Source organism: Schistocerca americana, chromosome X (assembly GCF_021461395.2).
Source record: "Schistocerca americana isolate TAMUIC-IGC-003095 chromosome X, iqSchAmer2.1, whole genome shotgun sequence".
NCBI lineage: Eukaryota > Metazoa > Arthropoda > Insecta > Orthoptera > Acrididae > Schistocerca > Schistocerca americana.
Genome location: NC_060130.1, coordinates 841,782,523 through 841,843,470, shown reverse-complemented (window position 1 = coordinate 841,843,470; position 60,948 = coordinate 841,782,523). Strand labels below are relative to the sequence as shown.

At 38.8% G+C, this 60,948-nt stretch overlaps 2 protein-coding genes across 2 annotated transcripts; both read left to right on the top strand.

Annotated features, from left to right (window-relative positions):
• Nucleotides 1-12,509: 12,509 nt before the first annotated feature.
• Nucleotides 12,510-12,824, top strand: LOC124556348. The gene has a single exon (XM_047130315.1). The coding sequence runs from the start codon at nucleotides 12,510-12,512 to the stop codon at nucleotides 12,822-12,824; it is 315 nt and encodes a 104-aa protein (XP_046986271.1).
• Nucleotides 12,825-16,423: 3,599 nt separating this feature from the next.
• LOC124556347 (piggyBac transposable element-derived protein 3-like) lies at nucleotides 16,424-17,636 on the top strand. The gene is made up of 5 exons (XM_047130314.1): nucleotides 16,424-16,463; nucleotides 16,562-16,812; nucleotides 16,864-17,085; nucleotides 17,193-17,366; nucleotides 17,484-17,636. Exons 1-5 carry the CDS (start codon nucleotides 16,424-16,426, stop codon nucleotides 17,634-17,636), a joined length of 840 nt encoding a protein of 279 aa, XP_046986270.1.
• Nucleotides 17,637-60,948: the final 43,312 nt, after the last annotated feature.

Genomic DNA, 60,948 nt, shown 5'->3' with positions numbered 1-60,948 from the left:
AACCAGGACAACACACTGGTGCGAAAAGCCCTCGCAACAAGGGAATCTCTGCGTGACTGCAGGCTCGAATTGTTATGTCATCCGCCATATTCCCCAGATTTGGCTCCATCAGACTTTTTTCTCTTCCCAAACCTAAAATAAAGATCTCAAAGAGCGACGATTTGACAGTGATGATTCAGTGATTAATACTGTGAATGCTTGATTGGACTCGAAATCGAAGACCTTTTATTTGAATGGTTTTCAGAAGTTATCTGAGCGTGCTGGCAAGTGTATTAGTGCACACGGGTATTAAATTGAAAAACAAATTGGTATTATGATATTTCTGTCATTCTTTCTTTGTTAGGTTAGGAACTCTTCGACCAGGCAGATAGCACTCTCCACTTCCAAGCCCCAGGACGTCACTCTTACAGCAAAGATCCCTACAAGTTGCACATTTCATGTCTACCTTGATCCAGGATTCTTAACTATGGAATAGTACGACAAACACAGTTAGAAACGGCGCAGTGAAACGCAATTTAGTGTACACATATTGCTGTATCGCCCATTTTGCGTTCACTGATTCGCTCTCTTGCATACTTCTTTTGGCAGCAGCAGCTTTCTAGCGAGGAATATTAATGTCTTTTTTTTAATTTGTTTTTTTTTTGTTCACTTAATGATGTTGAGTGTGAAGACAGATAAAACTGTGTGTAAAGATATTTTAAGTGTACAGGGAGTTTATTTGTTTATCACCTTTCTTGTGGTGTATGTTCATCGAACAACATTTTAGATTTGCATCGTTTTAGATTATGGCAAAAGCAAATCATACTACACTGCTGGCCACCATAAATTCAACACCAAGAAAGACAAGAGGTAGCACAACAAAATTTATTTTGTAGATAACATGTTGACCAAGTATCAAATGATTACGTTTACAGACGTCTGTGACATGTGGATCCTGCCAGAATCAGTAGCCAGAGTAGCCGCCATTGTTGGAGATCACCGCTGCCACACGTCTCGGCATTGAGTCAAAGAGACGTTGGATGTGTTCCTGGGGTACAGCAGCCCAAGCAGCTTTCACACGTTGCCAAAGATCATCTGGTGTGGCAGCTGGGGATGTAATCTGGGTCACTCGTTGAGCAACCATGGACCACATGTTTTCTATCGGCGAAAGATCCGGAGAGCGAGCCGGCCAGGGAAGCAAGTCAATCTGGTTATTGGCGAAGAACCTTTGGACAATGCGTGCCACGTGTGGTCGCGCATTATCCTGTTGAAATATGGCTGTGGCCGAGCCCTGAAGGTAAGGAAGGACAACTGGCTCCAGCACCTCGGATATGTAGCGCCGGCTATTTAAAGTACCGGCAATGCGTACTAGAGGCGTGCGAAAGTAATATCCAATACCGCCCCATACCATAATACCCGGTGCGAGACCAGTGTGGCGGTGCATAATGCAGCTGTCCAGCATCCTCTCTCCACGGTGTCTCCACACTCGAATCCGACCATCGTGGTGCTGCAGACAGAAGCGTGCCTCGTCAGTAAAGACAACGTCATTCCATTCTGCCGTCCACATCCGTCTGTCATCACACCATTGGCGACGGAGACGTCTGTGGTCCTGCGTCAATGGTAGACGAAGCAATGGACGTCTTGCGGACAGACCACTCTGCTGTAAACGGCGTCGAATGGTACGCGCAGACACTGGATGATGCGTTACAGACGCAATGTGCTGTGCTATGGTTCGGGATGTCACTGAGCGATCCGTCACTGCCATGCGCACAATTTGCCTATCAGCACGTGCAGTGGTGCACCGAGGTGAATGCGATCGACCACGTCGGTTCGTCGTACCCTCCTGCATCCAACGGTCACATATCCGCATTACAGTTGTTTGGTTTCGTCCAACACGACTAGCGATTTCTCTGTATGATAATCCATAATCTCGGTAAGCCACTATCCTTCCTCTGTCGAACTCGGATACTTGATCAAACGATGTTCGCTGTTGTCTACGAGGCATAACTGATCGTCTTATGAAACAACCACAAGGTAAACACACGTGCCGAACGTACACTCGTCGAAATCGCCAAGCCTTAAATGGCGCTATGAGGTGGCGCCACAGGCGCGCGTGATGTGCGTCTGCGCTGAAATTCTAATCAGTTGCATATCTCATCGCTGCAAACCCATGGTGTAAATTTCACTTGATTCGGATGCTTCCTTCAGGGTGTTGCATTTACGGTGGCCAGCAGTGTATTTCGAGAGAGCTAGAAAAATTATGTGAGACAAAAGTCCAGTAGAGACGGAATAAGTTATTGAAGAACTTCCCAATGGGGAGACAGTAGCAACAGTTATCGTGCCTGAAACCCAGAGAAGTGAACAAGTTTATGAGCGGAGTGGAAGTGGCCAGGTTGACGAAAGCAAAACGAACAGTGCACCGGCCACTTCGATTTCTGGATCTACGGGAGACATGCCACTATGGGCTAAACAATGGCTAAAGAGAATGGAGGAAAGCGAAAGCTGATGCAAAGAGGGCATAAACGAAGAAAGAACGAGAGCAGTTTTGGGAGAAGATGGCCGATCAAGAAAGGAAAAACGAATCTCGTTCTACATTGTCAAAGAGCAAACAGAGAACCGCTCGAAATGAGTAAAAAGCGGTACAGATAGACTACTCCACTCCCAAGGAAAAGAGGTGCAGACGACAGCAGGCAATAACGAGAATCTTGCACAAGGAGTGCAAAATCTGGAGAGAGGACCAGCTTTAGAAAGTACAGAGCTGGTGCAGTTACTTGTAACTGAGGAGGTAGTTTCAGTGAAAAGCGATTTTGAAAATTTTAAAAGAGGAATCAAGCGACCGAATGTGACGGAGCCGCTTTTAAAAGTATCTGAAAATGTGAATATTGTGCGTGAGAACCTTCAATCGGATGGCGTAGCTCTGTTTGGTACAGAAGGGAGGCTCTATTAGAGAAGCGGATATGGCTTCAGGGGTCTGTGTCTATATACGAGAAGTAATTTGATAAAATCTTTACAGAAAATTTTGACATACACTGTAGGCAGGGGTCTACGTTTCCAAACTTGGATGGTCCAATTTAAAAGTAGCTTAACACACTCCTGGTCTATCCGAGGACAACTAAAATTTATTAGTAGTCACTTGAGTGGTGAAGCTGCTGGAGTTGCCAGTAATACAAAACTGCGCAACGATTGTGAATGAAGTCATATTGGTCTGCGGCGTAACAGAACGGGGTACACTTGAGCATTACTAGAGCTCGAATGTTTCCAGTTGCACATAATTCGTGAAAAGAATCGATGTCTGGCTCATCCGCAAACAGCGGCGAACAGATCCAGTTATAATTAAACTCGAGGCCAACAGTGCTAGAACAAACGCTCCTTGGTGTCCAAAAGAACGACGTGGAAACTTTAAGATTAATGCGGGCTGACCTAGCTGTTTTAGAGCATGAGAAGAAGAAAGAGCGTGTTACCTACGACACGCTCCAGTACCGAAGTAGGAGTACCGACCGTATGAACACGAATGTAGAGGAATGTAGTAAAAGCAAAAGAAGCTATGCTTCAAAGCCAAAATGGCGTAGCAAAAAGCCATGACAGTCTGAGGAAGAGACGCCTGAAAACCATGAACGTCGCCGCCGGCGAGGTAGCGAGAAAACGGAGCTGTTGTAATGATAAAATTATGGGGTTCATCTCCACGCTGCAGCCGCTATTCTGATTTGCTAACGGAGTAGATAACTACGGTAGACAAGGGCCGGGCTTGCATTTGAAATATATTGAAATATGGTGGATGTCTGAAATGACTTGTTGGCAGAGATGGATAATGCCAAAGATACAGTGAATCCAATCACAGAAATAAATGTTTACTTTAGTATGACCTGTATGTAATGTTTCTCTTAACCATAGGTTAAGATATGCATTTAGTCAGTGGCGGCTTGTGAGTATGCATTCTGGGTGTTCACAAATTCAGATAAATTTGAGAGTGTGAAATTAACGGCATCTGCTATATAACACTTACGTTTCTCAGTGGATTTATACAACTACAGGCACTGCCAATAATAATAATAATAACAATAACGATAACAACAGTAATAATAATATTAATAATATGCCTAACTTATCTGACAAAAGAAAGTTTTTGTTGAATTTTGTTGTTTTTTACATAATTAAGTGCAGTTTAGGACAAGTTCAAAATAATGTGTAAGTGTTCGCAACTCTCCATTTCTCATTTTGTGTAAGTGGGAGTTTTCATGCTTTTCAATTTTTTCAGACGAATGTACACGATCCCTAACATATGTATTAGTCCACGAATTTACTTCCAGGCTGAAAATCAGATATTCTTACACTGCACACATACCCACCAACTTCTGATAGTTGTACACTTCCTGATTAAATGTTTGGTTGGAGTTACGCTCATTTGATTTCGCCACTCTCTCTATCAATGGATCTGGTCTTGGAGCCCATAGTTCCTTTGCAGCTGACTTTCTCTGGTAATTTACTTTTCTGTTCCCAGAATGAGATTTTCACTCTGCAGCAGAGTGTGCGCTAAAGTGCGCGTCATTTATGTTGGCGGCCGAGTTTAGGTTCGTTCTGCGCATCTGACGTCACAAAACACAGTCAGCCAATGAACAGAAAACGATGTTGCCAGCTCTCGATTGCAGTGCAGAGTACGGACGAGTGTCGTCAGTTTTAGAAACGTTCAGTCATAAATAAAGCAATAGAACAAAAGCAATGTCTTGATGGCAGATTTTCTTTTATAGAATGTTTGAAAAAAAGCATTCTTTATACAAATTGCTTCATATTCTATTAATTAATTAAACCAAACAAGCAATAAGACTCTTAATTCAGGCGATAGCAAGGAAAGGTGTTTGTATCAATCTCACGAACCGCTTTTTAGCAATAAAGAACAGCGGTAATTGTTTATTTCCTATTGTACTTCGACGAAGCATGAGTAATTCATAATCATACCAACAGTGTTTGTCAGTATTTTGCGTGACGTGTTAGGATCCTCATGGAGTTTTGATGTCAGACGAGTTGCATTAGCGTAACGGTTAAGGTATCGCCCACATGGTAGACCCGGTTGGCCTCTGTAATAAAAAACTGAGTGGAAGAATCAACCACAGAACTTGAACAGGATGTCTTGCGACGTCCGCAACGACCAAACACAACGATCAATAACGAAAAAAATGCAAAAAAAAAGGTGTTGGGCGGCTATGTGAAAGGTTATGAGTTCAAACCTTGTGTGGTGCTTAATATTTTCTTTATCTAAAAACAATATTGAAGCGCCTTACTTCACGAATTTTATTTGTTTGAATGCAATTTTTTGAAATTTGTAGTGCTTTGTCTCTTCAGTATCCCTTTCGCTGCTGCAGACACGTGCTCCCCACATTCCGCGCTGTGCGCGATTTTGTCATCACTGCACTGCTCGCCTGTGCAGACACATGGTGTTCCCACTGCTTTGACACACTTATCATTCGATTTCACAAAAACTGTTTTGCCCAAAAATTTAATTTTTGCACGTCTTCTTGACTGATACCTTCCCCCCATAAATGACTTAATTTTGTTTCGATGTTCAGCGCAGTTATTGTGCAGCATTAAATGTAGTAAACCATTGCACGAAATTTAGAAGAGTTTGCAGGTGAAAGTCCATACCGTTTACTTTCCGTATGGTCGATTTTAGTTGCCACAATGTTGAGAATGAAATGTGGACAAGATACCTAAATTTCATATAAAATTTACTGTATAACAATATCTCATTTAATTTAAGTACCACATAGGTGTCGTATGTAATATTGAGAAATATTCCGTCTTTTGCGACTGTAATAAAAGTTTTATTTACACCAGGCACGTTTGGCTTTATTTTAGAGCACTTCAATCAATGAAAGGTATGGCACATACACAATGGTACTCATGTTCTCTTTCTTGTTATTGTTCCACAGTCGCAGTTTTACCAATGGTATTGAAATATATTCCTCTTCTGCAACTGTAATAAGTGACTTGTTTAGACCAGACGCTGTTCTCTCTTTTGAAAAATCATCAGTGGACAGTATTTTGTCTCCTCCATTGCCAAGTCACCTTTCGTGATTTTGTGCTGTGGTAACACAATATTCAACGTTTGTGTTGGCTGATCAGTGTTTTAGCAAATAAATGATGTTTGTGTGTGCCACACACAAAAATTATATTTGACATAGCTCAGAGCACTTCACTGATAGACGGTATGTTCAAGTCCTAATGTTTTTGTAAGTCCACAGATTTGGTTAATGTATTTTGTCTACTTCCTTTTGGTTGATTGAAGTGCTTTAAAATAAAGCTAAACATGCCTAGTGTAAATAAAACTTTTGTTACAGTCGCGAAAGATGGAATATTTCTCAATATTACATACGACACCTATGTGGTACTTAAATTAAATGAGATATTGTTATACAGTAAATTTTATATGAAATTTAGGTATCTTGTCCACATTTCATTCTCAACATTGTGGCAACTAAAATCGACCATATGGAAAGTATACTCTATGGACTTTTACCTCTGCAAACTCTTCAAAATTTCGTGCAATGGTTTACTATATTTAATGCTGCATAATAACTGCGTTGAACATCGAAACAAAATTAAGTCATTTGTGGGGGGAAGGTATCAGTCAAGAAGATGTGTAAAAATCTATTTTTTGGGCCAAATAGTTTTTGTGAAATCGAATGATAAGTGTGTCAAAGCAGTCAGAACACCATGTGTCTGCACAGGCGAGCAGTGCAGTGACAAAATCGCGCACAGTGTGGAATGCAGGGAGCACGTCTGTGTAGCAGCGACAGAGTTAATGCGGCTATAGTGGCTTTCCTTCATAAACTGTGCGCTACACGCTAAACGTAAGTTTGCGAACTATGCTATACTATGGCGCTGCTATACTATGGCGCTGCTTCTCTTGGCGCGTGCGCCGTGTGCAACTGGCAACACAGCAATCTCCCGCATCTGGGCGGGCATGCGCGAGCCGCCAAGATAAAAGAATTGAACTATAGTATTAAACTACCTGGTACATCAAAACTGTGTAAGTAGAATCATTTTGTAGCTTCGAGCTCACTAGCTCAATATTAAAATAAATTCTGTATTTTATAAGTAACTTGACAGATTTTTAAAAATTCAGTATATTTAATTAACTTAACTGATTTTAAAACGTTAACTAAATACCTAATTTCTACAATAAGTCAATTAATTATAATAACCCACTGATTTATAACTTCATTAGTTAATTTACAACATGATTTAAACACAATAACACATATTATTTAACAAAAGTCAGTTATTTTTAAAAAATTTACACTGTGAACGTAAGTAAATAAATAAAATAAATTAGTTAACAAAAGTAGACTATTTTTAAAACATCACATTGTGAACATAAGTAAATTAATTAAAATGTATTAGTTAACAATGTACATTATTTTAAAAAAGCACATTGTGAACGTAAGTTAGCAACTAAATGTGTTAGTTAACAACAGTACATTATTTTAAAAATTTTTCATTGTAAACTCTATATCATAAAATTCAATATTTCTATTTTTAAGTTTCTTCATTCCTTTATATTTCAATTTTATTTGTCCTTTTTTAAATTATTTCATAATCAAATCACCAATTAATTTAGGAAATCTTTTTGGTAAAATAACTTTATAATCATTATTGAGTTCTAGACAATGTTGTTCTCGATATCTACTATAAAAATATTCACAGTTCATAATATCATACAAAACATTTATCTCTAGCTCATTTACTTTTTTAATAACTTCAGAAATACTTAAATTGTTGGGCTTCTCGATTAAAATAGTTTCCATTTATATAGACAAATTTTTATTAGTTTTTACAAAAATAAATTTGTACTTCGTATTCAAAATATTTATAAAAAATTGTAATTTTGAACTTATAGCTAAATGATTCATTGAAAATAATTTTTTTATTCTTTATAAATCTAATAAAAATTATTTCTTATAAATGGGGAATCTAAACGAAGTGCAAACTAAACTAAAAGATACTTATGAACTAATTGAGCTGTTTGTAAAAGATAGTGATTGTCCTACTTGTTTAAGTAATGAAAATAATAATCAATTTGTTAAAACAAACTCCAATCACATTTTTCAGAAAAAATGTATTAATGGATGTGAAAAGACAATTGTCCACTTTGTAAAATGATTATTAAAAATAAAATATCAGAAACCGTTAAAATAAATAATATGTTTGATTTGTTTGATGCTCAAGATGAAGCAGCATTCTTTGGAACTATTGATCATTGAAGTTTTTTAATTATATTTTCAATTCTTTCTAAATTGTAAATATTATAAAAAATTTGCTTTTTCAAATATCTAAAAAAATTTTATGTGAAAATGGAGCACGTTCGACAAGATTCTTCTGTGAAATTTAAATTTTGTAAATATTGTAATGCAGAAAAAACAATTGATAATTTTACTTTACAGAAAAACACAATAAATGGTTATAGAACTTTATGTAGATCATGTATAAATAAATATCATCTAAAAAATTACAATAAAAATAGAATTCCTTGTGTATGTGGAAAAAATGTCGATAAATGTTATTTTAAGGAACATTGACGACGAAATCGAAATAAAGAACATTAAAAATATAATTAAAAATGAAGAATGAACAAAAATCTACACCTAGAATGAATAACGAAGAAGTTGTAACTGAAGAAACATCTACATCTACAAAGAAATGAAAAGTTGTCAACCAATTAAAGATTTAAATTGTTTCTCTATAAACCCTTCACATAAAGATAACCATAATAAAAATGTAAGAAATGTACTTTAGAATATATTAAGATTAAGAAAGCTTTAACTTTATGATTATCATTTATTAAATAATAATCCTTTATGATTAATTAAAAAATAATTAAAACTTATTCATTCTTAAACTAAATAGTAAACTAATTGATTGTTATACTAAATAGTAAATTAATTCTTTTAAAATATAAGTTTTTCAAAAACTAATTGATTGTTAACTAAATAATAAACTAATACTCTTTTTGATTAATTATCTATTAAATAATAATCCTTATCCTTCTGTTAGTAATAATATTGTTAAAAAACATTTTTTACAAATCTATTTAATTTCTTTGTAATAAATAAAAGAGCAAAATGGGTACATATATTGCTACTGAACTACAACAACAACAATTTACTGTTGCAACTCTTCGTAAATTTTGTAAAGTAAATAATTTTCGAGGATGTTCAAATTTAAGAAAAGCCTATTTAATTAAATTTATTGTTAGAAATCGTTCTATTATTGTTAGATATAATACACCTGAAGTAAATGAAAATCGTACAAATATTGTTAGAAATAATACACCTGGCAGAAGAGAAAATAATACACATATTGTTAGAAATTACACATCTGATGTAAGTGATAATTTTTGGAAATAGTTACCAAATATTGTTGGAAATTAGACACCTGAAGGAAGTGAAAATGATACAAATAATGTTATATATACATCTGAAGTAAGTGATAATTTTTGGAAACAGTTACCAAATACTGTTAGAAATTATACATATCAAGTATGTGAAAATAATACAAATATTGTTAGAAATTATACATCTGAAGTATGTGATAATTTTTGGAAACAGTTACCAAATATTGTTAGAAATTATACACCCGAAGTAAGGGAAAAAAATACAAATATTGTTAGAAATTATACACCTGAAGTAAGTGAAGATCTTTGGAAAAAGTTACCATATTATGATACTGTTGATGTTTTTCTAACTAAAGAAGATAAACCATTAAAAAAATATATCCATTTTCTACAAATATATTTGTAAAACTGAAACCAAGAGATAGAAATACAATTAAAGATTACTTAGTTGAAAAAGCATTTGAAAACTGATTATAAACTATAAATTTTGAAAAAAGTATAGATATACTTGCTCCTAATCATTTCAAACTGCAGTAAACACAGATGTTTTTTAAATTGTTAAAGACTATTTGAAAATACATCATGGTATAAAGATATATTTTAATTTATATTCTGAATATAAACTACAAACAAGTGAAATAAATGAAAAAGTTCAAGAATTTGGATAACAAACAGGAAACTGTATTATTATGACAGAAAAAGACTTCAGCAATAAAATTTAAACAAGGTAAAGGGATATTTTAGAAAAAATATCTAACTTTCAAGCACAAGGATCAGGATGGATATTAAATAGAATTATTGGTTTACAACTAGCAATTAATAAATATATTCCACTAAAAGGATCATCTTCAATTGATTTACCAGATAAAAAAAAAATATAAAAAGCATGTTTTAGTGTGAAAAATAATGATCAAATGTGCTTTCTGTGGGCTATAAGAACAGCCTTGTATCCTGTAGAAAAAATGCTGAAAGAATAACAAAGTACAAAAATTTTGGTCTTGATCTTGACAAAAAACTTGAAAATATTTAATTTCCAGTATTAGTTTTTCATATTCCAAATATAGGAAATATAATGAACATATCTATTAATGTTTATTCATTTCATGATGAAGAATATCAAGTAAGTCCATTAAAAATTACAAAATGTAAGAAGGAAAACATGTAAATCTACTTTATTTCAAGCAAGATAATAATTCACCGTATTGTTACATTTATCTAGACTTGTATAAAGTCAAGTCAATAAACCTGAAGAAGTAAAATGTATTAGTGATTTATGTTTACTACATTTCAGTAATAAAGAAAAATTTGATTAACGTAAAACGAAACTGTTTAACTAAAAAACCATTAAAAGTTGAAATGCCAGGTGTAGGAAAAGATGTATGTTTTAAAAATTATCGATATACACAAAAGGTTCGTTTTTTAATTTATGTTGATTTTGAAAGTTTATCTTTAAATCTGGACAATTGTGAACGAAATCCAGAAAAACCATATGCAACGAAATAACAAAAACATGAACCAAGTGGATTTTGTTACTACATAAAATACATATATGGAAATTATAGAGATCCTGTTGTTTATAGAGGACCAAATTGTCATTAAAATTTATTGAATGTATAAAACAAGTAGTTGAAGAAACTGGAAAAATTTATTCTGAAATTCAAGAAATGAAACCACTTACATTTGAAGAAAACAAAATACATAATAATTCTAAATTTTGTACATTGTGTAAATATCATTATACAAGAAGTAATAAAAAATTTCGTCAACATGTTCATCCACCTGAAAAATATATTGCTCCTTTGTGCAATAATGTAATTTAAAACTACAACAACATGATTTTGTACCTATTTATATACATTATTTATCTGATTATGATTTTCATCTTTTTGTAAAAGAACTTGGTTATGATAATAAAGAAATATAATTAATAACAAACAATGAAAATAAATACATTAGGTTTGATAAACATACAAAAAATTTAAAAATAAGATTTGCTGATATATTTACATTTATGGCTTCTTCTCTCAATAAACTTTCATCAAATTTAAAGAAAAATCAATTAAAAATATTAAAAAATATTTTTCTCCAGAAATATTTAATTTAGTAATTAGAAAAGGTGTTTATCCATATGATTATATGGATTCTTGGAAAAAATTTAAAGAAACGCATTTACCAACAAAAGAAAAAATTTACAATAAATTAAACGATTGTAACACAACTGATGAAGATTACAAACATGATAATTAGTTTTGGAGATACAGGCGTGCGCGGCCTGTCCAAAAGTCCGGCGCCCGTAATTTTATGGCAGCATGTTCTCGTTCTTCCACTTCCTTCCTTTGTGCAGTCTTATGACTACCGCTTCTCTGGGAGTCGCTGCATGGAATGTAGTTCGCATATTGGTCACTAGATGGAGCGGGCATGCTGTGGAAGGGTGTGCTTCCCTTTCTATTTGTCAGGTTTTGTGAGCGGCGACTTTTTCCCGCGCGGTCTCAGTAGCGTCGACATGGTGAAACGTGGCTTGATGGACGAAGAAATTGCTAGCGAGTTATATCGTGATTTAGAAGAAAGTGACATTCATTTGTCAGAGGAAGATATTGTAGATGACTCTGATGATGTTGTGGACTATGTTCAAGAATAAGTTTCTGGCAGTTCAGGTACAGAATTCTGACAACAAAACATGTATAATTTTTGTTCAGATTTTCACTGAAAAAACTCTCAGTACATAATGATGATTTTATTTGCAAATACTACTCTTCTGATAGACTCAGGAGAGGAGAGCAGGTGTCGAACCACTTCAGCAGCAAGTAATTTCGCCGATATTGTGACTGAAGGACGAGCAATACTGACGGCGAGGGGGAAGCTGTGACCTGCGGGCCGCACCGATTCTGAGGAAGGTTGGACGACTACTGATCGTGCACCAGATATCGATCTATTCTGAGGACAATCTGGAATATGCAATGTTGTCAGTTTAGACCAGAACAGTTCACCTCTAGAATTTTTTTCGTATTTCCTGACAGACAGTATGATGAAACATATAAAGGAACAAAGTAATCTGAATGCTCAACAATGCATCAGGAAATTACGAAGCACAAACTCCCTTTCACCCACCTGCTCATAATCAAAGTGGAAAGAAGTTACACTTATGGAAATAAGGAAGTTTCTGGCAATTGTAGTCCATATGTGTGTAAGTGTGAGGCCATGTATACGAGAGCACTGGTCCAAGAACACTGTTGTGTCATGTAATTTCTGTCCAAACATCTTGAGCCGTGACAGATTTCTTTCTATTTTGAGAAACTTCCACATTAGTGATAATGCCTTAGCTAAGAGGAAAGGAGAAACTGGCTATGACCCACTGCACAAGGTGACACCCCTCCTAGATAATGTGTGTGCCAATTTCCAGCATGCATATACACCATCTCAAAACATTACAATGGATGAAGGCATGTGTAAATTTTGAGGTCTTGTGTATTTCAAACTGTACATGCCACGAAAACCAAATAAATACAGTATGAAACAGTACATGTTATCCAAATCTGACACAGGTTACATCTGGAATTTCTCTATTTACATGGGTGAAAGGTCTGACACAGTGACTCTGGTAAAAACATTGTTTGCAAATCTGTCAGGAAAAGGCTACACTTTGTGTATGGACAAAGTATACACAAGTCCAAGACTTGCTTCAGAACTGGAAGCTGCAAAAACTGCTCTTGTGGGAACAACAAGAAAATCTTGGCAGGGATTGCCTCATGCTATAAAAGATCCGAACCTTCAGCGAGGTGAACTTATTTTCAGGCGTAAAGGAAATATGTTAGCACTGTGTTGGAAGGACATAGAAATGTGCATATGATAAGTACAAAGCACACTGCTGAGATGGTCACTTTCACTTATCAGAGAGGAAGAGAGAAGTCAAAGCCAGCCTGTGTAGTGGACTACAATAAAAACAAGTTTGGTGTTGACTTATCAGATCAGCGATTGTCATACAGCGCATTTGAACATCGAACTGTGAAGTGCTGGAGAAAGTTGGCATTCCATGTTATACTAATGGCGATTGTAAATTCCTGCATATTATACAATAAGGTTACTGGAAAACGCCTCACAACATCTCACTTCGTGACAGTTATCTGTGCAGATCTTGCACAAAGCAAAGATCCAGAACCCCGACCTAGTCCATCTGGACTCTCAAGACTATCAACTGGAAATGATTTCCTGGAAAAGATTGAGACAGAAGTAGCTAAGAAACAGAAACAGTGTGTAGTGTGTTTTCTCAGAGGAAAAGAACTGACTGGAGAAGTGTGGGGAGAAGACACAAGCTACCAGTGTAGTGAATGTAAAGTAGCATTGTGCAAAATGCTGTGCTCAAAAATTTACCACACAAAAGCAAAATTGCATCCTAAAATAGTTACAGGAAGTTACTGTCGATAAGACATACTGTATCCATCGTAATTACAATTTTTGTGTAAAATAAAAAAATATCCTTCCAGAAAATACAGTGAATATACATTTGACCAATTTTTCCTTTCTTCAAAAACAATGTTATAATAGTAATGCTTGTCAAAAGTATGTAAATAATTCAAGAGAAAGGTATTGTATATGGTTTTAAACAAGAATGTCTAGATTTTTCAATATGAGTAATTTTGTTGTTATAACTGAAACCCTTCATTAGTTGTAGTACTTTTAAAATACGTTAAAATCAGCAAGTCTATATGGTAGTCACCCGCGCCCAATGGCTCAGGACCCGAAGTGTTAAACTATATAGTAAACTTATTCTTAATAAAATTACTTTATCTCTATTTATCCAACTGCAGCGTGCTAGCCATTTAACATAAACTTTCTTAGCTCTCTTTCTTAGAACTTTTTCAACTAACAAGGGGAAGCCGCCAATTGTGAAATTCAGATTCGATTCATACTGCGCATAATAGAAGCTCGTGGCCAGAGGTGTGGCAAAGCACCAAGATGCACTTCTCAGCCGTTGTCGAGAAAATCGACAGTTAAAAGAAACCGTTGTGGTCAAATACTCTCTACAATTAATAGTTTTCTACAGCTTCGTGGTGCAGCGGTAAGCGCTCGGGTTCGTAATCCGAAAGTCTTCCGGATCGAATCTCGCACGATGCAACCTTTTTTTTTAGCATTTGTTTTTTGTAATTCAAACGTATACACACACACACACACACACACACACACACATATATATATATATATATATATATATACACATAATTCCTGACAATCAGTTGCAACAATTATGTATATAATAAGTTGTTGAAAGTCGTTTGTCGTGCAAAAACCGCAAACAAAGCTGTATTTCACAAATGTTAATAATTGTCTTCATAATGTTAACCACGTATAGTTAACAGAAGACGTAGAAACGATATTCCGAAACGAATACCTACAGCGTAAGTAAAACCTTCGAATTAGAATAGAGACCCCACGAACACAAATTTGCTGTCGCAGGTATGAAATATAAATTCCGTTACTCGCTCATTACACTTGAAGGACAGATGTTGAATGGGCCGAAACGAGCCGCCGCATAACAGTGTAGTTGCCTGCTAACTTCGAAAGAAAGTAGATGTGATCCCTAGCGCAACTTATAACATCGTCGAAAATCAGTGCGGACGTGAGAGGTTTGGTACACCCTGTTAAACAAACGGAAAAATGGAGGCGGTACAATTGGAGAGCAATCCGCCTTCACCAATATATATATATATATATATATATATATATATATATATATATATATATATATGAATTTCAAAAAACTAATAATAAAAAACCTCGCATGGCGCGATATTCGATGCGGCGACCTTCGGATTACGAACCTGAACGCTTATCGCTGCACCATGACACTGTAGAAAATTATTAATCGTAGAGAGTATTTCACCGCAACGGTTTCTTTTAACCGTCGATTTCCTCGACAACGACTGAGAAGTGCATCTTGGTGCTTTGCCACATTACACCTCTGGCCATGAGCTTTTATTATGCGCAGTACGAATCGAATCTGAATTTCACAATTGGCGGCCTCGCCTTGTAAGTATACATCTGGATATTTTGTTTTCTGTAGTTCTCGTTCATACAAATTTCTTTTTATATCTATTAATTTATATGTAATTGGATTGGAATAAATAACATCTTCAATTTCATATATTTCTGTTGACCAGTTAGCTGTATATCTATTTTCAAATAGACCTTTAAGTATACTAATTCTTACTTTATCACCTTTTTTAAACTAAGCTATTTCATTAGATAAAACGTTACATATTTTTATACTTTTTTCAGTAACTTCTATTGCTTTCATTTGTATTGCAGATTATTTTGTGTTATTTTATTCATATATAAGATTTTTAACTAGATTTAACCATTTATAATTTGATTATAAAGCAAATTTTTTCCGCTTCTTTCTGGTTGTTAAATCGTTCAACAACAGATGCTTCTATTTCTGAAAAAGTTGAATAATGATTAATGTTATATTTCTTCATTAATTCTTTAAATTCTTTGTTATGGAATTCTTTACCATTATCTCTGTGTAAATTATATGGCTTGCTAATAATTAAAATTTTTTGAAAAGCATCAACTATACTTTTTAGATGTTTCATCTTTAATAGGAACAGCAAATGCATATTTTTAAAAAATATCAGTTACTGTTAACCTATTAAGTACCAGTGTCCTATTTTGAGGACAGAGCACATATTTATTTATAAATACACAATAAATTATTAATTTGCAACTATTACTGTTCTACATCATTTGTTAATGCTTTTTATAACAAATGTATGCTTACAGGAAATGAAAAGCAATAAATCCTACCTTTAATTGATTATTGAATACTAAGGCACACTTCGTTATTACTTTATCGACAATTTAGTAATATTTGAAATATGTGGCAAAGATCTTTTTGCGATTATTTATAGTCAACAAAGTGTCTTTTAAACTACTTGCATTGTTAGCTCAATTGGAGCTATATTCATTGTTTTCCATTGTTATAAAATTTGGTGTACTCGAAATAGGACACTGGGACTTGGTGTTATCATTTCAGTTATTTGTATTGCTGCGCGTTCGAATATGAAACTCTGCTACTGCTGTATTTTCTTTTTGGAACGTGGTAATTTTACCAGAATTTGTTGCTGAGGTAAGTAACGACCCCATATATATATATAAAGCCTATTAGATTTGGCTATAAGTTGTTGTCTCTTTGTGGAGCAAGAGCAAGTGGCTACAGTTTCAAATTTGTTTTATACTGTGGAAAGGATCCAGAAGATATTGCAAGGGATGACCTACTATTGGGACTAAGAGTACTCCTAAACATGTTGGACTGCATTGAAAAACCCGAGAATCACTGTGTGTACTTTGACAATTTCTTCACTAGTAGAGATCTTCTGATTCATCTGGGAAATTTGGGTTTTCGAGCAACTGGGACTGTCAGAGAGAATGAAGTTGGTGACTGTCCACTAGTGAGCAGCAAGGAACTGAAAAAGACATTTTGAGGAAATTATCACTACCAGTTCGACAGGAATGGTGAAGTCTTATTTGTTCGATGGCATGACAACAGATGTGTTACAATTGGTACAAATTTTGACCAAGCTGAACCTTTGGGAGCAGCTACCCGGTACAGTAGACAAGCAAGTAAGGAGACACAAGTGCTACAACCTGCTGTTTTGAAGTCATATAACGCGTACATGGGAGGTGTTGACGATCATGACTGGATAGTTGGAAAATATGCGATGGTAATTAGAGGGAAAAAATGGTACTGGGTCCTATTACACGTTTGCTGGAGATGGCCCTCGTAATTGCCTGACTCTTCTACAAACAAGTACATGGGAAAAATGCACAGAATTTACTGGATTTCAGACGTGCTGTTACAGTTACATACCTGAAATTGGACACTGGAAGACCGAATATTGGACGTCCAATGGAATACCCATCAAGTCAGTTGAGAGTGATACCAGACATCAGGTCTGATGGAATTGGTCATATGATTGACAAAAGACGCATGCAAAGAAGATGTGTAAGAGCTAAATGCAACGGGAAACCAAAAACATATTGTGTTAAATGCCGTGTAACCCTGTGTGTGAAGTGTTTTGTACCATTTTGCAAGAAATAAATAGTTAAGACTTGAATACAGTTTAGTATGGTATACGATACTGTTAGATCCCAGTGTCCTATTTTGAGGACAGCCATTATATCAGGATGTATAAATATTCTTTGGCTATTTTTGTACTTACTGTGGTTCATACACTATGTACATTATAATAAACGAATAAAAGATTCAATTTAAAAAAAAATTAATTTGGGACTTAATGGGTTAAAAATACTTATAATCTTTGTTTATTTCTGAAATTCCTTTTAAATTACCAGAATCCATTTCAACTAGTTCAGCTTGCCGTAAATCATCTATACCATCTGTATCATTTATCTTTGAAATTGGTTTTTGTAATTCATTAATTATATTTCACGAATATAATTTAAACTTTGACCATCTACAAAAATTTTTTAATGAATTGGCTATCTTTAGATTTACAAATTGTATAAATACCTTCAATTCTTCGTCTTCCTTTTTAGTTGTTATTCTATGTGGATTATGTGCTTCTGCAAACCTTTTTCATTTCAAACAATAAATAATATCATCTTTAAGAATTAAATGTGACCTAGGTTTTTCCATTTAAGTAATGAAAAATTTATATAGATCAAAAAATTTATATAGATGAAAAATTTAATACAGTTAAAATTAGTCTAATGATTTCAATACTTCTAGATCTTCACCTACTTTTTTGTCTAAGCTTTTATTAATTTGTGGTTCTAATGTTTTATATTTACTTTCCAGTGAATCGATTATAGCTAATGCATTACATACATTTCTTTGCATTACGATTATTACTTTATTATAATTTTCCAACATACCATCGATAATACCATTTCTTTGCTTTAAATCTGAAAGAATCTAGTTATAATCTTCTTTGTTAACATAGTTATTAAATTGTGTTAAAATGTTTGTGTATTCAAGTGCTGTCCTAAATGCTTTCTCCGAAAATAATTTCGAGCAGTTAGTCCACGAACCCACATGAATTGTAAATGGTTGCGAAAACACACTTGACCTCTTAGCCACAAACAATCCAGAGCTGATAGAGAGCATCATGACTGATACAGGGATTAGTGATCACAAGGTCGTTGTAGCTAGGCTCAATACCGTTTCTTCCAAATCCTCCAGAAACAAACGCAAAATAATTTTATTTAAAAAAGTGGATAAAGTGTCACTAGAAGCCTTTCTAAGAGACAATCTCCATTCCTTCCGAACTGATTATGCAAACGTAGAGGAGATGTGGCTCAAATTCAGAGATATAGTAGCAACAGCAATTGAGAGATTCATACCTCATAAATTGGTAAGAGATGGAACTGATCCCCCATGGTACACAAAACAGGTCCGAACGCTGTTGCAGAGGCAACGGAAAAAGCATGCGAAGTTCAGAAGAACAAGAAATCCCGAAGATTGGCTAAAATTTACAGACGCGCGTAATTTGGCACGGACTTCAATGCGAAATGCCTTTAATAGGTTCCACAACGAAACATAGTCTCGAAATTTGGTAGAAAATCCGAAGAAATTCTGGTCGTATGTAAAGTACACAAGCGGTAAGACAAAGTCAATACCTTCGCTGCGCAGTGCCAATGGTACTGTTACCGGCGACTGTTCCGCTATAGCGGAGTTATTGAACGCAGTTTTCCGAAATTCCTTCACCAGGGTAGGTGAATGGAATATTCCAGAATTTGCACACGAACAGCTGCTAGCATGAGTTTCTTACAAGTAGATACCTTAGGGATTGCGAAGCAACTCAAATCGCTTGATACGGGTAGGTCTTCAGGTCCAGATTTTATACCGATTAGGTTCCTTTCAGATTACGCTGATACAATAGCTCCCTACTTAGCAATCATATACAACCGCTCACTCACCGATAGAACTGTACCTACAGATTGGAAAATTGCGCAGGTCGCACCAGTGTTTAAGAGGGGTAGTAGGAGTAATCCATCGAACTACAGACCTATATCATTGATGTCGGTTTGCAGTAGGGTTTTGGAGCGTATACTGTATTCAAACATTATGAATCACCTCAAAGGGAACGATCTATTGATACGTGATCAGCATGGTTTCAGAAAACATCGTTCTTGTGCAACACAGTTAGCTCTTTATTCCCACAAAGTATTGGCTGCTATCGACAGGGGATCTCAAGTTGATTCCGTATTTCTAGATTTCCAGAAATCTTTTGACACCGTTCCTCACAAGCGACTTCTAATCAAGATGTGGTATCGTCTCAGTTGTGTGACTGGATTCATGATTTCCGTCAGGAAGGTCGCATTTCGTAGTAATAGATGGCAAATCATCGAGTAAAACTGAAGTGATATCAGGTGTTCCCCAGGGAAGCGTCCTGGGACCTCTGCTGTTCCTGATCTATATAAATGACCTGGGTGACAATCTGAGCAGTTCTCTTAGGTTGTTTGCAGATGATGCTGTAATTTACTGTCTAGTAAGGTCATCCGAAGACCAGTATCAGTTGCAAAGCGATTTAGAAAAGATTGCTGTATGGTGTGGCAGGTGGCAGTTGACGCTAAATAACGAAAAGTGTGAGGTGATCCACATGAGTTCCAAAAGAAATCCGTTGGAATTCGATTACTCGATAAATAGTACAATTCTCAAGGCTGTCAATTCAACTAAGTACCTGGGTGTTAAAATTATGAACAACTTCAGTTGGAAAGACCACGTAGATAATATTGAGGGGAAGGCGAGCCAAAGGTTGCGTTTCATTGGCAGGACACTTAGAAGATGCAACAAGTCTACTAAAGAGACAGCTTACACTACACTCGTTCGTCCTCTGTTAGAATATTGCTGTGCGGTGTGGGATCCTTACCAGATGGGATTGACGGAGGACATTGAAAGGGTGCAAAAAAGGGCAGCTCGTTTTGTATTATCACGTAATAGGGGAGAGAGTGTGGCAGATATGATATATGAGCTGGGATGGAAGTCATTAAAGCAAAGACGTTTTTCGTCACAGCGAGATCTATTTACGAAGTTTCAGTCACCAACTTTCTCTTCCGAATGCGAAAATATTTTGTTGAGCCCAACCTACATAGGTAGGAACGATCATCAAAATAAAATAAGAGAAATCAGAGGTCGAACAGAAAGGTTTAGATGTTCGTTTTTCCCACACGCTGTTTGGGAGTGGAATGGTAGAGAGATTGTATGATTGTGGTTCGATGAACCCTCTGCCAAGCACTTAAATGTGAATTGCGGAGTAGACATGTAGATGTAGATGTAATGTTTGTTAACTACATCTTTTTCATTAATTGGATCATTTACATTAGCATGGCTACTGTTTTTAAAAACAATATAACCTTTAGTTAATTAAAAACTAGCATTAAATTCTTTTTGAAATTTGTAATTGCATTGGTTATCTTTGGATCTATTCATGATTGAATTTTTTTAATAATATCTTCAAATTTTCCTAGATTGAATGTAGGTATATTAAGTACTGGCTCAGTTTGTTTAGTTAGATGTATCTTACTTCCAAAAATTTCCCTTTATTAAATCTAGTATATCATTAAAATTATAATTCTCACATATCAATTTTAAAGCAAATAAACATAATGACCAGATATTACTTAATCAAAATATTGTATTCTTTCTGTATTGTAGTATAGTTCATTTTTTCGTAAATGGTTTACTAATTGTTTTGGTATATTACCACGAAATGAATCAAAAACCAATTTTTTATCATTATTTTTATAACAAATCCAATGAGTACCAGGACTATCAGATGTATCTAAATTTACTTTACCACATTGAATTTTTAATGGTTAATTTACTAATTCATCAATAATGCATACACCACGAATGTTTTTAATTTTTAATAGTTTAGTAAGTGTTTCTACATCGAAATTATTTACTGTGTTAGGGTAATCTTTATTACATTTCCAACTTTTTTCTCCATTTCTAAGTTGTGCCTTTTTTGTTCTTCTAATTCTTTATCATTTTTCTTTTTGTTTAATACTGCATTTCCAATTGCTGCAGGTCCTCCAGCTAAAATGCTAACACAGCTAATGATAATGGTAAAAATCCACCTTCATGCCTTTACTATCGATCTTGTTTGTTAAATAATCAATAATGTTTTCTACAACAGGAATAGCTAACGTAAAAAGTAAATTACCACCAACTTTCTTCTTTTTTTCCTTTTTTTAACATCTGTTAAAAATGGTTAAATTGCATTTAATTGTTCGTTATTTAGCTTTAAGTTAATTGACCCTGGTTTACTTTTACCACTAGGTAGCAAAGTATAATCAATTGTGAAGTTATTCATTGTTAAAAATTTAATAAAGATTTTTCATAAAGTTAAAAATTTATAAAGATTTTATTTAGTTTAAAAATGTATAAAGATTTTTTATAGTTAATTATTTATACAGTAAAAAATGTTTTATATGTTTATATGTTTTATATAGTTTAAAAATTTATCAAGTTTTTTATAATCATTTATTAGCATACCCATTATTCATCTACCACCCGCAAGATTTTCACCAAATGAAGCATGATTTGCATGCATTCTTTCTTTTGCAGCTAACTGACGTTCTTTTCAACTATATGTATTTTATCTAAATCTTTTTTATCTCTATAAGCAATATCATGTTTTTACAAGCATCATCTAATGGATTTATACCTTTATCACCTTTAGCTAATCTTTCGTCTAATTTGAACCTGAACCACAAAATGTACAAACTGTAAGATGCATTTCAAATGGGAATTTGTTAATTGAAGTATTTATTAGCTGTCTTCAGTATTTCTCACTTTTCCAAAATGTATGTGGAAGATTATTCAAAAATCTAATTAAATATGGAATTCCTTTCTGATTATCAATCATAAAATCACTAAATTTATTTGTTAACGTTTGTGCAATTCTAAATTTTTCATTATGATAATTATTATTTCCAGCTAGTTCTTCACCATGATTTACTGGCATTCTATCAATTAATTGTCTAACATCATTCAACCAAACATATTCAAATCATTTATCAGTATATTTTTCAGAACAAATATCTGAATCATCTACAGTTGTTCTTCTTAAGTTTGGTTGGTTGGTTGGTTGGTTTGGGGAAGGAGACCAGACAGCATGGTCATCGGTCTCATGGGATTAGGGAAGGATGGGGAAGGAAGTCGGCCATGCCCTTTCAGAGGAACCATCCCGGCTTTGGCCTGGAATGATTTAGGGAAATCACGGAAAACCTAAATCAGGATGGCCGGATGCGGGATTGAACTGTCGTCCTCCCGAATGCGAGTCCAGTGTCTAACCACTGCGCCACCTCGCTCGGTCTCATAAGTTTGGAAAATAATTATTTGGTTTTATTGAATATTTATATTTGTTACCTCTACTTGATCTTATTTTATTTGGATAATTATCGGAATATAATGCTCCTGAATTTAATAATATATCTGCATAAGTTGATAAATTTTCACCATTAAACTTTTCATTTAAATCTTCTATAGTAATTTGTTTTTCAGTTAAAAGTCTCATTAATCCATCTGTACATACATATGTTTCTTTACCAACTGATAATTTATCACCATTGAATTCTACAGGTAAATTACTAACATATTTAAACATACCAACAAGTTTATATTTTAACATTCTTTCACTAACATTTATCCTTTTAGTTTCATTTATCTTTTTACTTTCATTTTCTTCTTGGTGTTTATTTAATACATCTTGAATTGGTGTTTCAATCAATGTATAATCATATTTTCCAGGATTATCTTCAGATGAATCTGTTAATGGTTTAATTGGTAATAAATCTCCAAAATCTTCTATGGAATTATTTGTTTTTCAACTTCCCTATTTTCTTCAATTGCTTTTAAAACATTTCACCTAAATCTTCAATACCTTGATTTACTTTTTCAATAGCATCAGTAACACGTTGATCTTCCTTTTTATATTGCTCATATTCTGATCTTGGTTGATTTTTCCAAAACTTAAATTGTTCTTTTAACTCTTTAAATTTGTTTGTATTTTGTTTAGCTTGTTTAACAACTTTTTTATCATACTCAGCAACTATTTATTAGTGATGAAAAACATTAATTATTTTTATGTTTATTTTTTTATGTTTATACTCATGTTGAATGTTAAAGTTAATGTTAATGTTAAAGTTAAAGTTGGTGTTAAGTTAATGTTTTTGTTTATGTTGTTAAGAAATGTATTTTATTTCTAAGCTACCCTTCTATCTATTGTTAAAAAACCAAATTCATCTTTCCAAATTTTTATACACATTTCTTAAAAATTATTACACTTAAAATCTCCACCAAGAAATTCATAGTAAATATGTTTTAAGTTTGTATCATCTTGTCTAAAAATATTTAAAATAATTGAATTGTCACCAACTAAGTGTTTGGTATTGTTGAATAAGACTGAGCTACATAAAAGTAATCTATACCTTTGTGTCTACCTCTAGTAATTTAATTTCTAACAAGATCTTGATTTTCTGGAATAAAGTCATGAAATATAGCAACTGAATTTTCTTCAGATTCATCTAATGGAACAATTTCTTCATTATTTTCAATAATATTAACAATTTATAAATTAATTTTATCTTCAATTTTTTACATTGTTAATAAAATCGTGATATTTCGGTTGTTCTAAACTTTTTGAATAAGCATACAAATGTTTAATTTTGTTCCATTTTAACCATCCTGCAGCTAAAATACAGTTATCAATCATTAATGTTGTTTTTCCATAAATTTATATATAATTAAAGACAATTTATTACAACATAAGGTTATGACTAAGGATGAAATAATTGAATTTACAGAATTACTTGAATGTACATTTAATTACAATTATTTCTCCTTTAATAATAAAATCTGCTATCAAAAATATGGCTTAGCGATGGGTAATTCCTTAGCTGGCACAGTCATAGTAAATGTTTGTAAATTACATTGAAATAAAAATTTTTTTAAATAATTCAGACATTGCAAACAAAATTTTGTATTATAATCGGTAAGTGGATGATACTTTAATACTTTATAATGGTCCAAAAGATGAAATCGATAGGTTTATTACAAAATTGAACTCTGTACATCCGAAACTACAATTTACAGTTCAACATGAAAGTCAAAAACGTATTAACTATCTGGATCTCGTTATATCCAATAAAAATGGCAAACATTCCTTCGCCACATACAGAAAACCTACAACTACTGATGTTAGTATTAATGCTAGGTCATGTCATCCTGACAAATATATAATAAAGCATTTTCTAAGTCAATGATCCACCGGATGTTAAAATTACCCCCTGAAGAAAATGAAATTAAAAAAGAAACAACTATTCTAAAACAGATTGCAAAGACAAATTCTTTTGATACACATCAAGTTGACATTATGTTTAATAAAATGCAACAATCACTAAGTACACCACTAGTAGGAGCTGATAAATTCACAAAAATGACCTACATGGTGAACATATGAGATAGGATCAGTAATCTGTTTAAGAATTCTGAAATAACAATAGCATTTGAAACTAACAATATTTTGCAAAATAAATTAAGACATACTGTAGGTAATGATAACGACAGATTTCTCAGATCAGAGGTTTACAAGATACAATGTGGTGATTGTAGAAAAATATACATTGGCCAAACAGGCTGAAGCTTTACTACATGATACAAAGAACATACAACAGGTACTGCACGAGCAAAATCAGTGTTTTGCCCTCTCATAACTTTTAATAAGCAGGCAGAATGGATGGTACAACAGAATTTGCAAGTCCTTCATTATGCTAATAAAGGCTTATTATTAAACATTTTGGAGGAGATCGAGATATATGCCCATTATAGAGATGAACCGTCAGTGTTTCTCAATGAACAGTTGGATTTTCGTGAAAAACATTTTTATGATCTCTTTGACGAAATTATATGAACACGTATGTACTCTTTTGTCCAAAATTCATAGGACCCAGTTGTATCCATGGCAGAAATGTACCTTAGAACAGTATGTAAATATTAATATCACAATTTTAAACTTCCAACTAGAAATATTATGAAATATGACTACATTTTAATAAATCAGTTCTATGACATATAAAAAATCTGTGTAATATCATACCACTCTGCAGCAGATCATTCCATCATTACATATAACTCCAGTGCCAAATAAAGTTAATATAAGACAGACAGACTGAACCTGGCATAGATGTATACTTGCAGTCGAGACACAACTCACATATCAATATGATGCCACAATGCCAAAGACCTCCACAACATCGTTGACTTTCAAACCATTGTGATAGTACCACCTTAGCCCATAGAGGGCACACTGAGTATACATTGTCTGTACAGTAATTTTAAAGCTTTTAATCGATATTTTATACAATATTTAAGTAAGTAGTTTTTTGTAAATAACTATTTTTGTGTTATTATTGCATTTTGTTCTTTTACGTTTTGACGATTATGTGAACCCATTTAATACTGATTGTTTGACATGAGGTGGAGGGAGAAGAGGTAGGCGGACCAGCTTCATACTTAAGCGTATGCTCGTCACCTGCTGGCACCAGTTGACAATACAGCAGCTGAGAAGAGTGCTGCACCTACCATCTTCAAAGGATGCCATGGTATAACACGTCTCAATGTATTTCATCCCTATAATCATTTTGTCATATTTTATTGTCAATCTAGTAAGGTTTCTATTGCTTTCTAAATTAAATTACAGGTCTCATGATGGTCATGTGATATGACCGAAACCGGTCACCTATGTTCTTGTAACATACATGGTGTGATCAAGACTGAATTTTTAAAAGAAAAATTTCAATACATTTTATTTATTCACTTACATTCACAGTGTATTTTTTTACAAAATATCTTACTTTTGTTAAATAATACATGTTATTGCGTTTAAATTGTGTTTTAAATTATTTAATGAAGTTATAAATCAGTTGGTTATTATAATTAGTTGATTTATTGTAATAATATGGTATTTAGTTAATGTTTTAAAATCGGTTAAGTTAATTAAATATATTGAATTTTTTAAGAATCTGTTAAGCTGCTTATAAAATACAGAATCATTCTACTTGCGTGCCAGACATAGACCTGAACATGGGACTTTTGCCTTTGGCAGGCAATTGCTCTACCGACTGAGCTACCGAAGCACGTCTTGAAATCTGTCTGGACATATTTATTTTTCTATTAGTATTTAAAATAAATTCAAGATAGTTCATATTAACACTGCACGCAAAAGCTGATTCCCACACAGCAAACAACCAATTTCAAACAGGAACTGCCATTTGCTGAAATGATTAATTCAAGTGGTAATGTCTACCAACATGGTCACTTGACTAGAATACTAGAACACTAGAATACAACTGACGCACTGAAAGCCATAAGTGCCTAAGGCACACCATCGTCAGTCCCACATGTAAGTGAATATCGGAGAAACCAGTGAGATAAATTTTCGTTAATCTTCATAATTACAGCGTGGGTCTACAGTACGGATAAACCTGACCCACCATGAGATCAATAGATTTCAGAAGCCTGAATAAATGGCACAGTCTCACATTCAATGGTGATGTGCTTTAGGCCCTTAGGATTCTTAGGGCCTCAGATGGATTGCTGTACGATAAAACTGAAAACAATATATTATAACTCATTCAGAAACCCACAAAATAGGTTTTTCTGTCAATATAACTATAACATATAACCGACATCCGATCTAATCTTATCACATAGTGAGTAATTTGGAATATCTGCAGAGTGTGCTATCATGTAGTGGGATTTATGCTGAGCAAACAGGGATAAATTTCTGCCACAGTGTGCTACCACCTGGTGGCACCGACTTAAACTTGCAGTTGAATGGTAGGGCTTGTTTATGAAATACATAAGTATTTGACCCATAAGGCAATTACGTCACCCCAGTTATGCATGCACAAAAGCACCTTAAAATGTGCACTACTGAAGATGTGCTCGCGAACCTGATGCCAAGTTTCATAGAGCCTTCAAGAGTAATAGTGCAGTAGATTTAAGTGCCGTATCTTTCAAATGGTTCAAATGGCTCTAAGCACTTTTGGACTTAACATCTGAGGTCATCAGTCCCCTAGACTTAGAACTACTTAAACCTAACTAACCTAACGACATCACACACATCCATGCCCGAGGCAGGATACGAACCTCCGACCGTAGCAGCAGCGCGGTTCCAGACTGAAGCGCCTAGAACCCCTCGGTCACATCGGCCGGCCGTGTCCTTAAGATTGTGGCATCTATGTTACGTTTAACAGCTTTCAAAGACAAGTAAGCAAGGTGTCGAAAGTTAGGGTATTCACATGCTCTTGTGCTCTTACACAGCAGCCACCACTGCATTTAATTGCTTTCCTGTGGAATATTTTGTGCGTTTCGCTTGTGGTTTCGAAGAGTCTGTCTATGTCTGTGATCACACGCATTGTTGTTTCAATTCTTACGCCCGTTTGGTGGAGATCCTTCCATTGCCTGAAAGCTAATGCATCTTTTCGATTGTCACATATGAGATAATGCAACGGTGATGTTCTAGCACCACCGATATTCTTTATTAGGAGATCCCGCATGTAGTTTGTTTCAGTAGCTTCAACAGCAAGAGGTAATAAAACGTAGTGCATAGTTCCATCACCATCTTACATTTTCAGTTTTATTTTTTAATTGTCAGTTCTGGGTGTTAAAAGCACTGTTTCATCATTATGAGAGGTCGGAAGTATTCTGTTTGTGGGAGACTGCTGATCACTGCCACTGATTAATAGAATTTGGAACAGTATGACCTTTATGCATTTATTGATGGGAGAGAGCTCTTTGACATGATGTTGTGAAAGTATATTTGGGCTTTCCATCGGCTGCGAGTGTATGCCACAGGGAAATAGTCGTTTGTGTTTCTTAATGATGTTCCTTGTCAGCCACAAGTTTAAGCCATGAGAGCGCTGAGCGAGATAGACGAGATGTTTATATTGAGATAATGTATTTGTAGCCGCTTGCTGTCATCCTTTCGAATTGTGTTGTAAATGCAGCGAATAAATTTAGTGACCCTTGCCAAACCAAACCAGGAAGAAATTCCAACTCATAACTGCCTACTGCAAGAGCCGATTTATAATGGGAATACCACCAGTACGTTTGGATGTAAGGTTTTTTGGAGAACGATCACTTATTCTTCTCGCTTTTATTACACAAAGTAATTTACATTCTCGTTTTGCATATTGTTTTTGCCTGTGAAAATCGTGCTTGTTTTTCGGTAGAGATCTTTACAAATATTAAAAGTAATAACATGGTTCCACTTTTAGTTAAGATTAATTGCTGCCGGCCGAAGTGGCCGTGCGGTTAAAGGCGCTGCAGTCTGAAACCGCAAGACCGCTACGGTCGCAGGTTCGAATCCTGCCTCGGGCATGGATGTTTGTGATGTACTTAGGTTAGTTAGGTTTAACTAGTTCTAAGTTCTAGGGGACTAATGACCTCAGCAGTTGAGTCCCATAGTGCTCAGAGCCATTTGAACCAAGATTAATTGCTAGGATCGTTTCAGGGACGGCCATGCTGCCATACCTGAAGCCAATAGCTGTCCCAAGAGGGTAGTGTCGGGAAGAATAGAGACGGAACAAGTGCAGCGCTTGCCTGATACTAAAGTCCCAGGTGTGACACTCACTGCTGTGAAAATTGTTACCATCTGACAGTTGGTGCGGCGCTAGCGCCCCACGCAGCGAGATAGCAGCCATAATATCAAAGTTTGTTTTAACCGTTAATTTTAATTTGCTAAATAGTTACTAAATTTCTGACTTCCAAGCCTTATAAAATTATCAAGACACGAATGGTCATGAAATACACGTCACAAAAGCCAAATCTCTTTGATTCAGAGACATAAGCCACAACTTAATGATGAAGAACTACTTTCTAATATGTGTATAATTGCAGCTTTCTCCACGGAAAAGAAGAGAATATAAAAACATATTTCATCCATCAGAAGAGTATATATTTTTTGTTGTCTGTTCTTATTATGACACACTTTCCTTGACACATAACAACTTTTTAGGGAGGCTAATGTTTCCCAAAGTCCCACACTTCTCTCGACTTTCTAATACTTTTGCTTCAAAGGCGAATGTGGTGAAAATTCTTGCCGTTTGCTGTTCATGTGAAGTAACAAGTGTAGAATTGGTTTCTTCTGTGTTGGGAAACAGTTTTATTGCTTTTATTTTTTTTATTATCACGTCTGTGTGTTTTTTCCTTAGCTACAGTTGTGGTAGCTGCTCTGCTACGTTAAATATGTAGGTATTGCATTCCATACACGTTACCTATTTTCCACATTCACTGATTTGACTGGAGGTGCAGCGAAGAAAACTTCGCGTTTTTGAGCAGATATACGACGCCTTTCTGCAAAAGGTCAGATCTTCTGCTGTTTACTAACAGTTTTTTGTCCTTACAGGACACGACATTCTCCAGTAAATATCTCTAGGTTAAGAAAAAATCGTAAATAAATTGTTTTGTAATGTAATGATTCACACAATTTAGGACTGTTAGGAAACCCACAAAAGGCAAATGTGGTGTCTTCTTCTTCCTGCTCTTGCAATTTAGTGTGCTACAGACGCTCCCATTTGTAAAATAATTCTACAGACCAATATAAAGAATTACGGTTCGCTTTCACTTTCACAAGATCTCGCCGAACTCAACAGTATAACTTCCTGGCGGCTTCGCGAGCTGCGATCGCAGAGGGTACCAAAAGAAAGACGGAGTGTGGCGATTGTTATGTTAGACTAGGATGACCAGACGTCCCGTATTTTACAGGATCGTCCCTTATTCAGCTTAAATGTCTGTCGTCCGGAGAGAATAGTAACAGGACTAATCTTGTCTCGTTTTTCGTTAACCGTCCCGTAAATTTTGAAATACTGTGTTTTTAAGTAACATATCGCATAACCAAATGGAAAATAAATGTGGCCATACCCAAATAACGAAGAAAATATATTATTTGATAAAAAAAGCATAACGAGGCATGATATATGAAGTTCTTTGTTCGGTACTATGTGCTGCTTTCACATGGCTCGCAGTTTGTCATTTCCGGTTCCTTTGTGCGCTGCCTATCGCTTCAGGTCACCATATTTAGAAGTATGGTTTTAGACCGTTAGAGACACAGATTACTTTCCTTGATGTGATATATTGCAGACTTTTCACAGATATGCCAAAAGAAAAGTGTTTTTAGTGATGAAATCAAAGGTAGATTTTCATTTCTGAAATTAGATCAACAAAGCGAAAAATTGTTTCGTACCATGGAGGTCGATTGAAATTGTGCGACACATTAATGTGAAGGGACACAACGTAGGTGTTTCATGCAAAACTTTGTCACAAAGTATGATACCTTTTGATACTAAACGTGCAAATAGTGCCATGATAAATGATGAAGAAAAGCGTCTAGCTGCTGAGGAAGATTTGCTAGCTTTCCATGCAATGAAATACAACCATTCCCTCAGACAATGGACTGCACCGCTGCGACCATAAGGAAACTGAATGAGAAGAATCTTACCTGTTCCAGAACTTTTTGGAGAAGTGGATCATGTTAAAAACGTATGTGAAGTGAGAAATGCATTAAGCACTGTTAATTTTGTTGGTAAAAATGGTCTATCATTTTGAACTTCCTTGGATCTCAAGATACCAGCTGTACGAATTTGAAGCCTATTACTGCGTTTGTGCTAGCTCTATCTGGCATTAATGCTGGTGCAGAAAGCGTATTCTCTATCACAAATTCTTTATCGAGTGATGAATACGATAGGTTTAGTGTGAAAACTGTTAAAAAAATAATCTTAACTAAGATTCACTTTCAGGATACTTCATGTGTTGGTTTTTATAAAATTCTACGTGAAAACATAAATCTCCTGAATGCACACATTCTTTTATATAATATAAGAAAAACGACTTTTCAGAGACTACCCACCGCGAAATTTCCAGGGCAATTGAGAATGAGAAATAAGACCTATGTAAGTAATAATCATTGTCTACTATAGTTAACTCGTTATATTAAAATGATATATTGTGTTTGCATGTGACAACAATAAAATATTTGCTGTGTTAATAACGCAGGGTATTTTGTTGTTTTTTAGGGCAAGTTTTAACAAAATTGTACGATGACCTATGTAGTTGTAGGATAAACCATTTTAACACCAATCTGCTATACATACACTGAAGAGCCAAAGAAACACGTACAGCCACCTACTATCGTGTAGGGCCTCTGCGAGCACGCGGAAGTGTCGCAACGCGATGTGGCATGGACTCGACTAAAGTCTGAAGTAGAGCTGTAGGGAACTGACATAATGAATCCTGCAGGGCTGTCCATAAATCCAGAAGACTACGATGGGGTGGTGATCTCTTCTGAACAACAAGTTGCAAGGCATCCCAGATATGCTCAATAATGTTCATGTCTGGGGAGTTTTGTGTTTAAACTCAGAAGAGTGTTCCTGGAGCCACTCTGTAGTAATTCTGGATATGTGGGATGTCGTAGTGTCCTGCTGGAATTGCCCAAGTCCGTCGGAATACACAATGGACATGAATGGATGCAGGTGATCAGACAGCATGCTTACGTACGTGTCACCAGTCAGAGTCGTATCTAGACATATCAGGGGCCCCATATCACCCCAACTGCACACGCCCCACGCCATTACAGAGTCTCCACCAGCTTGAACAGTTCCCTGCTGAGATGCAGGGTCCATAGTTTCATGAGGTTGTCTCCATACCCGTATACGTCCATCTGCTCGATACACTTTGAAACGAGACTCGTCCGAGCAGGCAACATGTTTCCAGTCATCAACAGTCCAGTGTTGGTGCTGACGCACCCAAGCGAGGCGTAAAGCTTTGTGTCAAGGGTACAGGAGTGGACGTTCGGCTACGAAAGCCCATATCGATAATGTTTCGTCGAATGGCCCGCACGTTGACACTTGTTGATGCCCCAGCATTGAAATCTGCAGCAACTTGCGGAAAGGTGGCACTTCTGTCACGTTGAACGATTCTCTTCAGTTGTCGTTGGTCCCGTTCTTGCAGGATCTTTTTCCAGCTGCAGCGATGTGGGAGATTTGATGTTTTACCGGATTCCTAATATTCACGGTACACTCGTGAAATGATCGTACAGGAAAATCCCCACTTTATCACTACCTCGGAGATACTGTGTCCTGCTGCTCGTGCGTGGACTATAACAGCACGTTCAAACTAACTTAAATCTTGATAACCTGCCATTGCAGCAGCAGTAAGCGATCTAAAAACTGCCCCAGACACTTGTTGTCTTACATAGGCGTTGCCGATCGCAACGCCGTATTCAGCCTATTTATACAGCTCTGTATTTGAATACTCATGACTATACCACTTTCTTTGGCGCTTCAGTGAATATAGTATTAACGAAAGTTTGCAGAAAATTTTGATTCACTGCAGCGTCTAATTTGTGTCCCATCTTTTGATGTTGGAAATCTAGTCGCCATATGTTAGACTGGCTGACACTAATCCGTCAGATAGAGGCCAGCTGCGTGCCTTCTGCCCTGACGTGCCTCAGCCAGCTGTGAAAGGTGAGTCTTATCGCACGCTGGTGGACACGCGTGACGTCATTATGACGTGTACATGGTGTTTCGAAGACGACAGAGACTGCGTATCGACTCTTTTGATCGTTCGAGACGCTAAACTGCGGTAGCCATTTTTGCACATGAGTTAAAGGAGCAGCTCATCATATCTTCGATTGGCATATTCACTACAATTTTGGACACTATTGACGTGTTTATTTGTTTGAAAATGTGAACCTTCCAAGTTTTGGAAAAATGGCTCACTATACAGTTTGTAAATGGTAAATTTGGGAACTCTGTGAATCAGTGTCATAGTGGCTCAATCAGTTAAACAAAGTTGTAAAGGGATGGAGGTAGTATAATCGAAGCTACTGACGGCAATGTTTTTTTTTAATGCGCAAATTTTCTTCAAGTGGCATTTGCAGCGTGGTATGGGGTCCACGTTAAACTCGAAACAAGTAGGGAATTACCTTCAGAAATGATTCCGTTTGTAATGGTACTTGAATTACGTAACCATTACGGCACCTCACCTGAACCTCTCGATACCAGTTATATTCTACTGTGTTTCCGTAAAGTAGTTAACATTTTTCTGAGACAACATTCAGATTTGATTTCATTAATGTAGAGGTACTTTGATACATCGATATGTTTATTCTTATGTGTATTCTTTTTTTGTCACTATGATCTTTGACATACTTGTAACTCTGATTTTTGGGCGCGTAAGCGATTATTAGTTTTTAGTTTTTAGAGTGTCGGACCCTGAAAAAGTCAAGTCTTGGACGTCATGTTGGAAAGACGCATATTGTAGTCAGCTTATAAAATGTCAACTTTAACAGTGAGGAAGATGTTTTCAAGTACGTTTTGTATTGTGAAGTGATGTTTTGTGTGCTACGTGATACTGCAACAAAAGCAATAAAAAGGAAGTGTAACTTAAATTCGGACTGCTGATTACTTTTTTACATCACCATTGTGCTAACTTTCAAAGGTTTAATCTTCAAGAATGGTTTGTGAAACGCATCTATAAAACTTTTGAGTGTAGCGTAATAAAACCTAGGCCTCTTTGCATCCGAGCTTGGAATCATCACCACCTAGATTTTCGACGATTGAGCCATGATTTTACAACGAGACCAGCGTGGGATACACGAAAAGTTGTTGCCTAGTTTATTCATTATTACATGAAATGACTTTATTAACTGTGCTCTAATGACACCTGCCACATAATAACTTTGTTGTTGCCCGAGCCGGCCGAAGTGGCCGTGCGGTTAAAGGCACTGCAGTCTGGAACCGCAAGACCATTACGGTCGCAGGTTCGAATCCTGCCTCGGGCATGGATGTTTGTGATGTCCTTAGGTTAGTTAGGTTTAACTAGTTCTAAGTTCTAGGGGACTAATGACCTCAGAAGTTGAGTCCCATAGTGCCCAGAGCCATTTGAACCATTTTTTTTGTTGCCCGAAAATGCAGTATTTAGCAGCGTGAGCAACACCATAATCATTGTTAAATTTTGACCTTTGTTGTGGTAGGGTTGTTAGGCGTTGTCAAAATGAAAGACTGAAATGTCTGACGCCAAAGCATATCCTCCATATTGTCAACCAAGTACAAATATCATTGAAGCACTACATCAGTGTGCCTGAAGTTGTTCCAGTGCTTTTAGTTTATTAGTAAGAATTATTAAATCTGACTTCCAAACATACTTTCAAGATTTTCTATCTCGCCATGGGGAGAGACTGGTGCATGTCTGACTTACTTGACGTAACTCATCGGGGAACTTATTAGACACATCTAGTGATAAGTTTAACTTCTCACTTAGTTGCTACGTACATGATAGGTGCAGCATTTTTGCTGAAAGTAAGTGACCAAAGAGCTTTTTTCTCAAATACCAGTCTGAAGTGACTATACTGAGCTGACAATATTTGCAAATGGTTCTTTGTATCAGTAAAATGCGAAGTTTTCTTAACATTAATCATTTGACATTCAACACATTTTAAAATTTGTGGGAGTACTTTCATTGCAGTTACCAAATGATGATGAATACTGGACTGAACAACTCTATTTCCGAGGAAATTGGGATGAAGATATTAAAATACCAGAAAAAATAATCTGTGGCATGTTATGTCCTAGTACATCATTTTTTTATGTGTCAGTGTAGACTACCTTTTGTTAAACGCACCGTCATTAGTCACGCTGTAAGCCTTTAGGATTGTGAAGAATCCTGTTAACAAAACTTTGCATTTAACTGATACGATATGTGTATCTGGTCGACAATGCAGAGAATATGGTTCAGCGTTAGACATTTCTGTTTTTAATTTTAACTACTGAATCATTTGTCAGAGCAATTCCCTACTTCCGTTGAGTTTAACGTGGACTCCGTTATACGCTGCTATTTGGTGGCAATTTTCGCATTTTTTTTAACTTGACCCTCAGCCGTTTCGAACACTTCTTTCATCAGATAACTTCCTTTAGCCAACTGTGTCACTGCGACATTGACCGATAAAATTCCGTATCTACAATTACAAAGAGTTTTGTGATCTTCTTTGTTCCAAAACTTTGCAGTTTCATATTTTCGAAGAAAATAAATGCATCAATAGCTCCCAAAATTGCTGTAAACATACCAGCTGAGGATTATAATGAGCTGCTCCTTTAATTCGTCGGCAAAAATATCTACTGCAGCTTAGCGTCTAGCACGATCGCAAAAGTCAATACGCAGTCTCTGTCGTCTTCGATACAGCATGTACACGTCATAATGACGTCACGGGTGAAGCTAGCAGTGTGCTATATGACTCACCCAACTGAGAACGCCTCGTAAACACGGCCTGCGCGCGGTCTGCGTTGCCTCTCCGCCATTCTCGCCTTAGGCGAATGATGTAGCCACACTGAGCTACCAGTTTGTGTGGAATAGTGTATTTGACTGTTTTCTGGAAACTGTCTTAAATGATTCATTATGTCATTTTGTGCACCTAACACGGTTCTTTTCATTTGGAATTTCAATATTCTTTTACAAAAGTGGAAACGAAATTGAAATAATTTGAAAGCCCGCTAAAACGCTCCATTCGAGTCGTTATGCCTGTGACGTCACTGGCTAGCTCGCTGGCTCTACTGCTACAAAGCTAATTCACAGTGACCCCTCATTTTGGAATTTACGCTTCGGAAAATGGGTTACAAATGGTGCGTCGTGCCATACTGAACAAATGCATCTGTAAAAACTGCTCGAAACTTGTGTTTGAGTGTTCCAGAGAATGAGAAGATGCGTAAAATGTGGTCGCACTGTACTAGCAAATTGCCACCATGTCGACGCACAAGTTCCCTAACTTAATTACAAATGTTTTGCACTGTGAAGTTAACATTAATTTTACCTCTAAGATATGATTTCCCAGTGTCACAATGAAGGATAGGATTCAATGAAATCAAACTCTTAGTGAAGATAGTCGTTTTACCCATTTTTACACAAATAACTCTGCAGTTCAGTTGTTGCAGTGATAGGCCCTCGAATATTATAAGATGATGTCTACACATTGCTGGTTCGAATCCAACCGGAAAGAATATTTTAACTTACTTGTAAAACGACTTGCAGTACTCTCATATGAAAACCAAATCACAATTACAAAACTTCACATCACCAATCAGAAACTGAATATTAGTGCGTTTTCCTTGATGTTTACATGCACTTACATTGGCAATCGCTGTTTACACACGTCACGTTCAAAAATATATTTTCTAGTTAATGTAACCACACACTTTTTACTTGATTAGAAGCGATGGTGATTTTTTTCGTGGTGTCTAGCTAGGATCTTCATTGTTTATGCTTTTAGACGTTCATCATCTTATATCACGATGAATTAAGTCTACTTCAGACCATGACGTGAGTTTCCACTCACAAACGTCACAGCTCTTACGTTTGTGTTACCTGCATGTTGTACATCTATATATATATAAAATAAAGTCGTGTTAGTTACACTATTTATAACTCAAGAACGGCTGGAAATGTCAGCTAAACGTCACTATAAAATGTGGCATAACAAAAACGCACCTCACATGGAATAACAAAATGCAAATGACAGCTAAACCTCACTATAAAACGTGGCATAACAAAAACGCATCTCACATGGAATAACAAAACACAAATGACAGCTAAACGTCTATGGTTAAGTATCAGTATATATCATAAATTAAAAATTTAAAGAAATAATTTGTATTTTCTTTGAATCATAATTAACAATGCTGCGACCAAGACGATCGAATATTTCTCGACAAAGCCGTAATGCAAGAAGGATACAAAACATTGTGAATGAAAGGACTGAAGAGGAACAACTTATCAACAAAGTATTCCCAAACATCATTACTAACTACAAAGGTAATGAATGGTTGAGTGAGTGAGCAATTTTAGCGGCTAAGAATAAGGATGCAGATGACCTAAACTACATAATTCAGAATGAGATCATTGGTAAAATGCATTCATTCAAATCTATTGACTGTGTAACAAATGAAGATGAAGCCACCCACTATCCAACTGAATTTTTAAACACCTTGGATGTGTCTGTGAGGAAGTTCTCATTCTGAGGATCCCGATGATCCCAACCGATATGCCGTTTGAGTTCAAAAGACTCCAGTTTCCCTCGCATTCGCCATGACCATTAAAAAATCGCAAGGCCAATCCTTGAAAGTTTGTGGTTTAAATCTGGAATATCCATGTTTTTCACATGGTCAATTATATGTGGCATGTTCACGGGTCGGAAGACCATCTGCGTTGTTTGTTCTTGCGCCTGATAATAAAACAAAAATTTCGTGTATCACAAGACACTTAACTGAAGAGTGGAAGCTATTAACCAAAAAACATAAAGAATAAAGAATCATTAAAATACTTAATTTTTTTGTTTGTATTTCCTAATAAAAAATTGAACTTAACAACCAAAATGTGATTATTTATTGGCTTTAAGGCGGAAGAGAGTTCGCCGGGTCAGCTAGTGCTTTACATTTGTGCATATACACTCCTGGAAATTGAAATAAGAACACCGTGAATTCATTGTCCCAGGAAGGGGAAACTTTATTGACACATTCCTGGGGGTCAGATACATCGCATGATCACACTGACAGAACCACAGGCACATAGGCACAGGCAACAGAGCATGCACAATGTCGGCACTAGTACAGTGTATATCCACCTTTCGCAGCAATGCAGGCTGCTGTTCTCCCATGGAGACGATCGTAGAGATGCTGGATGTAGTCCTGTGGAACGGCTTGCCATGCCATTTCCACCTGGCGCCTCAGTTGGACCAGCGTTCGTGCTGGACGTGCAGACCGCGTGAGACGACGCTTCATCCAGTCCCAAACATGCTCAATGGGGGACAGATCCGGAGATCTTGCTGGCCAGGGTAGTTGACTTACACCTTCTAGAGCACGTTGGGTGGCACGGGATACATGCGGACGTGCATTGTCCTGTTGGAACAGCAAGTTCCCTTGCCGGTCTAGGAATGGTAGAACGATGGGTTCGATGACGGTTTGGATGTACCGTGCACTATTCAGTGTCCCCTCGACGATCACCAGTGGTGTACGGCCAGTGTAGTAGATCGCTCCCCACACCATGATGCCGGGTGTTGGCCCTGTGTGCCTCGGTCGTATGCAGTCCTGATTGTGGCGCTCACCTGAACGGCGCCAAACACGCATACGACCATCATTGGCACCAAGGCAGAAGCGACTCTCATTGCTGAAGACGACACGTCTCCATTCGTCCCTCCATTCACGCCTGTCGCGACACCACTGGAGGCGGGCTGCACGATGTTGGGGCGTGAGCGGAAGACGGCCTAACGGTGTGCGGGACCGTAGCCCAGCTTCATGGAGACGGTTGCGAATGGTCCTCGCCGATACCCCAGGAGCAACAGTGTCCCTAATTTGCTGGGAAGTGGCGGTGCGGTCCCCTACGGCACTGCGTAGGATCCTACGGTCTTGGCGTGCATCCGTGCGTCGCTGCGGTCCGGTCCCAGGTCGACGGGCACGTGCACCTTCCGCCGACCACTGGCGACAACATCGATGTACTGTGGAGACCTCACGCCCCACGTGTTGAGCAATTCGGCGGTACGTCCACCCGGCCTCCCGCATGCCCACTATACGCCCTCGCTCAAAGTCCGTCAACTGCACATACGGTTCACGTCCACGCTGTCGCGGCATGCTACAAGTGTTAAAGACTGCGATGGAGCTCCGTATGCCACGGCAAACTGGCTGACACTGACGGCGGCGGTGCACAAATGCTGCACAGCTAGCGCCATTCGACGGCCAACACCGCGGTTCCTGGTGTGTCCGCTGTGCCGTGCGTGTGATCATTGCTTGTACAGCCCTCTCGCAGTGTCCGGAGCAAGTATGGTGGGTCTGACACACCGGTGTCAATGTGTTCTTTTTTCCATTTCCAGGAGTGTAGAAAGCCTCATCGCCCTAGACCTCGTCGCACGGTCGGCGTATGGTAATATTTTCGATACTAGCAATTCTTTCCAAAAAACTGAATTGTGTGTCCGCAAAATAAACGCATTTATCCTTGAACGATTAGTGTGAAGCTATATGTAACACATCCCACTATCCAAACAACTGCTACAGTCAGTTCTTGATGACGCTATTTTCGTATTTCCTGTAAAACTTTTAAAAATAAATGATTTTTCTAGGATTTTTTCCCCACCACAAGTACATTCTTTTCCAAAGGAACCTTCCCGGCGCCCAAGGGGAGGTGTGGGGGCAGAGTGGTCACGGGTCGCAACCCAAGGCCTGGCCATGATGTCCCGTTCCCACCCTCCACGAACCAAGGAAAGAGTACGGAACGTGGAGTACAGGTGCTATGAACATCGTTTATTTGTTTATTTTTCTTTTCGTTTTTTTATTTCTATTTATTTATATATTGATTTTTGTCATAATACTACCGAGAATACCAGGAAACCGGCGTCACGCGAGGAGAAGGGCGCAGCAAGACGTCAGACTAAGAAGAACGTTCCGATTACCAGTGAATATGTCGGTTCTAAGTGTGGAAGAGGTGGGGATCAACTCTTCATGATAGGAACACCCCAGCTCTGGGGTGGGTTAAGAAAGATACTGCAGAGGAAACTGGAGAAAAATTGTCTGTATTTTGGATTGCGGGCAACCGCACAGTGGCATTCATTGAAGAACTGCTAAAAGTCCAGCGTACATTTCTCGCCATCAGCAAACAAGTAGTGTGCTGCGTGTGCACAAATCCACCTCATACAGTTCGTCTTGCTTGCGGGAAGTATTTCGCGTCCGGAAAGAGCAGCAGTTGAGTAGGTATCTGACGAGGAGTCGGGTAATTAGGGCAACATCTGTCGCACTAAGAGCGGGACACCTCCCGCCGATCTGCACACCAGGCGGCGCCCGTCTGTGTCCATAACATCGCAATCGACAACAACGGGGTGTCTGCGATGTGAATCCTGTGAAGGTGTCACCGGCATCCTTGCTTCCCATTGGCAATAAGGTACCATACAGACTGGACGTCCTGTCAAGATAAGGAGCGCACACTGATGGCCAAACGGCACGCAAGTCGACGTGGGGATGATTCCCCTCAACCACATTCGGTGACCTGTGCTGCTGAAGGAAACCATAGAACGCCCGCCCTCGTGGATGTCAACTGCGCCGGCAGTGCCACAGTACGGACGTAGCTCAGTTCAAGGAAGAAGTGGCGGAAGTAAAAGAAGGGCAGCAGGATTCCCGATAGATGCTGCGAGAGAGTGTGGTGCAAGGCCTCCAGCAATAGCCTGGTAAGGCACGTAGGACCGCGGCGCCGCAATGTCATGTGAGAGCCAATGAAAAGGGCTACCGCTCTGTCAGGCACATGATACAAATCTAAATCGCCCCTGCACCGCTGGAGGGTGAGGGTTTCGTACTTTATCTTGAATAGCAAGCTGTGGCAAACAAACGAACCCAATGCCGCTAGCATGCGGCAGGCCAAGGATGGCGGAACAGGAAGTGTCTGTGCCACGGGATACGTGGCGCCAAATATACACTGACGTATTGTGTGCGTTGCAGAAGATCGAGTGCTCGTAACCGGTGATCTAAGAGCCTAGCTCGTAGTTGGGAACGTAGACGTCGGCAGTTGAGGGCAATTTTCCACCGCAGATCACTTGCGAAATCGAATTCTAAGCATTTGAGAGTATCAGCTACACGCAAAGGAGCAGCACTGTCAGCAAGAAGTCCCGCACCTATAGCCATGGCGCTCGATTTGCGGACGTTAAGGCAGCTACCAGAAGCTTCGCCGTAGGTGATAACCCATGGCAGTGACTCCCTGACCCCAGCACCGCTACGAAGAACGATGACAAGATCGTTTGGATACGCAGTGCAGCTGAATACATGGTCACCTACAGACATCCCAGAGAGGCGTTGACAGAGGCTGCATACCAACAGTTCCATGGTGAATGCATACAACAGTGCACGGAGCGGGCAGCCTTGACGCACTGATCGACGGATCGAGATGGGAGGAGTAAGACAGCCATTGTAGAGTACGCGAGACGTAGCTCCACGAAGGAGACGCACTGGGACGTCGACGGTAGCATCAGAGTAGCCCATATTGCGGAGCAACCCTTCCAGGAAGCCGTGATCGACGCGATCGAACGCCTAGCTGACGTCAAGAGCTGCCAAAAGTCCAGGCATACGACGTGCGCGAGCAAGAGCGATTATGCACCGATAGCGGCAGAGGGCAGTGCGAATGTTACTGGTACCTTCCAAAGATGTTTGATCGTGAGAAACCACGTACCGAGCTGTCCGTTTAAGCCACGCAGCCAACAGGCGGGTAAAGATCTTTGCATCGCTGTCGAGAAACGTCAAGGGGCGGTTATCGCATATCCGTGAGGTACCTCGAGGCTTGTGGATGGAAATCGTCTGGAATCGGTACGAAAGTAGACATAAGGTCCTGACAAATTTCCGTCCACACTGGCGCCAGAAGGGGACGAAATGTCTGATAAAACTCCAGTGGGAGGCCGTCAGGACCAGGGGACCTATTCGTAGAACCCGCCTGAATAGTGTCATGGACTTCGCTCTCCGTGATGTTAGCAATGAGATCCATCGTCGCATCCACGGCAGCCGAGCCAGAGGAGAGTCTGGAGACCGTCGTAATGTTTTCAGGGAGGTGACGTTGTTCAGAGTACAGTGTAACATAATGTGCATGGAGGACAGACCCGATATTCCGTTGGGTATCAAAACGCTGCCCACCATCAATCGTAAGAACATTAATCAAATTCCTCCGACGGGGGCGCCATTCCGCGATGACAGGATACATAGATGGACGCTCTTGCACTAACCCATCGTGTATGCGCTCCTTCAAAGTGGCGGCGAGAGAGGGACGTGAGCTGTGCCTTGGCGCCTGGTGCTCTGGCGAATACGGAATCATAGTACATTCCCGGAGAAGGGGGAAATAGAATTCATGAGTCCGTCGCCGCCACGCAGCAACCTCCCTCGAGGCCTTGCGGAGAGCAGGCTTTGCACAGAGCACTCATCATGACAGGGCAGACTGATAGGCATCACGGCGTCGACGACAAGCTGCCTACGTGGTCTCGATGAGGTACCAGCAGTCGGGAGAAGTAAGGTGGATCGTGTTCAGTTTCCATGGTTGGATTCGAGCACAGGACCTCTTTCATCACTCTGAGATGCGCTACCAAGTGCGCTACCGAGCGCCACTGCTATGCAATCCCTCTGCCGAGTGTCTTCTATAGAGGAAATCGCCACGAAGATTTGCTAAGAATAACTTTATTGTGATTTGGATCGTAGCTCACGACTGGTAATCGACAATCTAGTTATAATATACGGACTCATTTGCAAAATGTTCTACAATTCATTAGTTTGGAGCCGGCCGGGGTGGCCGAGCGGTTCTAGGCACTACAGCCTGGAACCGCGCGACCTCTACAGTCGCAGGTTCGAATCATGCCTCGGGCATGGATGTGTGTGATGTCCTTAGGTTAGTTAGGTTTAAGTAGTTCTAAGTTCTAGGGGACGGATGACCTCAGAGCCATTTGAACCATTTGAACCTTGGTTTTGAGTGAGTTTAATGATACTACAGTGAGCAGGGACAAGAATGTCCGTCGTTGCACGGGTCGCCGCTCTAAATGGGTGGACCATAAACACATCAAAGTTCGCGAGTTTTCCACTGACAGTGATCGCAAAATTCCTTTCCATTGTTACTTAAAAAATATGATTGCGATTTCCATTGCTAAATCGCTAAACCGTTTGCAGAAAAACCTCGTAATTTCGGCTAACGCTCCCTATAACACATGTATAACTTCGTCTTACTCCTAATTTGTGACGTCACCAGAGCTTCAGCCAGTAACAGAGCGTTTTTGATCACGTGACCAAATCTTGATATTAAATTATTTTTAAGCTTCAATTATATAAAAATGACAGATATTTTGTTAGAATATTGAACGTAAATGCTATTTGAATGTTATAATCAATCAGAGTAACAACATCAGAACCACATTTTTAATATAGGGAAATAGCCTATTAGCCGACGCAAGCACTTATGCATAAGTACATGTATTAAGACACAAAGGAGTTACAGACATCGACTGCGAGCAGGCAATGATTAAAATCAAAAAAGAAAGTTGGAAATTTATGCCCTACCAGGATTCTAACCTGATCCTCGTGCTTACTAGGCTGACACACTGACCACTGTGCCATCCAGACACAGTGGGCAGCACACCTGCACGTACTACCCTAGCATGCCTCCCATCGGGCCCAAATTCTCAACTTATCCACACACTACTAACGTAGTGCCCCTTGCCCATTATCGTCATTACTCGCGGCATTTTGACGATTCCTGTAAGAGTTCAAGACTGCTGTGCATCTGCACCGAAGATATCATTGGCCGTCTTCCCCATAATTATATTTAAGTCTGTTCTTTCAGGCATCTCTGAAAGAACAGACGCCACAAATATACAAATGCATGTCTTTATTGTTTTATTAAGCACTGGATTTGCACAACACTACACACTGAGACATCACAGCAATAAGTAAGGCACAAGCATATATTTTTGGGAGCTGATCATGCTCAAGTAATTTAATACCTAAATTTTACTTTTTTTGATCTTATGCATGAGTCTGGCTGTATGCGGCAGCCACTACAAGCTTATTGCATTAATGATTATTTCGACAAGTATTATTTCATGTTTTATAAATGTTCACACGATCAAACACTTGAAAGACTGTCTTGGCGGATATAGTTAGTTAATGTTGTTAACTCTTTTTATGTACCATTATAAGCCTACCCTGTAAAAGTCAGGCTAAAGTTGCAATTGTATTAAGTTTTCAATGATTCGAAGTTAAAGTTTCCCATAGTTCATATTTTTAAATTTTTCTCTTATCGCTCAGTGGAAGATTGCTGAGAGTTTCGCGACATTTTTATTTCCAGTAATTACTTTGGAATAGGATTCTTTTCTCTTGTGGAGTCATCAGTCAATGACAATCAAAGAGTGCCATCAAGGGAGTTTGATTCTTTCAAAAACAGGAGGTGATGCAGTGACGTGACAGTACCAATGAATATTTCACTTTGCAGTATTAAGAAAACTTTGCAAATTAATTTTGTTAACTGTACTGTAGGGAAATACGTAATTAGTGGCTTCTGGTGTAGGATTTGCGAATTTCGCTTCACTGAAGCAGGCCTGAGAGAGTGTCGTGACGGACCTGCGTGGTCGCAGCGCTATGAACACAGGACGACTCGAGATGTCCCCTTCTCCTTACCCCAGCCAGGCTGCTGCTTTGCAGAAATGTTGTGGCCATACGCTGGCTGGCTTCCGTTGTCTGTGAGTGGCACGGCTCTTAGAAGTTATAGCAGGGCGATGACAGGTCCCATGAGCATTTCTGATGGGATGAATCTGCATTTCCCATCAGCGACTGCGAATACCCGACATCGACATTGTACATTTTTGAGTGTGGGAGAGTTCCAGAATCTAACCGTCCAGATGATGACAGCCAATCAGAAGGGTCATCAGCATAGGTTCTACCGTGTGAGTGTCTGAAGCACTGAGTAGGAACACAGCATATGCAGTGTACCAACCTCCGGCCAGTTAAGGGGCATGCTCTAAGTGGAGAAGATTCAGCAGGCATCCGCTGCGTTTCAGCGTGACGACAGGAATTCTTGGTCATTACTGTACCGAAAGTTGTGAATCCCCCCTCCAAGCTATGGTTTTCTGGGAGCGGAGAGGAAAGCGAGTTAGTCAGACATAGTGCAGAGATGCGTGGCTGAGCGGTCACATCGAGAAGGAGAAGCGCCTGGTCGCAGTCTGGCCCAGTTTTTGCTGAATCTATCATGTATGTGTCGCTTTTTAGCTCGAGACCTGTTTTTTCTTTGAGCAGCTCACTATTTTCGAGGTAAAAAAAAAAATGGCTCCAAGCACTATGGGACGTAACTTCTGAGGTCATCAGTCCCCTAGAACTTAAACTTAACTAACCTAAGGACATCACACACATCCATGCCCGAGGCAGGATTCAAACCTGCGACCGTAGCGGTCGCGCGGTTCCAGACTGTAGCGCCTAGAACCGCTCGGCCACCCCAGCCGGCTTGCGAGGTCAGTTCCGCAACTTGTGTTACTTTTTCAGTGTCTTTACTTCTTTGGATCTTAAATCCGGCTTTAACTTGCATTTTTAAGATGTACAGATCTTGGAAAGCCAGATTCGGAAGGATATAAGTTGCAATAGTTATCCGGAGATGAAAAGGCTTGCACAGGATAGAGTAGCATGGAGAGTTGCATCAAACCAGTCTCTGGACTGAAGACCACAACACAATCATCAGAAATGGAAGTTGGCATAATTAAACAATCACTGAGTTTATGTGGATCAGAAAATGCTAGTGTGTCAGATAGTCTAAGAACAGAGCATGAAAATTGAGTCACAGAAGATCTGAAGTGCAAAGTTATTGCAAATGGTGTGGGAATTACAATCTAGTATAGGGAGAATGAATTCTAAATAACAATAAAGGAATTCTGAATAAACTACAAATATTGAATGCATGAAGTCAGAGACAGGGAAGATTAAAAATGAAACAGATGGTATGATGGAGGAGAAAATTAAAGGATATAAGAACACAAACGGGTAAAATATAGAATTAAGTTGGGCTGGCTAACTGTGAAGTTGAGTCAGTTAAGAAGTATGAAATGTGACGCTTGTTCAGTCGCTGTTGTGAAAATGGTGTGCTGTGGCTTGGTAGTGGAGAGTGCTATCTCCATATCATACTCACACGCTCATCACGCAAATATGCAAACTTTTGTAATCCAGAAAATTTTGCTAAGTCTTCTGTTCAATTAGAGATATCCACCAATTGTCAGCAGAGCCCTCTGTCCCAAGTGAGCTTGGTTCAGGCAATCACTTATTGTACTTTTGAGCACTACAGCGTCCATTCCATCGTGGAATATAATTTGTTAGATTTTCCAGAGATATTGTTCTTTCGTTGAGTTTCAAATAAGCAATCACATTTGTGCCAGTTATGGGAATTTAGGAAAAATAAATCCAGTGTTCAAAAGAACTGATTTCTTTTCCCCTTTTTTTATGGCCCTACAACAGTCCAGGTCAGGTGACGCTCAAATACTAAATATGACTGATTTCTTCCGCATGACTGAATTGTGCTATTGCTGTGATGGCGCTCCATTGTAAAGCAGGTACCCCTCTGCAGAACGATATATATGTCGTAGGAAATGTAATTAATTTGTTTTTTTGTATGACAAAAGACTATGGTCTAATCTGGATTCAGTACAGTCTTGAGATCACAGAGCTGTTTTCAATGATTGTGGTTAGCAATTTTCTGGGTTATAAAAGTTTGCATATTTGCGTTATGAGCACGTAAGTGTGATACAGAGATAGCACTCTCCACTGCCAAGCCACAGCACACCATTCTCACAACAGCGACTGAACAAGCGTCACATTTCACACTTCTTAACTGACTCAACTTCACAGTTAGCCAGCCCAACTTAATTCTATATTTTACCCGTTTGTGCTCTTATATCCTTTAATTTTCTCCTCCATCATACCATCTGTTTCATTTTTAACCTCCCCTGTCTCTGACTTCATGGATTCAATATTTGTAGTTTATTCAGAATTTCTTTATTGTATCTTAGAATTCATTTTCCCCATACTAGATTGTAATTCCCTCACCATTTGCAATAACATTGCACTTCAGATCTTCTGTGACTGAATTTTCATGCTCTGTTCTTAGACTACCTGACACGCTAGCATTTTCTGATCCACATAAACTCAGTGACTGTTTAATTATGCCAACTTCCATTTCTGATGATTGTGTTGTGGTCTTCAGTCCAGAGACTGGTTTGATGCAACTCTCCATGCTACTCTATCCTGTGCAAGCCTCTTCATCTCCGAATAACTATTGCAACTTATATCCTTCCGAATCTGCTCAGCGTGTTCATCTCTTGGTGTCCCTCTACGATTTTTACCCTCCACGCTTCTCTCCAGTACTAAATTGGTGATCCTTTGATGCCTCAGAACGTGTCCTGCCAACCGATCCCTTCTTCTTGTAAAGTCGTGCCACAAATTCCTCTTCTTCCCAATTCTTCTCAGTACTTCCTCGTTAGTTACGTGATCTACCCATCTAATCTTCAGCATTCTTCTGTAGCACCACATTTCGAAATCTTCTATTCTCTTCTTGTCTAACAGTGTATCGTCCATGTTTCACTTCCACATATGTCTACTCTCCATACAAATATTTTCAGAAACGACTTCCTGACACTTAAATCCATACTCAATGTTAACAAATGTCTCTTCGTCAGAAACGGTTTCCTTGCCATTGCCAGTCTACATTTTATATCCTCTCTACTCCGACCACCATCACTTATTTTGCTCCCCAAATAACGAAATTCATTTACTGCTTTAAGTGTCTCATGTCCTAATCTAATACCCTCAGCATCAACAGATTTAATTCGAACACATCACATTATCCTCGTTTTGCTTTTGTTGATGTTCATCTTACATCCTTCTTTCAAGACACTGTCTATTCCGTTCAGCTGCACTCCCAAGTCCTTTGCTGTCTCTGACAGAATTACAATGTCGTCGGCGAACCTCAAATTTTTTATTTCTTCTCCATAGATTTTAATTCCTACTCCGATTTTTTCTTTTGTTTCCTTTACTGCTTGCTCATTATACAGATTGAATAACATCGGGGATAGGCTGCAACCCTGCCTCACTATCTTCTCAAGTAGTGCTTCCCTTACATGCCCCTCGACTCTTTTGACTCCCATCTGGTTTCTGTACAAATTGTAAACAGCCTTTCGCTCCCTGTATTTTACCCCTGCCACCTACAGAATCTGAAAGAGAGTATTCCAGTCAACATTGTCAAAAGCTTTCTCTAGGTCTACAAATGCTAGAAACGTAGGTTTGCTTTTCCTTAACCTATCTTCTAAGAGAAGTCGTAGGGTCAGTATTGCCTCGTGTGTTCCAACATTTCTATGGAATCCAAACTGATCTTCCCCGAGGTCTGCTTCTATCAGTTTTTTCTTTCGTCTGTAAGGAATTTGTGTTAATATTTTGCAACCGTAACTTATCAAACTGATAGTTCGGTAATTTTCACACCTGTCGACACCCGCTTCCTTTGGGATTGGAATTATTATATTCTTCTTGAAGTCTGAGGGTATTGCGCCTGTCTATACATCTTGCTCGCCAGATGGGAGAGTTCTTTCAGGGCTGGCTCTCCAAAGGCTATCAGTTGCTCTAATGGAAAGTTGTCTACTACCGGCGCCTTCTTTCGACTTAGGTCTTTCATCACTCTGTCAAATTCTTCACGCAGTATACGAGGTGCATTCAAGTTCTAAGGCCTTCGATTTTTTTTCTCCAGACTGGAAAGAGATAGAAACATGCGCATTGTTTTAAAATGAGGCCGCGTTCATTGTCAATACGTCCCAGAGATGGCAGCACCATACGGCAGATGGAATTTTACCGCCAACGGCGAGAATGAGAACTGTTTTAAATACTTAAGATGGCGACGTTTTACTTACTTGAACAGCGTGCAATCATTCGTTTTCTGAATTTGCGTGGTGTGAAACCAATTGAAATTTATCGACAGTTGAAGGAGACATGTGGTGATGGAGTTATGGATGTGTCGAAAGTGCGTTCGTGGGTGTGACAGTTTAATGAAGGCAGAACATCGTGTGACAACAAACCAAAACAACCTCGGGCTCGCACAAGCTGGTCTGACGACATGATCGAGAAAGTGGAGAGAATTGTTTTGGGGGATCGCCGAATGACTGTTGAACAGATCGCCTCCAGAGTTGGCATTTCTGTGGCTTCTGTGCACACAATCCTGCATGACGACCTGAAAATGCGAAAAGTGTCATACAGGTGGGTGCCACGAATGCTGACGGACGACCACATGGCTGCCCGTGTGACATGTTGCCAAGCAATGTTGACGTGCAACGACAGCATGAATGGGATTTTCTTTTCGTCGGTTGTGACAATGGATGAGACGTGGATGCCATTTTTCAATCCAGAAACAAAGCGCCAGTCAGCTCAATGGAAGCACACAGATTCACTGCCACCAAAAAAATTTCGGGTAACCGCCAGTGCTGAAAAAATGATGGTGTCCATGTTCTGGGACAGCGAGGGCGTAATCCTTACCCATTGCGTTCCAAAGGGCACTACGGTAACAGATGCATCCTACGAAAATGTTTTGAAGAAAAAAATTCCTTCCTGCACTGCAACAAAAACGTCCGGGAAGGGCTGCACGTGTGCTGTTTCACCAAGGCAACGCACCCGCACATCGAGCTACCGTTACGCAACAGTTTCTTCGTGATAACAACTTTGAAGTGATTCCTCATGCTCCCTAATCACCTGACCTGGCTCCATGAAATCATGGCGTCAGCGTTGGGAAAAATGTGTACGTCTGCAGGGCGATTACGTCGAGAAGTAACGCCAGTTTCATCGATTTCGGGTGAGTAGTTAATTAGAAAAAAAATCGGAGGCCTTAGCACTTGAATGCACCTCGTAATATCTCCCGTTTCGTCTTCATCTAAGTCCTCTTCCATTTCCGTAATATTGCCCTCAAGTACATCGCCCCTGTATAGACGCTCTATATACTCCTTCCACCTTTCTGCTTTCCCTTCTTTTTTTAGTACCTGTTTTCCATCTGAGCTCTTGATATTCATACAGGTGGTTCTCTTTTCTCCAAAGGTCTCTTTAATTTTCCTGTAGGCAGTATTTATCTTACCCCTAGCGATACATGCTTCTACATCCTTACATTTGTCCTCTAGCCATCCCTGCTTAGCCATTTTTCACTTCCTGTCAATCGCCTTTTTGAGACGTTTATATTCCTCTTCGCCTGCTTCATTTATTGCATTTTTATATTTTCTCCTTTCATCAGTTAAATTCAATACCTCTTCTGTTACTCAAGGATTTCTACTAGCGCTCTTATTTTTACTTACTTGATCCTTCGCTGCCTTCACTGTATCATCTCTCAAAGCTGCCCATTCTTCATCTGCAGTATTTCTTTCCCCTGTTCTTGTCAGTCGTTCCCTAATACTCTCTCTGAAACTCTCTGTAATCTCTGGTTCTTTCAGTTCATCTAGATCCCATCTCCTTCAATTCCTACCTTTTTGCAGTTTCTTCAGTTTCAGTCTACAGTTCATAACCAATAAATTATGGTCAGGGTCCACATCTGCCCCTGGTTCCTAAATCTCAGCCTTACCATAACCTGTCGGAAACCGTCCATTGTCTCCAGACTTTTCTGATGGTAAATCTGCAAAATAAACATATGTAAACTTTTGGTATTAGTACTTAACTTATTGGTTGTTTTGGCTGTTTCTGCTATGCTGCAGACACCGAATGTGAAGATGTTGCCAGTGTGCAAGCTGCTACTGGTGCTGATGATGAAGATCTCAGAGCCACTGCCATAGTCCTTGATGCTGCATCCACTGCCAAAACCTGTGCCACCGGCCAAACCTGTGCCATAATCCGTGTTTCTGCTGCTGGCTGCCAAAATCTAGTGCTCAACACACTTTCCACTGCTGTCTCCTTGTTTCTTGAAGTTCTGCTTTGCACCTAACTTTCTCCTTGTAATTTCTGCTATGCACTCTTAAACACACAAAACTGCTGCAAAATCTATAGCTTGGAGACCACACACAAAACTGCCTACTATGGATTGGATTAAGGGTCTGGATCACTAACGTTAGTAATGCTAATCAAATCTCATTTGCAACTGCAAAAGGGATTGGACTTATATCTCAGGCGAGCCTCCAGTTTGCGATGGTGCTATATGGTACTAGAGCGAGGTACAGTTCCATTAATAAATGTAGCTCATTTATTGTTGTAGGATCGAGCTATACAAGTCTACTTTTATGCCTGGCAGTAGATTTCATTGCAGGACTGTAGTTTACCAGTGATCCTGCAATCACATAACCCAGACATTGGCCTGTAATACGAATTATCGAGTAACACAAATTGAAAAAAGTTAATAATAATAATAATAATTACACAGAAATTAATGAAACATACAACACACAACAAAATTATAAATGAAGAACAAAAAGGCTGTTGCAAAGGAGCACGAGGATGTAAAGAACAACTGATAATAGATGCAGAGGTGATATATCATGCTGAAACTAAACAAAAGTCGGTACTTAACGCATACATTGATTACCGAAAAGCTTTTGATAGTGTACCCCACTCATGGTTACTACAGATATTGGAAATATACAAAGTAGATTCTAAATTGATACAGTTCCTAAACATAGTAATGAAAAATTGGAAAACCACACTTAATATCCAAACAAATTCAAATAATATCACATCACAGCCAATACAGACTAAGTGTGGAATATATCAAGGAGACTCATTAAGTCCTTTCTGGTTCTGCCTTGCTCTAAACCCACTATCCAACATGCTAAATAATACAAATTATGGATACAATATTACTGGAACATACCAACACAAAATCACACATTTGCTATACATGGATGATCTAAAACTACTGGCAGCAACAAATCAACAACTCAACCAATTACTAAAGATAACAGAAATATTAAGCAATGATATAAATATGGCTTCTGGAACAGACAAATGTAAGAAAAATACCATAGTCAAGGGAAAACACACTAAACAAGAAGATTAGATATTGGATAACCACAGCGACTGCATAGAAGCGATGGAAAAAACAGATGCCTATAAATATCTAGGATACAGACAAAAAATAGGAATAGATGATACAAATATTAAAGAAGAACTAAAAGAAAAATATAGACAAAGACTAACAAAAATACTGAAAACAGAATTGACAGCAAGAAACAAGACAAAAGCTATAAATATCTATGCTATACCAATATTGACCTACTCATTTGGAGTAGTGAAATGGAGTAACACAGACCTAGAAGCACTCAATACACTTACACGATCACAATGCCACAAATATAGAATACATCACATACATTCAGCAACAGAAAGATTCACATTAAGCAGAAAGGACGGAGGAAGGGGATTTATCGACATAAAAAACCTACATTATGGACAGGTAGACAATTTAAGAAAATTCTTTCTAGAATGAGCAGAAACTAGCAAAATACACAAAGCAATCACTCATATAAATACATCGGCTATACCATTGCAATTTCATAACCACTTCTACAACCCTTTAGATCACATAACATCAACAGATACAAAGAAAGTAAATTGGAAAAAGAAAACACTACATGGCAAGCACCCGTATCATCTAACACAGCCACACATCGATCAAGACGCATCCAACACATGGCTAAGAAAAGGCAATATATACAGTGAGATGGAAGGATTCATGATTGCAATACAGGATCAAACAATAAACACCAGATATTACAGCATGCATATTATTAAAGATCCCAATACCACAACAGATAAATGCAGACGTTGCAAACAACAAATAGAAACAGTAGATCACATCACAAGCGGATGTACAATACTAGCAAATACAGAATACCCCAGAAGACATGACAATGTAGCAAAAATAATACATCAACAACTTGCCATACAACATAAACTAATAAAACAACACGTTCCCACATACAAGTATACACCACAAAATGTACTGGAGAGTGATGAATACAAATTATACTGGAACAGAACCATTATAACAGATAAAACAACTCCACATAACAAACCTGACATCATACTCACCAATAAAAAGAAGAAATATCCATACCCAATACAACAAATATACAGAAGAAAACAGGAGAAAAAAATTGAAAAATACATCCAACTGGTTGAGGAAGTCAAAGACATGTGGTATCAGGATAAAGTTGACATCATACCAATTATACTATCAACTACAGAAGTCATACCACACAATATCCACAAGTACATCAACGCAATACAGCTACATCCAAATGTATATATATACAACTACAGAAATTTGTAATTATTGATACATGTTCAATTACCCAAAAGTTCCTAAATTCAATGTAACATGTACCATACAGTTAAAAGGAAGTCGCGCTTGATCAAGGCCCGTGTCACTTTCCATTTTTAACCAGACATAACGTCTGAGAAAGGAAAGAAATAATAATGATAGATGAAAAAGTGCTGAATTCTAGTGAACGATCGCTGTAGGCAAGAACAAGAAATTTAAGCTGAATCAGCTGATTTATTCAATCAGAGAAAACACTGAAAGTGTTAAGAATTCTGGTCCTAGAGAGTTTCATTTACATATACAACAAAATTAATAATGATTCTTGAGTGTAGATAGCTTGTATAAATGCGTAACCTGAATGTTAGCAGAATCACCATGGACCAACTAACCGTCTCTGGTTCAGAACACAGAGTCTCTAAGACTAAGTGTAACTTCATTTGGAAAATTTATAAGTATGAGCAAAAGTTAAGATATTTGTGCCCACTTGCCGCCCAGAACTCAACACTTTACCTACATCTGACTTGTCGCCACAGTCGTCGCAGAGTGTATTCCAAACAGCGTCACAGATGCTTCCCAGCTCTCCATTGTCAGTCAAAAGCTTGATTGTCAAACTGCTCACACCAAGGAAAGCACGTATTCTCCACCACAACTGCAGAGTTTTACTCAAAATCTGATAAATGAACCAGAATTTGATTATTAACAAATATACAAATTAAACATATGTTTTAATTGACGACTCATGATCTTACAGGTCTGTCAATACCAAACGCTATACACTTTTTATAAAAGTTTACATGTAAATAATTTACTGAGTAACTTGTAATTCTTCGTGCAGTTGACGATAACCCTAATGTCAGCGTCAGAGAAGTTGCTGCTGTACAAGGTAACGTTGACCACATCACTGTATGGAGAGTGCTACAGAAGAACCAGTTGTTTCCATACCAGGTACAGCGTGTGCAGGCACTATCAGCAGCTGATTGGCCACCACGGGTACACTTCTGCGAATGGTTCATCTAACAATGTGTCAATCCTCATTTCAGTGCAAATGTTCTCTTTATGGATGAGGCTTCATTCCAACGTGATCAAATTGTAAATTTTCACAATCAACATGTGTGGGCTGACGAGAATCTGCATGCAATTGTGCAATCACGTCATCAACACAGATTTTCTGTGAACGTTTGGGCGGGCATTGTTGGTGATGTCTTGATTGGGCCCCACGTTCTTCCACCTACGCTCAATGGAGCACGTTATCATGATTTCATACGGGATACTCTACCTGTGCTGCTAGAACATGTGCCTTTACAAGTCTGACACAACATGTGGTTCATGCACGATGGAGCTCCTGCACATTTCATTCGAAGTGTTAGTACGCTTCTCAACAACAGATTCGGTGACCAATGGATTGGTAGAGGCGGACCAATTCCATGGCCTCCACGCTCTCCTGACCTCAACCCTCTTGACTTTCATTTATGGGGGCATTTGAAAGCTCTTGTCTACGCAACCCCGGTACCAAATGTAGAGACTCTTCGTGCTCGTATTGTGGACGGCTGTGATACAATACGCCATTCTCCAGGGCTCATCAGTGCATCAGGGATTCCATGCGACGGAGGGTGGATGCATGTATCCTCGCTAACGGAGGACATTTTGAACATTTCCTGTAACAAAGTGTTTGAAGTCACGCTTGCTGTGTGTTTCCATTCCATGATTAATGTGATTTGAAGAGAAGTAATAAAATGAGCTCCAACATGGAAAGTAATCGTTTCCGGACACATGTCCACATAACATATTTTCTTTCTTTGTGTGTGAGGAATGTTTCCTGAAAGTTTGGCCGTACCTTTTTGTAACACCCTGTATACAAAGGGTGGAGAAAAATTGTATCACGAAATATAAACCCTGGATAGCTGACGCCAGTAGGAAGGAAAATTACTAATGTTGTGTAGGTCGACAACACACCATTTTTAAACTACGGAAACTTGGCGCCACGTGCTCCGATTGGCCGTTGGATTGCCCTGTTGCCGTTCTTCGGTTGACAGGCAGCGCTATGGTTGTCAGTTCACACATACAAACGTCCCTCGCCCGGTCACTGCCCAAACGTGATACGCACTGTGTCGAATAGCTCCTGCTGTTTGTCTCCACCTCATGTCAGAGGCATTCGCACGTAAGCTTCGCTTCAGAGCACACACGCATCTCCTTCAGGCAAAGCATTCGCGGTCATGAGTTGTCCAGAGCATCCGGCAAAAAGGCAATCCCGCAGTCAATCAGAGCACATGGCGCCAAGTTTATGAAGCTTAAAAACGGTGCGTTGTCGACCTACACACCATTAGTAATTATGGTTCCTACTGGCATCAGCTATCCAGGGTTAAAATTTAGTGACACAATTTTTCTCTCTCTATATATGATATATATGAACCATGGACCTTGCCGTTGGTGGGGAGGCTTGCGTGCCTTAGCGATACAGATAGCCGTACCGTACCGTAGGTGCAACCACAACGGAGGGGTATCTGTTGAGAGGCCAGACAAACGTGTGGTTCCTGAAGAGGGGCAGCAGCCTTTTCAGTAGTTGCAAGGGCAACAGTCTGGATGATTGACTGATCTGGCCTTGTAACAATAACCAAAACGGCCTTGCTGTGCTGGTACTGCGAACGGCTGAAAGCAAGGGGAAACTACAGCCGTAATTTTTCCCGAGGGCATGCAGCTTTACTGTATGATTACATGATGATGGCGTCCTCTTGGGTAAAATATTCCGGAGGTAAAATAGTCCCCCATTCGGATCTCCGGGCGGGGACTACTCAAGAGGATGTCGTTATCAGGAGAAAAAAAACTGGCGTTCTACGGATCGGAGCGTGGAATGTCAGATCCCTTAATCGGGCAGGTAGGTTAGAAAATTTAAAAAGGGAAATGGATAGGTTGAAGTTAGATATAGTGGGAATTAGTGAAGTTCGGTGGCAGGAGGAACAAGACTTCTGGTCAGGTGACTACAGGGTTATAAACACAAAATCAAATAGGGGTAATGCAGGAGTAGGTTTAATAATGAATAGGAAAATAGGAATGCGGGTAAGCTACTACAAACAGCATAGTGAACGCATTATTGTGGCCAAGATAGACACGAAGCCCACACCTACTACAGTAGTACAAGTTTATATGCCAACTAGCTCTGCAGATGACGAAGAAATTGAAGAAATGTATGAAGAAATAAAAGAAATTATTCAGATTGTGAAGGGAGACGAAAATTTAATAGTCATGGGTGACTGGAATTCGAGTGTAGGAAAAGGGAGAGAAGGAAACATAGTAGGTGAATATGGATTGGGGGACAGAAATAAAAGAGGAAGCCGCCTGGTAGAATTTTGCACAGAGCACAACATAATCATAGCTAACACTTGGTTTAAGAATCATGAAAGAAGGTTGTATACATGGAAGAACCCTGGAGATACTAAAAGGTATCAGATAGATTATATAATGGTAAGACAGAGATTTAGGAACCAGGTTTTAAATTGTAAGACATTTCCAGGGGCAGATGCGGACTCTGACCACAATCTATTGGTTATGACCTGTAGATTAAAACTGAAGAAACTGCAAAAAGGTGGGAATTTAAGGAGATGGGACCTGGATAAACTAAAAGAACCAGAGGTTGTACAGAGATTCAGGGAGAGCATAAGGGAACAATTGACAGGAATGGGGGAAAGAAATACAGTAGAAGAAGAATGGGTAGCTTTGAGGGATGAAGTAGTGAAGGCAGCAGAGGATCAAGTAGGTAAAAAGACGAGGGCTAGTAGAAATCCTTGGGTAACAGAAGAAATATTGAATTTAATTGATGAAAGGAGAAAATATAAAAATGCAGTAAGTGAAACAGGCAAAAAGGAATACAAACGTCTCAAAAATGAGATCGACAGGAAGTGCAAAATGGCTAAGCAGGGATGGCTAGAGGACAAATGTAAGGATGTAGAGGCCTATCTCACTAGGGGTAAGATAGATACCGCCTACAGGAAAATTAAAGAGACCTTTGGAGATAAGAGAACGACTTGTATGAATATCAAGAGCTCAGATGGAAACCCAGTTCTAAGCAAAGAAGGGAAAGCAGAAAGGTGGAAGGAGTATATAGAGGGTCTATACAAGGGTGATGTACTTGAGGACAATATTATGGAAATGGAAGAGGATGTAGATGAAGATGAAATGGGAGATATGATACTGCGTGAAGAGTTTGACGGAGCACTGAAAGACCTGAGTCGAAACAAGGCCCCCGGAGTAGACAATATTCCATTGGTACTACTGACGGCCGTGGGAGAGCCAGTCCTGACAAAACTCTACCATCTGGTGAGCAAGATGTATGAAACAGGTGAAATACCCTCAGACTTCAAGAAGAATATAATAATTCCAATCCTAAAGAAAGCAGGTGTTGACAGATGTGAAAATTACCGAACTATCAGCTTAATAAGTCACAGCTGCAAAATACTAACACGAATTCTTTACAGACGAATGGAAAAACTAGTAGAAGCCAACCTCGGGGAAGATCAGTTTGGATTCCGTAGAAACACTGGAACACGTGAGGCAATACTGACCTTACAACTTATCTTAGAAGAAAGATTAAGGAAAGGCAAACCTACGTTTCTAACATTTGTAGACTTAGAGAAAGCTTTTGACAATGTTGACTGGAATACTCTCTTTCAAATTCTAAAGGTGGCAGGGGTAAAATACAGGGAGCGAAAGGCTATTTACAATTTGTACAGAAACCAGATGGCAGTTATAAGAGTCGAGGGACATGAAAGGGAAGCAGTGGTTGGGAAGGGAGTAAGACAGGGTTGTAGCCTCTCCCCGATGTTGTTCAATCTGTATATTGAGCAAGCAGTAAAGGAAACAAAAGAAAAATTAGGAGTAGGTATTGAAATCCATGGAGAAGAAATAAAAACTTAGAGGTTCGCCGATGACATTGTAATTCTGTCAGAGACAGCAAAGGACTTGGAAGAGCAGTTGAATGGAATGGACAGTGTCTTGAAAGGAGGATATAAGATGAACATCAACAAAAGCAAAACAAGGATAATGGAATGTAGTCTAATTAAGTCGGGTGATGCTGAGGGAATTAGATTAGGAAATGAGGCACTTAAAGTAGTAAAGCAGTTTTGCTATTTGGGGAGCAAAATAACTGATGATGGTCGAAGTAGAGAGGATATAAAATGTAGGCTGGCCATGGCAAGGAAAGCGTTTCTGAAGAAGAGAAATTTGTTAACATCCAGTATCGATTTAAGTGTCAGGAAGTCATTTCTGAAAGTATTCGTATGGAGTGTAGCCACGTATGGAAGTGAAACATGGACGATAAATAGTTTGGACAAGAAGAGAATAGAAGCTTTCGAAATGTGGTGCTACAGAAGAATGCTGAAGATTAGATGGGTAGATCACATAACTAATGAGGAAGTATTGAATAGGATTGGGGAGAAGAGAAGTTTGTGGCACAACTTGACCAGAAGAAGGGATCGGTTGGTAGGACATGTTCTGAGGCATCAAGGGATCACCAATTTAGTATTGGAGGGCAGCGAGGAGGGTAAAAATCGTAGAGGGAGACCAAGAGATGAATACACTAAGCAGATTCAGAAGGATGTAGGTTGCAGTAGGTACTGGGAGATGAAAAAGCTTGCACAGGATAGAGTAGCATGGAGAGCTGCATCAAACCAGTCTCAGGACTGAAGACCACAACAACAACAACATATATATATATACATATAGGGTGAGTCACCTAACATTACCGCTGGATATATTTCGTAAATCACATCAAATACTGACGAATCGATTCCACAGACCGAACGTGAGGAGAGGGGCTAGTGGAATTGGTTAATACAAACCATAAAAAAGTGCACGGAAGTATGTTTGTTAACACAAACCTACGTTTTTTTAAAAATGGAACCACGTTAGTTTTGTTAGCACATCTGAAAATATAAACAAATACGTAATCAGTGCCGTTTGTTGCATTGTAAAATGTTAATTACATCCGGAGATATTGTAACCTAAAGTTGACACTTGAGTACCACTCCTCCGCTGTTCGATCGTGTGTATCGGAGAGCACCGAATTACGTAGGGATCCAAAGGGAACGGTGATGGACCTTAGGTACAGAAGAGACTGGAACAGCACATTACGTCCACATGCTAACACCTTCTTATTGGTCTTTTTCACTGACGCACATGTACATTACCATGAGGGGTGAGGTACACGTACACACGTGGTTTCCGTTTTCAATTACGGAGTGGAATAGAGTGTGTCCAGAGATGTCAGGCCAATAGATGTTCAATGTGGTGGCCATCATTTGCTGCACACAATTGCAATCTCTGGCGTTATGAATGTCGTACACGCCGCAGTACACCTGGTGTAATGTCGCCGTAGGCTGCCACAATACGCTGTTTCTTATCCTCTGGGGTTGTAGGCACATCTCGGTACACATTCTCCTTTAACGTACCCCACAGAAAGAAGTCCAGAGGTGTAAGATCAGGAGAACGGGCTGGCCAATTTATGCGTCCTCCAAGTCCTATGAAACGCCCGTCGAACATCCAGTCAAGGGTCAGCCTAGTGTTAACTGCGGAATGTGCAGGTGCACGCACCGTCATGCTGATACCACATACGTCGACGCGTTACCAGTGGGACATTTTCGAGCAACGTTGGCAGATCATTATGTAGAAACGCGATGTATGTTGCAGCTGTTTGGGCCCCTGCAATGAAGTGAGGACCAATGAGGTGGTCGCCAATGATTCCGCACCATACATTTACAGTCCACGGTCGCTGTCGCTCTACGTGTCTGAGCCAGCGAGGATTGTCCACGGACCAGTAATGCATGTTCCGTAGATTCACTGCCCCGTGGTTTGTGAAACCCGCTTCATCGGTAAACAGGTAGAACTGCAACGCATTCTCTGTTAATGCCCATTGACAGAATTGCACTCGATGATTAAAGTCATCACCATGTAATTGCTGATGTAGCGACACATGAAACGGGTGAAAGCGGTGACGATGCAGTATGCGCATGACACTAGTTTGACTCAGTCCACCGGCTGTCGCAATGTCCCGTGTACTCATGTGTGGGTTCATGGCAACAGCAGCTAACACACCAACTGCACCCGCTTCTCCTATGACAAGCCTGTTACATACCCGTTTGCGTGCTACGACCATACCTGTTGCATACAGTTGGCGGTAGATGTTTTGCAATGTGCGGCACGTTGGATGCTCTCTGTCCGTGTACCGTTCTGCATACACCCTGCAGGCTTCAGCTGCATTTCGTCGACACTCTCCATAGATGTGTATCATCTCCGCCTTTTCAGAGTTCGAATACACCATGGTCACAGTTCCTACAACACTACACTATCACAGACGTCTAGTAACACGGTGTACTACAGTTGGTCTGCGTGCGGAGACGAATGCAGAATAACAATAGCAGCAAGCGCTACATGTGGACACTGCGACAGCTAGACCAAACCACAACAGTGCACTACAGCAAAAAAAGTAAACACGGTCGTCATCGTAAACATGTCCCTGCAGATGCTGCTCGCCGACCATGGCCCGTGTTTGTTACAACATGCAACTTAACGTCGGAGGTTTGAAGCGTCAACTTTAGGTTACAATATCTCCGGATGTAATTAACATTTTACAATGCAACAGACGGCACTGATTACGTATTTGTTTATATGTTCAGATGTGCTAACAAAACTAACGTGGTTCCATTTAAAAAAA

What these genes read in the sequence shown, in the direction of transcription:
- LOC124556347 (XM_047130314.1), top strand. Translation starts at nt 16,424, where the DNA reads ATGAAACTCTGCTACTGCTGTATTTTCTTTTTGGAACGTG. An exon ending in TATTTTCTTTTTGGAACGTG is followed by an intron (nt 16,464 to 16,561) that starts GTAATTTTACCA and finishes CTCTTTGTGGAG; the next exon opens with CAAGAGCAAGTGGCTACAGT. An exon ending in GACGCATGCAAAGAAGATGT is followed by an intron (nt 17,367 to 17,483) that starts GTAAGAGCTAAA and finishes ACTTGAATACAG; the next exon opens with TTTAGTATGGTATACGATAC.
- LOC124556348 (XM_047130315.1), top strand. Translation starts at nt 12,510, where the DNA reads ATGGAAATAAGGAAGTTTCTGGCAATTGTAGTCCATATGTGTGTAAGT.